At 41.9% G+C, this 72,089-nt stretch overlaps 2 protein-coding genes across 8 annotated transcripts in view; both read left to right on the forward strand.

The window, feature by feature from the left end:
* Positions 1-4,050: 4,050 nt before the first annotated feature.
* On the forward strand, positions 4,051-55,278 carry sytl2a (synaptotagmin-like 2a). 7 transcript variants are annotated; one of them, XM_034178845.1, is made up of 20 exons: positions 4,051-4,154; positions 21,288-21,623; positions 23,098-23,246; positions 29,370-29,493; positions 31,813-31,864; positions 31,954-32,062; positions 35,986-36,573; positions 37,430-39,590; positions 39,651-39,679; positions 40,268-40,387; positions 40,579-40,635; positions 42,614-42,717; positions 42,943-43,044; positions 44,246-44,415; positions 45,176-45,278; positions 45,375-45,536; positions 45,621-45,717; positions 45,809-45,914; positions 46,271-46,476; positions 54,757-55,278. In XM_034178845.1, exons 2-20 carry the CDS (start codon positions 21,523-21,525, stop codon positions 54,903-54,905), a joined length of 4,689 nt encoding a protein of 1,562 aa, XP_034034736.1. In that variant the 5' UTR covers positions 4,051-4,154; positions 21,288-21,522; the 3' UTR covers positions 54,906-55,278. The 7 variants fall into 7 exon arrangements, with proteins under 7 accessions (XP_034034736.1, XP_034034734.1, XP_034034738.1 ...); XM_034178843.1 differs by having other exon boundaries at positions 37,430-39,679; XM_034178847.1 differs by lacking the exon at positions 35,986-36,573 and having other exon boundaries at positions 37,430-39,679.
* A 9,686-nt stretch (positions 55,279-64,964) lies between these two features.
* dlg2 (discs, large homolog 2 (Drosophila)) overlaps positions 64,965-72,089 on the forward strand; it is a 658,820-nt gene continuing 651,695 nt past the window's right edge. Inside the window, exon 1 of the mRNA XM_034178851.1 lies at positions 64,965-65,022. Within this exon, the coding sequence (XP_034034742.1) occupies positions 65,004-65,022 (19 nt within the window). The 5' untranslated portion in view covers positions 64,965-65,003. The remainder of the gene's footprint in view (positions 65,023-72,089) is intronic.

A 72,089-nucleotide genomic window follows, 5' to 3' on the forward strand; every position in this document is an offset into this window, starting at 1 on the left:
CTATCTGGTATAAGATACGGGTCCACTGAACCAACTGCTACACATCTATCACGATAAATAGCTTTATCTCGTGGATTTAAAGAATCGTAATAACCGTACATTCTCTCCATTTTTCTATCACGCGCCAGCCTCCTTATAATCCAGAATGGAGACGGCACCTGTCCTGCAGCAAATCGGTCACGTGATTGAAAACCCTCTATAGTATGCTAACAGCCAGGCCCCAAGTCCACTGGTGCTTTACACCCAAACAGACACCCAAACAGATAGATAGATACCAATACACATTACATCATAGCATATTTATAGCTTAGCCTACTAACTATAATTTAATTTTACTACTAGTCTACATACTAAATTACCTATACTACAATCTTCTCCTGTATTAATATTTATATTTTAATACCTACTCCTGTATATTATATAGTACCATATTTATTGTATATGTCAGTACCCTTAATATTTATATATTAGTTATATATATGATGTCTTATCTTTCTTATGTCTTATTATTTATTATTATATATACCTTTTTTCTTGAGCCGCTTGGGTGGGTAGGGAGAGTTCCCATGGAATAAAAAAGCTTTTCAAACTACCATCCCTGGTTCTCAAGACCAGGCACCTAAGTGGCTCTACTCTACTCTTTTCTACTCTTCTATTTTACTCTTCCTTTTTTGATATTTAAATATACCTTAGTATACTAGCATGGTTCCACCTTAGAATTGGAATATAATATATAATCAATCAATCAATCAATCAAGTTTATTTCTAGAGCCCTTTACAACACTCAAAGTGACCAAAGTGCTTTACAACAAAATTTAAAAACAAAACATGGTAAAAACAAATATCCAGCAGTAAAACCATTACAAAAACAATTAAATAAAATATGCATAAAAACATTTAATAACATAAAATAAAGCGCCATCATGCTACTGAGTGTTAAAAGCCAGCCTGAACAAATACATCTTGAGCCTGGACTTAAAAAGCTCCAAGTTAGAGATGATTCTCATTTCAGGGGGCAATTTATTCCAAAGTTTGGGCCCAGCAACAGAGAAGGCCCGATCACCCCAGCGTTTAGACCTGGACCTGGGCACCTCCAGTAAAAGCTGATTTACAGACCTCAAAGACCTGTTTGAGACACAAGGATGCAAAAGCTCAGTCAAATAAGGAGGGGCCAGGCCATTAAGGGCTTTAAAGACAAACATCAAAATTTTAAAATAAGATATAAGATAAGATATATATAAGATATATAAGATATACCTTACTGAATTTTCACACAGCATGCGTTTCCTCTTGCAATTCATCTGCACAACGGCGACGAAGGAAGACACGATATTCGCCCCAGATAAATGTTCTCTTCATTAAAATGAGCTGTAGCCTTTCAACATGTTACAAAGATAAACCAACACTATAATGTTTGGATATTGGCAGAAACTAAATTTAGTCAGTTTTGTAAAGTTTGAGGGGCCATACAGCTTTAACTTTAAAACTATACATAGGGTGAAGAAGGCAGAGAAAGAGGGAAGAAGTGTCTGTTTCACCCACATAAATACGAAATCCTTTCTGTGACACTGCCATTTGTCACCAGATGCGGGGGTGCTGCTAAATATTAATAACCTGTACAGGTAACAGCGCCACAAATTGCAGCCTCCACAGCGAGCTTCAAATAAATCAACACCTGTCTCAAACTGAGGTGGAAAACCTCGGCTTCAGCGAGTAAAAGTCTTACCACAAACCAGCTGATTCTAATTAGTTGAAATCTTCAGGCAGGTTGATGAGTTAATCAGTGAAATCACCTGTTTTAGATGCACATGTTGGAACTTTTCTAGGGTATTGCACCTCTGACATTAGGTAACCTGGGTGTACTTAAAAGACCGACAAGTTAGTGTCCGTAGTGATGGCAGCAGTTTGCAGACATTGTCCCACAAACATGTTAACTCACATAAAGTAGGTTGTTGGTGTTTGATGAAGTTATTTTTGTGGTCTGTGTGCACGGTGCCTTTTTGTGACCATCTTGCTAACTGTGCTTTAATGACCAGGGTTGTAAAATGTACTGTCCTTTAAACTAGTTAAAGTGCAGGTAAGGGTTTAGTTCTGCTCTGGTTTGTCATAACCTAATCAGTTTTCATAACCTGCCCTTGTCCTCCAACAGGGGGAGCTACAAATATTTGAGCTCCACAGTGTCTTAGCAGCAAATAACAGCCGAACCCCTGAGTGAACACCAGACCTCACTGATCATTGGTTAGTGCTATGGTATGTGTGCAGGTGTGAATACTACTGGAACAATGTAGAGCTTAAAATGTTTTTTGTTTTTTTTTGACAACGTCTAACAGGACAATAAGTGTAGTTTGTTAAATGACCTCAGATAACCTGTTATTACCTCCAACAATGAGGTTATAACGTCAGTGGTGTGCTTATTAGTAGGGTTATATTTTAACAAACAAAAACTAAGTCAGATCTCCATGATACCAAGTCAAATGAAAGAGCCCATTACATTTTGGTTTTGATGTGGTCTCTGGATGTTCTTACTTTTATTTATCATGTGATGGATTTCGTCGATCATATTTCAGTTTGGACGTGCTTTCAGGTTAAAGTGTCGTATCCCAAGTGATGGTGGTTAGCGGTGAAATTTCCTCGAAGTGGTGCTCTGATTAATAATGCATTGCAGTACTACTACTTCATGAGCAGTTTTGTTAAAAATTGCTAACAATTTAAAATTGTTGATATTTTTATGAAACTTGTGTTGCCTTTTTGCATTTTAGCAGAAATTGCATGACAAAGCAGAAATCCTGGGGCAGCACAGTGGCTTAGTGGGTAGCGCTGTTGCCTCACAGCGAGGAGGTCATGGGTTTGATTCCCACCTGTGGCCTTTTTGTGTGGAGTTTGCGTGTTCTCCCAGTGTTTGTGTGGTTTCTCTCCGGGTGCTCCTGCTTCCTCCCACATTCGAAAGACATGCAGGTTAGGTGGACTGGAGACTTTAAATTGTCCGTGGGTGTGTGTGCGGGTGTGAATGTGTTTGTTTATTTATACATGGCCCTGCGACAGACTGGCGGCCTGTCCAGGGTGTACCCCACCTTGCGCTCTATGACTGCTGGGATAGGCTCCAGCCCCCCACGACCCTTAATTGGACTAAGTGGTTGAAGATGAGTGTGTGTGTGAGAGCAGAAATCCTGCAAGATTGTGTATGTAGTAGGCATAGAAAGTCAAAAATGTGGATAATCACTACAGGCACTGCTAGGTTAGTAGTACTGGGTTCTGTTGTGTTTGACTGCCACTGCACAGAAATGTCTACCTGTAGCCACGCCCTTTCAGTTGATCTGGAATAAACAATTTTAGCAAAACAAAGAATGATTAAATTTAAGTTTTGATCAAGATGTGAATGCTGAGACTCTTTATTTTTTTCTGATAAAACAGGTAATTTCTTGACATTTCAGTCATTCATTCATTTTCTATACCTGCTTATTCCAATTAGTGTCACGCGAAGGCTGGAGCCTATCCCGGATGCCATTGGCACAAAAGGCGAGGTACACGCTGGACAGGATTCCAGTCTAATCTGGCCACATATAGACTCACACCTACGGTCAATTCAAAGTTTCCAATTCACCTAACCCGCATCTCTTTGGAAGTGGGAGGAAGCCGACCCAACCCGAGGGAATCCACGGAAATACAGGGAGAATACGCAAATGGTGCACAGAAAGGACCAGGAGGAAAGTGATCCCAGAACCTTCTTGCTGTGAGGCAACAGTACTAACCACTAAGACATCATGTTGCTCTATTTCATTTATTTTCCAAAAAAATAAATTAATTCAAATGTGTGTGTGTGTTGCACTGAAATTTGGTGGACAAGCAGTGTAACAATGCTGATCAGGATTAACCTATTTCACCATTGCCGTTAATGTCTCAACACGAGCACACTAATCTTGATTAAACTTGTCAGTCGTAAATAAATGACAAACATTATGGTGTGGGTGACGTCGGTAATGTTCATAGGAATTTTTCAGCTCGTGCTGAGCTTTGACTGAGGTATTCACTCTGAGTGCTCTCTTAGTTTATGGAAGCCTTAGTGTGTTCTGCAGGGTTGAGCTTGGTGCTCCTCCCTCCTGCAGAGGATCAGGCTCCAGTTGTAGAGTTCACTGAGGAAGGAGCAACAGTGTGAGGTGAGCTCGCTGCTTTTTCACTTTTCACCCTGTCACGACCAGCTTCTCCTTTCTGTCCATGCTGTGACGACATTGATCCACTCAGGGTTCAGCTTGCTTTTACAAAGCCAGCAGGTTATGGTCTGAGGAATACGTTGCTTCAAATGTCCAAGTTTAGTGTTTCAACTTAAAGTTGTTCGAGCAAACTTGAAGTTGTGTTTTTACCTGTACCAGTTAGAAATCCCCGATAAAGTATCTGTTTGTGCTCCAGATGTCACTCCTTATACTTCCCTGCTGTTGATTTTTCTTGCATAGGCAAATCCAAATGTTGCCTACTAATTTTGTCTTCAGGTTCCACCAGTTTTCTAAGAGATAGATGTGGTTGCTTTACACCTAATGATGAAATCCCTGTTAATCCAGCTGCACAGTCAGCTCCATAAGTTGGCTGTTTGGACAGAAATGTGCTGTTGGGACATTTTTCTTCTTGGAATACGTGACTGTGCAGTCAGGTTTGTCAGCGACATTAAGCAAACATGAGGAACAGCCGCCTTGTACAGGAGAAACTACTGAAGTGAGGAGACTTCCAAAAGTCTGCACTGGATAAATATTTACCCCTGCTCATAATCTTATTAATCCAGAGAAGAAGTGAAGGAACAATATTTAATAAATCGTTGCATTATAGTCATGTAATAATGGGTGTGCAAGCGCTGCTCACCCATATTTTCTATTGTATAGTGCATAGTACAGATCTGCAGATTAACTAGGTTGTTGGGGAACAACAACACAAAGGGTGATTGTGATTTTAGCGATACTCATTTGGCCAAAACAGATAAAGGATATTTTTTCTGAGGAAATGCATCACTATTGCAACAGGGAAATTATCTCCTCAGTATAACAGGTCATGCAACATTCTTTTTTTTTTTTTTTCAGGCATAAACTGCACAACAAACTCTTCCAATACAAGGATTTACAGTCTTCACTCAGTTGTTCATAATGAATCTATAATGTAATGTAACAGAAGCTACAGTCATAAACACACTCTACCACCAATACTTCAACATAGTATATTGGAGTTGAAATCAAAATGTGAATGTGAACCAAAAAGGCAGACTGGAGGCTTTAATTTGACAGTCATCAACAAAAATCACACAGGTCAACACAAATTATGTAAATAATTAAAATATTCAATTTTAAGTTCTTCCCATCTGCTCTTGTTAGTTTGCATTACCTTCCATCAAAATCTGCGTAAAAGGTTTGTCGGCAAACACATGGTTTCCAAAAATGTGCATAAGCAAGAAATGCTTTTTGATGGCAGATGCAAAATCCGACCTAAATATTTTGGAGATATAGTGACCAAATATGTAATCAAAAGTTTGAATTTGTAAATCATCACTTTGAGTCTTTTACTTGGTTTAATGTTTACTTTTTTCTTCTTTTTATTATTAAATCTTGAGGTTTTGACCTTGACTTTCTTTAGTGTGTTAGTTTTTGATTTAAAATTTTCATACATTCAACAGTATGTTGTGTGCATTTTCATTTATTACCAAACTATAGTTGATTTGATTTTTTGGGGGGGGGTTACCTTTTCCATTCTAGTCGCATTAAAACATTATTGACGATCAGACCTGACAATTAACAATCTTACAAGAAATCTTATGTCCAAACCATTTTATTTGGGTAGTAGGGGGGCTTAGTGGTTAGCACTTTTGCCTCACAGCAAGAAGGTAATGTAAAGAATTTAATTTGGTAGCATCATATCCACAATAAAACAAGAAAATATAATAAAATTATAGAAAGTTTAAAGATGCATAACATATCATAATAAGTACCAAACACAAATTGCTCATCAGTAGAGCAATATAAGCAACAGAAAAAAAGCTCTAAAGCCTGCTGACGTCTTCAAATTAACTGCACTGTGCATTTTTAAGGTTCAGAAAAAAATATAGTTTGAGTTCATTTGATGAACAGTTAATTCATTCATTGCGAAACAAGTATTTTGAAGACTACATTTGATGGTTAATTTGCCTCATTGAATGGTATGTTCTAGCTTTCACCTCATGAAATATTTGTACCATTGAAAGAATGTTAACATTCATTATTTGTTTTATATAATGGCTAAAATAAATCCTTGTCATTTGATATTTTATTAATTTATAAAAAACAGAAAAGGGACTTACATTTTGGTGTTCCACTGCTGCTAACGTCCAAATTGTGATGTGTAGTCCAGTGATGCTGTGCACTGATTTCGGCTGTGTAGACTGTGTAGTTCGTCAGTCCAGTCAAAAATCATGTCAGCTTTTCATCTGAACAGCTCTTCGTGCATCCAGACAGCTTACAGCGGAGTGGATTTTGTGTGTGTGTGTGTGTGTGTGTTTCAAGAATTAGCAGCGTCAGTTAGGTCAATCAATCAATCAATCAATCAATTTTTTTTTATATAGCGCCAAATCACAACAAACAGTTGCCCCAAGGCGCTTTATATTGTAAGGCAAGGCCATACAATAATTATGTAAAACCCCAACGGTCAAAACGACCCCCTGTGAGCAAGCGCTTGGCTACAGTGGGAAGGAAAAACTCCCTTTTAACAGGAAGAAACCTCCAGCAGAACCAGGCTCAGGGAGGGGCAGTCTTCTGCTGGGACTGGTTGGGGCTGAGGGAGAGAATCAGGAAAAAGACATGCTGTGGAGGGGAGCAGAGATCGATCACTAGTGATTAAATGCAGAGTGGTGCATACAGAGCAAAAAGAGAAAGAAACAGTGCATCATGGGAACCCCCCAGCAGTCTACGTCTATAGCAGCATAACTAAGGGATGGTTCAGGGTCACCTGATCCAGCCCTAACTATAAGCTTTAGCAAAAAGGAAAGTTTTAAGCCTAATCTTAAAAGTAGAGAGGGTGTCTGTCTCCCTGATCTGAATTGGGAGCTGGTTCCACAGGAGAGGAGCCTGAAAGCTGAAGGCTCTGCCTCCCATTCTACTCTTACAAACCCTAGGAACTACAAGTAAGCCTGCAGTCTGAGAGCGAAGCGCTCTATTGGGGTGATATGGTACTACGAGGTCCGTAAGATAAGATGGGACCTGATTATTCAAAACCTTATAAGTAAGAAGAAGAATTTTAAATTCTATTCTAGAATTAACAGGAAGCCAATGAAGAGAGGCCAATATGGGTGAGATATGCTCTCTCTTTCTAGTCCCCATTAGTACTCTAGCTGCAGCATTTTGAATTAACTGAAGGCTTTTTAGGGAACTTTTAGGACAACCTGATAATAATGAATTACAATAGTCCAGCCTAGAGGAAATAAATGCATGAATTAGTTTCTCAGCATCACTCCGAGACAAGACCTTTCTAATTTTAGAGATATTGCGTAAATGCAAAAAAGCAGTCCTACATATTTGTTTAATATGCGCTTTGAATGACATATCCTGATCAAAAATGACTCCAAGATTTCTCACAGTATTACTAGAGGTCAGGGTAATGCCATCCAGAATAAGGATCTGGTTAGACACCATGTTTCTAAGATTTGTGGGGCCAAGTACAATAACTTCAGTTTTATCTGAGTTTAAAAGCAGGAAATTAGAGGTCATACATGTCTTTATGTCTGTAAGACAATCCTGCAGTTTAGCTAATTGGTGTGTGTCCTCTGGCTTCATGGATAGATAAAGCTGGGTATCATCTGCGTAACAATGAAAATTTAAGCAATACCGTCTAATAATACTGCCTAAGGGAAGCATGTATAAAGTGAATAAAATTGGTCCTAGCACAGAACCTTGTGGAACTCCATAATTAACTTTAGTCTGTGAAGAAGATTCCCCATTTACATGAACAAATTGTAATCTATTAGACAAATATGATTCAAACCACCGCAGCGCAGTGCCTTTAATACCTATGGCATGCTCTAATCTCTGTAATAAAATTTTATGGTCAACAGTATCAAAAGCAGCACTGAGGTCTAACAGAACAAGCACAGAGATGAGTCCACTGTCCGAGGCCATAAGAAGATCATTTGTAACCTTCACTAATGCTGTTTCTGTACTATGATGAATTCTAAAACCTGACTGAAACTCTTCAAATAGACCATTCCTCTGCAGGTGATCAGTTAGCTGTTTTACAACTACCCTTTCAAGAATTTTTGAGAGAAAAGGAAGGTTGGAGATTGGCCTATAATTACCTAAGATAGCTGGGTCAAGTGATGGCTTTTTAAGTAATGGTTTAATTACTGCCACCTTAAAAGCCTGTGGTACATAGCCAACTAACAAAGATAGATTGATCATATTTAAGATCGAAGCATTAAATAATGGTAGGGCTTCCTTGAGCAGCCTGGTAGGAATGGGGTCTAATAAACATGTTAATGGTTTGGATGAAGTAACTAATGAAAATAACTCAGACAGAACAATCGGAGAGAAAGAGTCTAACCAAATACCGGCATCACTGAAAGCAGCCAAAGATAACGATACGTCTTTGGGATGGTTATGAGTAATTTTTTCTCTAATAGTTAAAATTTTGTTAGCAAAGAAAGTCATGAAGTCATTACTAGTTAAAGTTAATGGAATACTCAGCTCAATAGAGCTCTGACTCTTTGTCAGCCTGGCTACAGTGCTGAAAAGAAACCTGGGGTTGTTCTTATTTTCTTCAATTAGTGATGAGTAGAAAGATGTCCTAGCTTTACGGAGGGCTTTTTTATAGAGCAACAGACTCTTTTTCCAGGCTAAGTGACGATCTTCTAAATTAGTGAGACGCCATTTCCTCTCCAACTTACGGGTTATCTGCTTTAAGCTACGAGTTTGTGAGTTATACTGTTGGGAAAGTGTAGTGACACAGACCCACAACAGGGGGCGTAAATGAACGGACAATGGAAGGAGTCAAATTATAACACTTTACTGTTGTGAATGTCACAACCAAACACAGCAGATTCAGAATGTGCAACAGTCAATTAATAAAGGTGTCGTGTGGACAGGCTCGACGATAGGAGACGCCCGTCTGGAAACGAACCGGAACCACATGATTTCCACCGCCACCTGAACCCGAGGAATACTGGAGCCGCCAAGTCCCGGAGTCCCCAGGTGGCCACCCTCCCGGCGTGTCGGATCTGGTACTGCTGGCAGAAAGCAAAAGACAGTCAAAGGGTGGGTGTGTGAACACCCAGTAACAATGGTGGGAATGCCACCTCCACCTCTCACTCAACACATTGCAGCGGTCTCAGATGAAAAGGAGCGCCGTCTTGCACAGCCTCCGAAAACACGACCGGTTCTCCTGCAAACACTCACAATAACAGATTTATAAATCTCACAAAAAGGGCTGAGAGTATTACCTCCAGATGAAGATGATATCTCGGCAGTTTGGTGGAGGTGTCTTCCTGCTTTTATACCAGATGTGTTGATTAGTGACAGCTGTCACGGATGATGGGTGACAGCTGTCACCACGGCTTGTTCCTGAGGCGGCAGCGCCCTCTCGTGCCTGAAGCCCGCACTTCAGGCAGGGCACCTTCTGGTGGTGGGCCAGCAGTACCTCCTTTTCAGCGGCCCACACAACATATACCACAGAGTCAGGCACTTCTGATTTAAAGCTCTCTTTTTCAGAGGAGCTACAGCATCCAAAGTTGTCCTCAATGAGGATGTAAAACTATTGACGAGATACTCTATCTCACTTACAGAGTTTAGGTAGCTACTCTGCACTGTGTTGGTATATGGCATTAGAGAACATAAAGAAGGAATCATATCCTTAAACCTAGATACAGCGCTTTCTGAAAGACTTCTAGTGTAATGAAACTTATTCCCCACTGCTGGGTAGGTCATCAGAGTAAATGTTATTAAGAAATGATCAGACAGAAGGGAGTTTTCAGGGAATACTGTTAAGTCTTCTATTTCCATACCATAAGTCAGAACAAGATCTAAGATATGATTAAAGTGGTGGGTGGACTCATTTACATTTTGAGCAAAGCCAATAGAGTCTAATAATACACTCAACAAAAATATAAACGCAACACTTTTGGTTTTGCTCCCATTTTGTATGAGATGAACTCAAAGATCTAAAACTTTTTCCACATATACAATATCACCATTTCTCTCAAATATTGTTCACAAACCAGTCTAAATCTCTGATAGTGAGCACTTCTCCTTTGCTGAGATAATCCATCCCACCTCACAGGTGTGCCATATCAAGATGCTGATTAGACACCATGATTAGTGCACAGGTGTGCCTTAGACTGCCCACAATAAAAGGCCACTCTGAAAGGTGCAGTTTCATCACACAGCACAATGCCACAGATGTCGCAAGATTTGAGGGAGCGTGCAATTGGCATGCTGACAGCAGGAATGTCAACCAGAGCTGTTGCTCGTGTATTGAATGTTCATTTCTCTACCATAAGCCATCTCCAAAGGCGTTTCAGAGAATTTGGCAGTACATCCAACCAGCCTCATAACCGTAGACCACGTGTAACCACACCAGCCCAGGACCTCCACATCCAGCATGTTCACCTCCAAGATCGTCTGAGACCAGCCGCTCGGATAGCTGCTGGAACAATCGGTTTGCATAACCAAAGAATTTCTGCACAAACTGTCAGAAACTGTCTCAGGGAAGCTCATCTGCATGCTCATCGTCCTCATCGGGGTCTCAACCTGACTCCAGTTGGTCGTCGTAACCGATTTGAGTGGGCAAATGCTCACATTCGCTGCCATTTGACACGTTGGAGAGGTGTTCTCTTCACGGATGATGCGAAGGAGATGTGTTGAAGAAGAAGAATTTTAAATTCTATTCTAGAATTAACAGGAAGCCAATGAAGAGAGGCCAACACGGGTGAGATATGCTCTCTCCTGCTAGTCCCCGTCAGTACTCTAGCTGCAGCATTCTGAACCAACTGAAGGTTTTTTAGGGAACTTTTAGGACAACCTGATAATAATGAATTACAATAGTCCAGCCTAGAGGAAATAAATGCATGAATTAGTTTTTCAGCATCACTCTGAGACAAGACCTTTCTGATTTTAGAGATATTGCGTAAATGCAAAAAGGCAGTCCTACATATTTGTTTAATATGCGCTTTGAATGACATATCCTGATCAAAAATGACTCCAAGATTTCTCACAGTATTACTAGAGATCAGGGAAATGCCATCCAGAGTAACGATCTGGTTAGACACCATGCTTCTAAGATTTGTGGGGCCAAGTACAATAACTTCAGTTTTATCTGAGTTTAAAAGCAGGAAATTAGAGGTCATCCATGTCTTTATGTCTGTAAGACAATCCTGCAGTTTAGCTAATTGGTGTGTATCCTCTGGCTTCATGGGTAGATAAAGCTGGGTATCATCTGCGTAACAATGAAAATTTAAGCAATACCGTCTAATAATACTGCCTAAGGGAAGCATGTATAAAGTGAATAAAATTGGTCCTAGCACAGAACCTTGTGGAACTCCATAATTAACTTTAGTCTGTGAAGAAGATTCCCCATTTACATGAACAAACTGTAATCTATTAGACAAATATGATTCAAACCACCGCAGCGCAGTGCCTTTAATACCTATGACATGCTCTAATCTCTGTAATAAAATTTTATGGTCAACAGTATCAAAAGCAGCACTGAGGTCCAACAGAACAAGCACAGAGATAAGTCCACTGTCCGAAGCCATAAGAAGATCATTTGTAACCTTCACTAATGCTGTTTCTGTACTATGATGAATTCTAAAACCTGACTGAAACTCTTCAAATAGACCATTCCTCTGCAGGTGATCAGTTAGCTGTTTTACAACTACCCTCTCAAGAATCTTTGAGAGAAAAGGAAGGTTGGAGATTGGCCTATAATTAGCTAAGATAGCTGGGTCAAGTGATGGCTTTTTAAGTAATGGTTTAGTCCAATGGTCTAATATGTTTTGCTTTTTTTTTTCTCCTCTTACATTTTACAAAATTTAGTTTAAAATAAGCACTCCTAATCAAAATGCTGCTTTTGTAAGCAGATAATAACTCTGAGGTGATTTGCAAAGATATCTTACGGAGATGCTGGCATGCTAGCTAGCAATACAGGAACGTCACTGTGAGAGACGTACTGAAATCAATCAAACTTTGGTTCCATTAAACAGTCATGCACAGAGGAAAAGCTCAGGGTGATGGTGTCAGATTTCCAACCTACTGTTAAAAATTGAGTAGAGTAACCACAGCTGTGGAAAGTGGGGGTGCCACAGCACCCCCTGTTGGAATAATTAATTAATAAACCTATCAAAATATGTTTCCGTGTTTATTTACACCAAAATTTAAAGTTTGACATTTTTGAGAATAGACAGTAACTGTGACTAAGTATTCTATAATGCAAAAGCCCGTAACATTAGTTGCAGCACTTTCTGGCCTTTTTTTGAGCATCTAGTGATTTGTTGATGATGATGATGATAATGTATGTGTGTAAATAAGCCCGAGCTCTGTGCCCTGTCACAGAAAATGGGATTTTCAATGAAATGTAATAAATTTTGTGCTGTCTGAATACTGTGTGCAGTCTTTTTGGACATGGTCTTGTCTGACTGTGGGACCACTCAATATAGCACCCCCAACACCAAATATTCTTTCAATGGCCGTGACAGTGACGCCAAATAACCACGAGCTGGAAACACCCATCAAGTGACAAACACCAACTGCTTGTCACACACATTTGTAGCTAATCCGTCCATAGGGTTACAATCCATATGTTGTGAAAGTGTCGTGACACGGACCCACAACAGGGGGCGTTAATGAACGGACAATGGATAAGCCAAAAGTAACAATTTAATGTTGTGAATCGCACAACGACGTACAGACAATAACAATATGGTGGACTGTCAATCATACACCAGGTGACGTGTGGGCAGGCTCGACGATAGAAGACGCCTGGCGAGAGAAGAGCCGGATCCCCACATAGCTTCCACCACCAACGGAGCTGAAGAACACCGGAGCCGCCAAGCCCTGCGCCCCAGGTGGCCGCTGTCTTCAGCAGTCAGACCCGGTACTGCTGGCAGAAAACAGAGACAGTCCTGATGAGTGTGAGTTCGCACACTCAGTAATCCCACAGTCAGTGTTTAGTTAGGAGGGAGCACCTCCACCTCCAATCACACACTCGTGCAGCTCCTGTTTCACCACAGCTGTCACTCCCAGTGGCTCCGGCGCCCTCTCGTGCTTGAAGCCCACACTCCAAGCAGGGCGCCATCTGGTGGTGGTGGGCCAGCAGTACCTCCTCTTCAGCGGCCCACACAACAGGACCCCCCCTCAACGGGCGCCTCCTGGCGCCCAACCAGGCTTGTCCGGGTGCCGGGCGTAGAATTCGGCCAGGAGGGCCGGGTCCAGGATGAAGCTCCTCTTCACCCAGGAGCGTTCTTCGGGTCCGTATCCTTCCCAGTCCACCAAATACTGGAACCCCCGGCCCTTTCGACGAACGTCCAGGAGTCGGCGCACATTCCAAGCCGGCTCTCCGTCGATGATCCGGGCAGGCGGCGGCGGCGCCGGTCCGGGGGCACAGAGGGGAGAGGTGTGGCAGGATTTGAGTCTGGAGACATGGAATACTGGATGTATCCACAGTGAAGCTGGCAGCTTCAGCTTCACTGCGGCTGGACTGAGGACCTTCACGATGGTGAAGGGTCCTATAAATCTGTCCTTCAGCTTCTGGGATTCCGTTTGCAGAGGTATGTCCTTTGTGGATAACCAAACCGCCTGCCCGGGCTGGTATGCACGGGCTGGGGAACGCCGGCGGTCTGCATGGGCCTTAGCCCTCGTCCGGGCTCTGAGCAGGGCAGAGCGGGCGGTACGCCACACCCGACGGCACTTCCTCAGATGGGCCTGGACCGAGGGCACCCCGACCTCTCACTCCACTAGCGGAAACAATGGGGGCTGGTACCCCAAACACACCTCAAATGGGGAGAGGCCGATGGCAGATGAAACTTGGCTATTATGAGCGTACTCGATCCAGGCCAGATGGTCACTCCAGGCCGTCGGGTGCACGGAGGTCACGCAGCGGAGGGCCTGCTCCAGTTCCTGGTTCGTCCGCTCTGCCTGCCCGTTCGTCTGGGGTGGTACCCAGACGAGAGACTGACGGTGGCCCCCAGTTCCCTGCAGAAACTCCTCCAGACCTGGGAGGAGAACTGAGGACCACGATCTGAGACAATGTCTGCTGGAATCCCATGCAGACGCACGACGTGGTGGACCAGGAGGTCTGCAGTCTCCTGGGCCGTTGGGAGCTTTGGGAGGGCCACGAAGTGGGCCGCCTTGGAGAACCGGTCCACTATCGTTAAGATGGTGGTGTTGCCCTGGGACGGTGGGAGGCCCGTGACAAAGTCCAGGCTGATATGAGACCAGGGGCGACGAGGCACAGGCAGAGGCTGGAGGAGGCCTTGGGCCTTGTGATGGTCGGCTTTGCCCCTGGCACAGGTGGTGCAGGCCTGGACATACTCCCGGACGTCGGCTTCCATAGACGCCCACCAGAAGCGCTGCCGGACCACTGCCACGGTCCTTCGCACCCCTGGGTGACAGGAGAGCTTGGAACCGTGACAGAAGTCAAGGACCGCAGCCCTGGCCTCTGGTGGGACGTACAGTTTGTCCTTCGGACCTGTCCCCGGGTCCAGGCTCCGTGTCAGGGCCTCCTGGACGGTCTTCTCCACGTCCCAGGTAAGGGTGGCCACGACAGTGGACTCGGGGATGATGATTTCAGGGGGGTCTGACAGCTCGGGTCTTGACCTCCTCTTCATGCACCCGGGACAGGGCGTCAGATCGTTGGTTCTTTGTCCCGGGGCGGTAGGTGATCCGGAAGTCAAAACGCCCGAAGAACAGCGACCAGCGGGCTTGCCTGGGGTTCAGACGCTTCGCGGTCCGGATGTACTCCAGGTTCCGATGGTCCGTGAAAACCGTGAATGGTACCGATGCTCCCTCCAACAGGTGTCTCCACTCCTCAAGAGCCTCCTTCACCGCAAGAAATTCCCGATTGCCAACGTCATAGTTCCGTTCAGCTGGGGTCAACCTGCGGGAAAAGTAGGCACATGGATGGAGAACCTTGTCGGACTCCCTGCTCTGGGACAGCACGGCTCCTATCCCTGAGTCAGAGGCATCCACTTCAACAACAAACTGGCGCTTGGGATCGGGCTGCACCAGAACCGGTGCAGTCGAGAACTGACGTTTCAACTCCCTAAACGCGGCTTCGCACCGATCCGACCAGGTGAAGGGGACTTTTGTGGAGGTCAGGTCTGTCAGGGGGCTAACTACCTGACTGTAGCCCTTGATGAACCTCCGGTAGAAATTTGCAAAACCGAGGAACTGTTGTAGTTTCCTACGGTTCGTTGGTTGGGGCCAATCTCTCACCGCCGCAACCTTGGCCGGATCAGGGGCGACGGAGTTGGAGGAGATTATGAACCCCAAGAAGGACAAAGAAGTGCGGTGGAACTCACACTTCTCGCCCTTCACAAACAGACGGTTCTCCAACAACCGCTGTAGGACCTGACGTACATGCTTGATATGAGTCTCAGGATCCGGAGAAAAGATGAGTATATCGTGTAGATATACGAAGACAAACCGATGCAGGAAGTCCCACAAGACATCATTAACCAATGCTTGGAACGTCGCGGGCACATTGGTGAGGCCGAACGGCATGACCAGGTACTCAAAGTGACCTAATGGGGTGTTAAATGCCGTCTTCCACTCGTCTCCCTCCCGGATCCGAACCAGGTGATAAGCATTCCTAAGATCCAATTTCGTGAAAATTTGGGCTCCATGCAGGGGCGTGAACACTGAATCCAACAGAGGTAACGGGTATCGGTTGCGAACCGTGATCTCGTTCAGCCCTCTGTAATCAATGCATGGACGGAGTCCGCCGTCCTTCTTGCCCACAAAAAAGAAACCAGCACCCATCGGGGAGGTGGAGTTCCGGATCAACCCGGCAGCTAACGAGTCCCGGATGTAGGTCTCCATTGATTCGCGTTCCGGACGTGAGAGGTTGTACAGCCTGCTGGACGGGTACTCAGCGCCCGGTATCAAATCAATGGCACAATCGTACGGATGGTGCGGGGGCAGCGTGAGTGCCAGATCCTTGCTGAAGATGTCAGCAAGGTCGTGGTACTCGGCCGGCACCGCCGCCAGATTGGGGGGGACTAAAACCTCCTCCTTAGCTGTCACACCGGGTGGAACCGAGGATCCTAAACACTCCCGGTGGCAGGTTTCGCTCCACTGAACCACAACCCCAGACGGCCAATCAATCCGGGGATTGTGTTTTAACACCCATGGAAAACCCAAAATCACTCGGGAGGTAGAAGGTGTTACATAAAACACAATCTCCTCCCTGTGATTCCCAGACACCACCAACGTCACTGGCTGTGTCTGGTGTGTGATTAGTGGAAGAAGGGTGCCATCTAGCGCCCGCACCGACAATGGTGACGGTAAGGCCACTAGAGGGAGCCCAACCTCCTTTGCCCATCTGCTATCCAGCAGATTCCCCTCCGACCCCGTGTCCACCAGTGCTGGGGCGTGAAGGGTTAGATCCCCACTCAGGATCGTGACTGGGATTCGTGCATATCGTCGGGGTTTCCCCACGTGGGTGTTGTGACCCACCCTTAGCCCAGTCTCTAAGGACGAGTGCTGCTGTTTTGACCGTTTGGGGCATTCTCTCTGTGTGTGCTCGGTAGAGCTGCAGAGAAAACACTCTCCACGGATCAGCCTCCTTTGTCTCTGATCTGATCGTTTTTTGGCCCTGCTCGTTTCCATAGCAACGTCAGCAGGGGGAGCTGTTGTCACGTGGAGAGCCCTGGCAGTGGAGCGTGGGGAAGTCGGCTTCCTTTCAGACCCGGGAGGAAGAGGGACGGCTTGTACCTGACCACGCCCCTCGTCTCGCTCCCGTCGGAGTTCCGTTAATCGGTTGTCTAACCGTATAACCAGGTCGATAAGCCCATCTAAATCCCGCGGCTCGTCCTTTGCCACCAGGTGCTCCTTAAGGACCAGAGACAGTCCGTTTACAAAGGCGGCGCGGAGCGCAACAGCATTCCAGCCGGCTCGCGCTGCCGCGATGCGGAAGTCGACTGCATACTTCGCTGCGCTCCGACGCCCCTGCCGTATCGACAGCAGCACACTTGAAGCGGTCTCGCCTCTATGAGGGTGGTCGAACACCTTTCGGAACTCCCTCACAAACTCAGTATAAACCGTTAGGAGCCGTGAATTCTGCTCCCAAAGCGCCGTAGCCCAGGCGCGTGCCTCTCCTCGAAGCAAATTGATCACATAAGCCACCCGGCTGGCGTCTGCTGCGTACATCACGGGACGCTGTGAAAAGATGAGCGAGCACCGCATCAAGAAGTCTGCGCACGTCTCCACACAGCCTCCGTACGGCTCCAGAGGGCTTATGTATGCTTCAGGGGAAGGTGGGGGGGTTCGTCGAATGACCAGCAGAATGTCTGTTTCTGGCACACGGTCAGCAGGAGGAGGTGCTGCAGCAGCGCCCTGAGCACGCGCTTCCACCTGGGCGGTGAGAGCCTCCATCCTACGATTGAGAACACTGCTCTGCTCGGTAACTAAGTCCAACCGAGCGGTAAAGGCGGTTAAGATGTGCTGCAGCTCACCCAACACGCCTCCTGCTGGCGCCTGTGCACCTCGCTCTTCCATTGGCTGTTCAAGCGATGGTTGACGCCCCTTGGGATCCATGACGCTGGCCGAGAAATCCTGTTGTGAAAGTGTCGTGACACGGACCCACAACAGGGGGCGTTAATGAACGGACAATGGATAAGCCAAAAGTAACAATTTAATGTTGTGAATCGCACAACGACGTACAGACAATAACAATATGGTGGACTGTCAATCATACACTAGGTGACGTGTGGGCAGGCTCGACGATAGAAGACGCCTGGCGAGAGAAGAGCCGGATCCCCACACAGCTTCCACCACCAACGGAGCTGAAGAACACCGGAGCTGCCAAGCCCTGCGCCCCAGGTGGCCGCTGTCTTCAGCAGTCAGACCCGGTACTGCTGGCAGAAAACAGAGACAGTCCTGATGAGTGTGAGTTCGCACACTCAGTAATCCCACAGTCAGTGTTTAGTTAGGAGGGAGCACCTCCACCTCCAATCACACACTCGTGCAGCTCCTGTTTCACCACTTATCTGGTTTGGGGTGTGAGGCGAAGCCGTCGCAGATCACACCAAACGCCAATCCCACAGATAAGGACACACCAGGAAAACGGCTGCAAAGAAGTTCAGATTAATACTCAATGTTTTGAGTCAGCAGAGAAAATTAACTGAATGGTAGCTGATTTCTCGGCGAGGAGGTGGAGTTGCAGTCCGGCCTTTATGGTGATGGTGATGAGATGAATGAGTGACAGCTGGCGCTGAGGATGAGTGACAGCTGTCACTCCCAGTGGCTCCGGCGCCCTCTCGTGCTTGAAGCCCGCACTCCAAGCAGGGCGCCATCTGGTGGTGGTGGGCCAGCAGTACCTCCTCTTCAGTACCTCCTCACACAACACCATACATGCAGTTTGTTATGGAACCCAGTAGTAATCTGGTGGACTGGCAGTATTTAGTGGAACTATGTACTCCAGTACCACATCAGATTTTCTCAATCAGCTGATTTTGTTTGTTTTTTGTTTTTTATGCTTGTCTGTGGTTTGTATTTTGATCAGACAAGTCATTTTTTTTTTATATTAAAAAAAGGTGAATGTCAGAAAAAGAAGTGTTATTTTCATGCCTCCTAGGTGTTCTGTGCTGTTGGACATTGTCAGACCTTTCAGCCATTCCTCAGAAAACATCTGTTTTATCTTAAAGGCAAAGCAGCAGCACTGCCGCGTTTCACACCTGGGCACTGAAGTAATCATGTGTCGTCAAGCCTTTGAAAGTCTCAGCAGTTTCTAAAATTTGAAGACTCTAGTATTGTCTGCTGCTTTTGATTTTTGACTGTTAGTAGCTTAACGTATGTTACTCCTCAGCAAATTCTGTTTAGTTTCAACTTTCCAATATGAATGGTTTACCTAGCAGTTTCATATTTTGGGGTTCTGGATTGTTTTGTAGGTTACTTCCTTGTGGTTCGGCTGTAACAGCAGGTTATCCATCAACAAAACAGTCGCTGGTTTGAGCCTTGGCTGTGTCTGACCTCTGTCTACATTTGGTTGAAATGTGACATAAAATCTGTCACAATACAAACAAAATCTTTATCTGTGATAGCAGATTGGACCCTGCTGAAGGTGAGTGCTTTTTATCATAGCCATAGCCATAGGTATTAAAGGCACTGCGCTGCAGTGGTTTGAATCATATTTGTCTAATAGATTACAATTTGTTCATGTAAATGGGGAATCTTCTTCACAGACTAAAGTTAATTATGGAGTTCCACAAGGTTCTGTGCTAGGACCAATTTTATTCACTTTATACCATCTTCCCTTAGGCAGTATTATTAGACGGTATTGCTTAAATTTTCATTGTTACGCAGATGATACCCAGCTTTATCTATCCATGAAGCCAGAGGACACACACCAATTAGCTAAACTGCAGGATTGTCTTACAGACATAAAAACATGGATGACCTCTAATTTCCTGCTTTTAAACTCAGATAAAACTGAAGTTATTGTACTTGGCCCCACAAATCTTAGAAACATGGTGTCTAACCAGATCCTTACTCTGCATGGCATTACCCTGACCTCTAGTAATACTGTGAGAAATCTTGGAGTCATTTTTGATCAGGATATGTCATTCAATGCGCATATTAAACAAATATGTAGGACTGCTTTTTTGTATTTACGCAATATCTCTAAAATTAGAAAGGTCTTGTCTCAGAGTGATGCTGAAAAACTAATTCATGCATTTATTTCCTCTAGGCTGGACTATTGTAATTCATTATTATCAGGTTGTCCTAAAAGTTCCCTAAAAAGCCTTCAGTTAATTCAAAATGCTGCAGCTAGAGTACTAACGGGGACTAGAAGGAGAGAGCATATCTCACCCATATTGGCCTCTCTTCATGGCTTCCTGTTAATTCTAGAATAGAATTTAAAATTCTTCTTCTTACTTATAAGGTTTTGAATAATCAGGTCCCATCTTATCTTAGGGACCTCGTAGTACCATATCACCCCAATAGAGTGCTTCGCTCTCAGACTGCAGGCTTACTTGTAGTTCCTAGGGTTTGTAAGAGTAGAATGGGAGGCAGAGCCTTCAGCTTTCAGGCTCCTCTCCTGTGGAACCAGCTCCCAATTCAGATCAGGGAGACAGACACCCTCTCTACTTTTAAGATTAGGCTTAAAACTTTCCTTTTTGCTAAAGCTTATAGTTAGGGCTGGATCAGGTGACCCTGAACCATCCCTTAGTTATGCTGCTATAGACGTAGACTGCTGGGGGGTTCCCATGATGCACTGTTTCTTTCTCTCTTTGCTCTGTATGCACCACTCTGCATTTAGTCACTAGTGATCGATCTCTGCTCCCCTCCACAGCATGTCTTTTTCCTGGTTCTCTCCCTTAGCCCCAACCAGTCCCAGCAGAAGACTGCCCCTCCCTGAGCCTGGTTCTGCTGGAGGTTTCTCCTGTTAAAAGGGAGTTTTTCCTTCCCACTGTAGCCAAGTGCTTGCTCACAGGGGGTCGTTTTGACCGTTGGGGTTTTACATAATTATTGTATGGCCTTGCCTTACAATATAAAGCGCCTTGGGGCAACTGTTTGTTGTGATTTGGCGCTATATAAAAAAAAATTGATTGATTGATTGATCATAGAAATTAATTCCATGAGGACTGCATTTTCTTTTTGAGAATATGTTGAGATAAGATGCTTGGATCAAACCTTTCTTGGCACCCTCTCAGATCTTTCTGCCAGAAAAAAATGCTATATGGACAGGAGGCCTTATAATTATTAGTATTGTTATTCTTATCCTAAAGCATGTTTGTGATTGTTAAATGCGAAACATGCATTGCATTTATGCATGGAAATTGTTAGGAATATGCATAAAATATTGTGCTTTACTTTTGTTGGCGGGGGTTCAAACCCTACCCATCCTTGAGGAAGGCATTGAACCCCAAATTGTGCATAAGTCTAATACTTGATTCATTCTGGAAACAAGTAATTGTGTCAGAATAGGCATCAAGCTTGAAAGAATAAATTTTAAACCTGTACAGTACATTGACTTTTGAAACATTGGGTGGTGGAGGTTCAAAGTACGAGTGTCAGGACTAACATTCATGTGACTGATTTGTTATTAATTTCAGCTTTGTCTCTTGTGTCTTTCAGGTACAAACTCATGTGAAGAGAGGATCAAATGTAGCTGTCCAATACAAATCCAACCAAGAACAACTATGTCCAAAACCAGCAAAGCTCCAAAGTAGTGAATGTAGATGAAACCCACGAGTGCTTCATCTCAGTCAGCATGGATGCAACACAACTCTCAGTGGAAGAATAGCTCCATGAACCCGTAATTTTGTTGGGACACAAACTCAGAGCAACATCAGGACAAGACACAGCAACCATGATCGACCTGAGTTTCTTGACAGAGGAGGAGCAGGAGGCGATCCAGGCCGTCCTACAGAGAGATGCTGCCCTGAAGAAGATTGATGAGAGACGTGTCCAGTGAGTTTCTTTTAACTTAAAAGTCATAACTGTTAAAAAAAAAACAAAACCCTCTACTTTTGAACTTTGAATTCTTGAAACATAATGCTTTTCCCAGTACATATTGGATGCAAAGTAAGTCCCTTCGGCTGCTCCCTTGTTTGCACTCAGGGTCGCCACAGCAAATCCAAGGTGGATCTGCATGTTGAATTGGCACAAGTTTTACGCTGGATGCCCTTCCTGACGCAACTCCACATTACATGGAGAAATGTGGCAGGGGTGGGATTTGAACCCGGAACCTTCTGAACTGAAACCAAGTGCATTAACCACTTGGCCACCACCCCTGCTTCCCAGTACATATTGGATGTATGTTTTGAAAAAGATTTTCTTATCGCTTATACTAGTCGGAATTTCCTCAGTAGCATCAGCTTCCGCAGTAAATGTAGACAACCTTCATCTGTCAACAGTGGATGTTTGCATGCTAGTAAACAACGATTATTTTTGTTCTTATTGTATGTTGTTTGTGCCATATGGAGGTGGTTAATCAAACAACAAAACGGAGGTGTGCTAATGCTAAGAGCTAACACTGCTCCATTATACAAAACAGTGTAATAATATACAAATAATGAGTGTTTATGAGTTCAATGGAACGAATATTTCATGAGGTGAAAGATGGAGCATTCCATCTTTCACCTCATGAAATATTTGTTCCATTGAAAGAATAAAAAAAAATCATTATTTGTTTTATATAATGGCAAAAATGGATCTTTGTCATATGATATTATATTAATTTATAAACAACAGAAAAGGTACTTACATTTTGGTGTGTGTCACTGGTGCTTTGACATCAAGAGTCCAACATGAGCTTTAAATAGGAGTCCAAAATTGTTCTCAGTCAACTTGGAAAACAGTTAGATAGTTCAAAAATAATTATGATGATGTAGTATGTGATACTTCCAAAAAAAGAGAGACTTTGTGACCTTCCTCAGTCCAGTGAAAAATTGCATCAGAAATTTGTCTAGGTTTTCATCCTAACATCTCGTCATGCCTCCAGATGGCTTATGGATTTGTGTGTGTGTGTGTGTGTGTGTGTGTGTGTGTGTTAGAAGAACTGTCAATTAGCTTGTTCAAATCGTCGTCCGTCAGCAAAACAAGCTCCGCCATGTTTAGGTAAATTCCGCCCCCACTGGTGTGTGTGCGGGGTTCACAGCGTGCAATGATACAAATGTATGGAACCAGATTTGCACGGTAAATGGAACCATATTTGCACACTAAATGCAACGCAACATAAATGGGACGAATAAGTGACATACAAAGCACCAATCAACTCACAAGGATCCACTCAGCCGTTATATAATTCCCATTTAATTTGTAAATCCATCAAATCATTAATTTTGACGTTGTGTTATGCTGCAGCTGTTCGCTTTCTTGAACGCAGAATTTGTAAGTGAGCATTTTTGTATTGTGAAATGACTACCCGTGGGTTTTCTTCAAGAAAACTGCAGAGGACAACGACTGACAAAGACCAGCTAAAGTACATGACGGGAGACTGGTTTTACGAGGCCAAGATGCTTCGTCACAAGGATCGGATCCACGGCTCCGACATCATCAGGGCATCCATTAAACGCTCACCACTGACTATATGTGAGTAGCATTTAACTTTCATGTGGCACTACCCTCTGGACATTCATGAGCTAGTGTTCCCTCCTCGGATAACAACCACAGGATAAACTGGACAATTCTGACAAATAATAACTGTAAATTCTAAAATGACCAACAATGGCCTTACTGCTTATCAGATCCCAACAACACTTTATAAATCACATGGAAACAAAATACTTACTTTACATGAACCTGCTTGGACAAGCCCAGATATTTTCCACTGTGCTATCCTTCTTATTTAAACCAATATATAGTAGGACAAGAGGAATTGGAGATTTCTGACGTCCGCCACGGGTTGGCGAGGACTCAAAATAAAAGATAATCCGTGAAGTAGTTTTGATGTACTGTAATCCTCAAAATTCGACAAAGTGAAGTGTACAAATTTAAATCCTGATCCAGAATCCAGATCCGGAGTGGTAAACATACCACTGTCCCAGCTTTTTTGAAATGTGTTGCAGGCATCCGTTTCAAAATGAGCAAATATTTGCACAAAAACAAAGTTTATCAGTTTGAACATTAAATATCTTGTCTTTGTGGTGTATTCAATCGAATATAGGTTGAAGAGGATTTGCAAATATTGTATTCTGTTTTTATTTACATATTACACAACGTCCTAACTTCATTGGAATTGGGGTTGTACTAACCAAAACTCAAGTACAATTTGCACAAGTTTAAGATTTGTATATTAAAGATTGCTGCTGCTCTGGAAGCTGGCCCAGTCACACGGCACATGACGATTCCTGAATGAAGGGAAAAAGTAAAAAACATCACAATTTGATGAGAAAAGGTGGACAAAAGAGCTTTTATCACCAAACAGTCTGCGAAGCAAGAGCGCAAAAGGGACAAAAGAGGAAATTAACAAAACCGAAGCTCACGATCTCGACGAAACGCGCCTGGAGCCACAACGGCAGCAGTGTGTGTCTGCATCTCTGTGTTCCAGGACTCAGCGCTGGGACGGAGCTCATGGTGCCTGAGTCCTGGAGAAACTGCAAACAGAAGCTGTGAAGATCTGTGCGCATGGTGGACCACCTGCTCTGGTTCCTTGTCCAGACCAAAAGAGGGATCATCTCCATCATTATCAGAATCCACACAGTGAGGGTTCTGATAATGATGGAGATGAATCCTCTTTTGTTCTGGACGAGGAGCAGGTGGTCCACCAGCGTGCGCACAGATCTCCACAGATTCTGTTTGCAGTTTCTCCAGGACCCAGCGCCGAGTCCTGGAATACAGAGATGCAAACATACACTGCTCCAGCTGTGGCTCCAGGTGCGTTTCGTTAAAGCGTTGAGATCATGAGCTTCGGTTTTGTTAAGTTCCTCTTTCGTCCCTTTTGCGATCTTGCTTCGCAGACTGTTCGGTGATAAAAACTCTTTCGTCCACCTTTTCTCAACGAATTGTGACATTTTTTACGTTTTCCCTTCGTTCAGGAATCGTCATGTGCCGTGTGACTGTACCATTAAAAATCCTGACGTAGCGCCAGCTGCAGGAACGAGGCTGCACGAAGGTTAAACGATGTCAACGACAGTCAACGAAAGTCCAGATTTCTTGTTTTGTCAGGGCCTCGTCACCCTTCGTTAAGTGCTGTGTGACTGGGCCTTAACGTTTGCTAGCTATATCCATAACCTCAACATATTTGCTATGTTGTGTTCTATAACTTTGTACAGTATTTCTTCAAACTGCATTATTGACAGTGGTAAAGAAAAACTCCATCTGATGAGGGAGTTTTTCTTTACCACCTTTACCTCCTTACCACTGTTGCTCTGGGGGTTACAGGTAAGGTTAGACCTTACCTGTGTGAAGCACTTTGAGACAACTCTGTTATGATTTGGCTCTATATAAATAAAAATAATTTGAAATTAAAAAATTTAAATTATTGTTAAAAAAAAATTTCAGAAGAGCTAACAATCGCCTCAGTGACTAGCTTGTTTGCTAAGTATAGCTAGCTTGGTTTGATACAGTTCTCTCATTCCAAGAGTGACAATGTGAATGTTTTTACCCTCTTTACATTCATGGATAAAATGCAACATAATTCATTTAAGGGCTTTAGTATTGTTAAAACCACCATTGTACTGAACTCCATGTAGTGATACAGAAACAACGTCACAATGCCTTTTCTTTACTTTTTGTAGGACGCTGCCACTTTCACTCATCCTACATTGGCTTTGTCTGGTTTGTGTGCTCTTGTCCATGTCAAAAATCTGTGACATCTACTTTAAACATCATTTTGTCTGTCTTGTCATACTAGCATGCTAAGCGTACTAGCATTCTGTGGTTACCACAGTTACATTTGCTACAACTCCCCTCAGTCATTACCAAATATTGGGAAAATTAGAACTGCTAGTCTCAACTGTACTTGTTATTTCAGACAGGATAAAGGAGACAGCTAGCATGGGATTGTGGGTGTAAATCTTTCCGTACATTAGTTATTCCTGTGCTTCCTCTTACTGGGATTCTTTGAAGTACATTAACTGGACTGTTCTTTGTCCTCAGAGGTCCGTTCACAGCTGTCTCATGTCAGTCAGTCAGGTGGAAAAATGTTCACATTACTGGTTCTCTGGAATGTAAGTCTATGTGTCCTTGGTAACACAGATCTCATGACACGAAGATCATTTTGTTGATATTATACTAATATAGCGGGATGAAAGTCCCGGGTCCCAATTGAAAAGACGTTCCCGCTAGCTTGGCTAACGGGGAGTTCCCCTTTGGGTGACCTGGTAGAGGAATGGTCTTTTGGTGCGAGCCGCGTGGGTTCGATCCCCCACCGTCGTCCCGGCCACGAAGGTCCTGCTGCTTCAATCTGACGTCACGAACAGGATGTGGATCACAGAGTATGTTAACATGCACCTGTGACTTCAGGACAAAGTCAGAAATGGTGGGGAGATGTGTAGCGAGATGAAAGTCCCGGGTCCCAATTGAAAAGACGTTCCCGCTAGCTTCACTAATAACAATAAACTAGCACATTGCCTGTGGGGATCCGTGGGCTCTAGATATGGTAGTGTTTATAAAATAGGTATCTGACATTTTTCAAGGGTGGCAATAAATTATGCCAAGTTTCTATAACGAGTCCAGTGTGAGTCAATATGTAATGGTGTGTGAGTCCAGAATGTTTTTAGAACCTTAGACCTCAATAGTATTTAGAAGAACTCTACCTTCTTTCCTGTTAATTACTTTTTTGTTGTTAATTTACTGTCTTAATATATTGATAAATTATTTAGGTTCTTGTGATCATATACACATTATTATTATTTTTATTTTTACTTCTGTTTTATCATTTGATTTTTAAATGGACCGCAATGGAAATATGTGTTTTCAGTTTCTTGCGTCATCCATGTATTCTTAACATATTTAAAATTATATTATGTACTTACATTGAACTTACTAAAGCACACACACTTTTTAATATAAAGATGATTTACTGGCCCCTGCTGGAATGGCGTGTTCATCCAGAATGTAATTAGCAACGTTAGCTAATATCTGTAGTTTCTCCAAAACATATTAGTCCCGTTAGTTTCTCCAAAACATATTAATCCTGCTTGTTCTGTTTTGGCAGCATTCATCCTCGACCCAAAATACATAAGCATACCAAACGGCAAATGTCAACTGTCCTCAATTTGTCCATGACGGAAGTTGCACGCACACAGAGGTTCTTGTCTTTTCACATTCTGTCGCAAGCAGGTACTTCTGTTTTTAGACACAAACAAAGACTGTGGTGGAAGACATCAAACGCAATACACGTTTCACTCATGGTACTACCAACATGACACTTAACTCAGTCATGGTAACACCAGCATGATATTTAATTAAACTGACTAAACCAATTGAACTACAAAAGCAACCTAAATCAATAACACTAACAACACTGTTAAACTAACATGAACCACAATACCATTTAAAACGCCAAACTCCGATGGTGCATTGCAGCACAATGTCCACTGTTAGCTAAAATTGCTAATTTTTCCAAAAATATTAGTCCTGTAAACTTTCTGCTTTTGCAGCGTTCATCCTGTCAACTTTCTGTTTTCGCAGCGTTCATCCTTGACCCAAAATACATAAGCATACCAAACGGCAATTGTGTTTCTTTTTGATCAAAGCCATACACATGCACACACACAGAGGCTACATGGCTATTATAGCATAGATTCTTGCCATTTTCAAAGAGAAGCTAAACTGGTTTCACTATTTTAAATCTGTACCTTCCTTGAACCATTATTAGGAGGTAGCATTCCAGAACATCAACAAAAGGCTAGAGCAAAGAGAAAATATTATAAAAACAAGCTGCACAATTTCTACATTGTATTTAACATCTAGTCTTAATTTTGTTGGCATACAGAGTCTAAGAGCACCCTATGTCACTTCATGCCACTTCCATCAGATATCCATGAATGGGAACCGGGTTATATATCTGGTCAGAAAATCCATGTGAGGAAGTAATTGGACTTGTATTTACATTAGAGTAACCTGTAAATAAATAAATCATTCATGTTTGTGCCATGAATACTTGCCAAGCAAAAAACAAACAGAAAATGGGATATACAGTAGATTAGATACCATGTGGTCACATAAACCTGGAAAGTTGTACAGAAAGTGATTTATTAAGAAATACCAAAAGATGGGGGGCAAATACTTCCTCTGCATAGATATAATGCCAATACTAAATTATATGCATAAAGATCCTCTCTGCACCACAGAACCACAGAATCTCGTCTCTGCTGTTTGCGGACGATGTGGTTCTGTTGGCTTCGTCAAATCAGTGTGCACTGGGACGGTGTGCAGCCGAGTGTGAAGCGTCCGGGATGAGAATCAGCACCTCCAAATCCGAGGCTATAGTTCTCGACCGGAAAAAGGTGCTTTGCCTTCTTCAGGTCGGTGGAGTGGCCTTGCCTCAAGTGGAGGAGTTTAAGTATCTCGGGGTCTTGTTCACGAGTGAGGGACGGATGGATCGTGAGGTTGACAGATGGATCGGTGCAGCGTCTGCAGTGATGCGGTCGCTGTATCGGACCATCGTGGTGAAGAGAGAGCTGAGTAGGGGGGCAAAGCTCTCGATTTACCGATCGATCTACGTTCCGATCCTCACCTATGGTCATGAGATTTGGCTCATGACCGAAAGAACGAGGTCGCGAGTACAAGCGGCCGAGATGAGTTTCCTCTGCAGGGTGGCTGGGCGCTCCCTTAGAAATAGGGTGAGGAGCTCGGTCACTCGGGAGGAGCTCGGAGTCGAGCCGCTGCTCCTCCACATCGAAAGAAGCCAGTTGAGGTGGCTCGGGCATCTTTTCCAGATGCCCCCTGGACGCCTCACTGGAGAGGTGTTCCGTGCATGTCCCATCAGGAGGAGGCCCCGGAGAAGACCCAGGACACGCTGGAGGGAATACGTCTCTCGGCTGGCTTGGGAACGCCTTGGGGTTCCCCCGGAGGAGCTGGGGAAGGTGTGTGTGGGTCGGGAGGTCTGGGCGGCTTTGCCTGAGCTGCTGCCCCTGTGACCCGACTCTGGATAAAGTGGAAGAAAATGGATGGATGGATGGATGGATGGATGGATGGATGGATGGATGGATGGATGGATGGATGGATGGATAAAGATTTTATACGTCATTTTACATACTAACAATGTGTGCCCCTCAGGTTTTGTTTATTTGATTTAATTTTGAATTAGGATTTCAAAAGTGACATAAAATGACAAATGTAACTCCAGTCTTTGTAACATTTGGTACAATCCAGGTTAGATTAAGACTATTCTGAGATGTATTTCCTCTTACTGGTGTCATGTCAAGCTCACACAGGTGGGGATGGGGGCAGAATCTGTCTTTTTCTAATACTTGGTGAATAACTGGCATTCTAAAGGAAACTAAATTAGATCACACACTGGATAAACTGAAGGAATTTACAAGCCTTTGTAAAAGCCTTATTGTGAGTGGGATTTTAAGTGTTTCCAAGAAACAACTCCTAAGCTGGGTGCCAAGAAAAGTGAGACAGTGGGTGAAATGTAAGCAAAAACCAATGGTGACTGTGATAAATGAAGGTACATTTTGTGATATATCCTGAAAATATGATAGTAGCGGTTCCATAAGTACAAATAATATGCACTGATGTTCTTTACATTTTGTGCTACAGTGGAGATCTCCCAGGTTGCGCCCGAGAGGCCTAGTTTCATTGCGAGTGAAAACAAAGAAGTGTTCGTTCCGCCTGAACTCTCAGGACTCCTTCAGGAGCCTCACAGACAGCCCAGCACTAAAAGGTGAGCAAGATGAACCAAACCACAACACAGTTGGGTCTACACATCTATTATCTGGATACCACAATTACAGGTGTTGAAATATTTACTGCAAAACACAAACGATGCAAAATGATCACTATTTTAACTTACTGAAATTAGTGTTCCCTGTGCACTCGTTTACTGCTCTGCTAATGACGGGTGAGGCTTTTGACTTATAACTACTCTTTCATCATTGAGTAGAGCTTTACCTGTCAGCAAGGACTCATAATTAAGCCTGATTTATTTCTTAAAAAGGCTTACTTGAAGTCTTTTGAACTGTAAAAAATCATATACCCTCCATGGCGTAACCCATAGATCTTCAAGCGAGTGGGTTGGAGCTAGGTGCCACCAACCTGGCAGTTCCTGATTCTGCTTAACTCCCTGTCAGTCCAGTAAACTGGTGGAGCGTGGCAAGACTGGTGTACCCTGGGTTGGATGAATGAAGATGAACATGCCCACCTATGTCAAAGTGACCAAGCTAGTCTATATTACAATAGCCAAGTGGTCTCTGTGTGTATGGCTTCAATCACGCAGGGAGAGCTGACATTTGCTGTTTGGTGTGTTTATGTATTTTGGGTCAAGGATGAATGCTTTGAAAACGGAAAGTTCATAGGACAAATATTTTGTTAGAAATTTGTGATTTTAGCTAACCAGTGAACAATCGACATTGTGCTGGGAGTTCAGGCTTTTGAGGTTTTAAATGTTATTATGTTAACATTATGTTATTAATATGCTCATGTTTTCCAGTACTGCTCATACTTTAGTTTTCAACTTCAGCTTGGTATAAATGAGTGTAGACCTGCATGATCTTGAACATTACATAACTGCAGTCATTATTCACAGTGGGTTTGGCATGGGTGAGAGGTTCTTGTTGCAGCTTGCATAAGTACGTTACAGTGAAAGGTACACAAGAGAACAGGCACTGTGAGTAATGAGATTATACTGCTGGCCACAACATCTTACATACATCTCATAAGGACTTTTTTTTTTTTTTTTCAAATCAAGATTAGTTTTAGAGTCCACAAGTTTGAAGTCATTTGTTTCTTTCCTTCCTTGAGAACATATCTCTATGGACTTTCATTTTTCCTGTGCACTATGAGGTGCATTTGCTGTCAGATTCATGAGGTACAACTGTTCAACAGCTATTTCAAGCAAGTATCCCATCGACCAATCATTTGGCATCTACACATGGTCAAGAGGATCTGCTTAAGTTCAGACCCAACATTAGAATGAAGAAATAAGGTGATTCATGTGACTTTGATCATGGCATGTTTGGTGGTACTCGATGGAACTGGTCTAGGTTTTTTCCACAAATTACTGATTTGTAAGGTTTTCCATGCACGACCATCTCTAGGGTCTATGGAGAATGGTCCAAAAAAGAAGAAGAAAAAAAAAGCAGTAAGCATGCCTTCATTGATGGCAGAGGCCAGAGAAGAAAGGCCAGTCTGGTTCAGGCTGATAGATGTGCATCAGTAACTCAAATAACCTCTTCTTACTTCCAAAGTAACTATGAATGTGTTGTGCATTCAGAGACAAAGAACCTTAAAGTAAATGCCATACAGCAACAGAAGACCACACTGGGTGGCGTAACTGTCCATTCACAACAAGAATTTGAAGCTGCATTTGAAACAAGCTCACCAAAATTTGGCTGTGGAAGACTGAGGGGGAAAAATGTCACAATTTGCCCTAAACATGGATCCTTTCTGTGGTGTATCAGGCAGTCAAGGTTCTGGTGATGTAATGTTGTGACAACTGCGTGATGCTGTTTTGCCAGTATGGACCAAAATCTCTGAGGAATGTTTCCAGCAGCTTGTTGTGTGTATGCCATGAAAAATGGGTTCCAAGCCCATACTAGAAAGGTGTTAGATTAATATTAGACCCTTGCAGGGTACTGGCAGGGATATGTGTAGGCAAATAGAGTGTACATGCATTGTGAACCCATTTATGTTAGGCACGTCTGAGAGTTGTGCACTACATTTAGACCTGGTTTTTGGTGGTCTAAGGTGCAAACACTTTCTGACGATGGATCTGCATCCAGCTATAGGTCATTTTTAGACCAATGCGCCCACAATGAGTGCAAGTGGTATTGTGCTTTAGAAGAGGCCGATGGCACTGGACCAAAAAATGGGAACTGGTTAGTGACATTTGTGACGGGCCGATGCACCGATGTGCGCTGGGTTTAAGACGAATCTTACTTGTAGAAGATTATTTTTGTGTCTTAAAGTAATGCTGGAGAGTATATTTAATGCTGAACACTTTGCCTTTAACACATCTTGATGTAATATTTGTTTATTCTAACAGGGATCAAAGGCAGAGGCCTGATGAGAAACCAGTTTTACACTCCTCCACAAAGGTAGGACACATGTAGAGGAGTCTAAACATCGTAAAACGCACATTCATCAGTACACTGCAGGGGGTGCATGATTTGATCTTCTGCTGCAGGAAAGACCGAATCCGTTTAACAGTCAGCTCAGTGCACTCGCCCCCATTGATGAAGTTGAACACCAGCTGTTGGATGAACCAGAGGATCAAACACAGATATCATGTCAGAGTGAGGGTTTTTTATGCTTTGACCTCTCTTCATATTGAATGTTGAACTTCATATTGAATGTTGAATTTTATTGTTGCCAATCTAACAACAAATCATATGTTATGTTCTGAACTTGAGTGGACCACGTGACGGACAATTGAAATTACTTTTCAAACAAATGTAAGTGTGGTTGTCTGACCCCCTGTTTGATGTCAAGGGGGGGCGGGCCCTCTGTGCTCTGGCAGTTTAAACTCTGCTCTCAGTAGCATGCTGGCATGAGCAGCTGTTGCATGGCAGTTGAAGCATGAATTGACTTGTAAATTTTCCCAGCAAATCCAGCATCTGATTTGATCATGTCCTTTTTTGTGCAGTTTCAGAAGAGGTAATCCTGAAAAATGTGTATAAGTATACGTGCATATAAAAGTGATGTTCTGCCGCTGTCAATATTTGCGATTATGCGCTGACATTAGCCTATGAGCGAGGACTAGTAAGAAGATTTTCTCAGTTGGTCAAAGTGAGATCAGGTCCAAAATGATACACAAGGCTGCCTGCCAGACTAGCCAAAGGATTACACCTCTGAAACACATTCCAAAGATTTAATCTGTGCTGCGTGACTTGTGACTGCAGAAATGTTTCACAAAAGCCAAGAAACCTGTTTTGTTGAGGACATGTATGATCAAAAACAGAAGCCAGTAGTGTATACTAAAAGGAGAGACAGTATTATTCTGTTCAAACTTTATTGCAGACTAAATCCAGATTAAAATATAAGTGAGAAAAAATACTCCCACAAATGCTTGTATATATATAAACAAGAAAACCAATGAGAACATAGACACACACACACACACACACACACACACACACACACACACACACACACACACACACACACACACACACACACACACACACACACACACACGTATATACATAAACAAGAAAACCCATGAGAACATAGACACACACACACACGTATATACATAAACAAGAAGAAATAATAAAACTCAGGATGAAGGATAAAATGCACACACATACATGCATAAACGAAACATAACGGGGATAAAATGCACACATGTGGATGCACAAAGAAGGAAAATCAGGATAAAATGTGCATACGTGTACATGTGTAATGGAGAAATGAGAAACCCATGATAAAAGGGCTAAAATGTGCACACATATACATGAATCAACCACAAATCTCGGGCTAAAAGGGATAAAATGCGCACACATGTACATGCAAAAACAAGAAACCCATGATAAAAGGTCTAAAATGTGCACACATATACATGAATCAACCACAAATCTCAGGCTAAAAGGGATAAAATGTGCACACATGTACATGCAAAAACAAGAAACCCATGATAAAAGGGATAAAATGCACACAACTTCTGTAAGGTTCTGACAGAAGTTGTGTGAGATTTTAATTGTTGAAATGTTTTGGGGTCCCTCCCCCATGTGACATATTTCCCAGTCATAGAAAGTCCAAACAGAGGTCTTAATTATTTAATGTTGTTGATGTTGCAGACCGAACGGTCCCCCCTACAAATCGGTTCACCCTGCCGTCACTGCGCATGCATCATTTATGAGCGTCACCAGCGTTTCACCTATTATCACCTCGTTTCTGCTTCAAACTGCACTCCAGTCATCATCTATCTCAGCGACAGATATCTGAAGCTTTTGTACAACAATCGTTTCAACATAAATTCAGTTTTATTTCATAATAAAAGACGGAGGAAGTGATCAGAGCGCCGCAGCTACATGAGCTGCTAGCTGCTGTGTTCACTGCACCTCCGTCATTTCAAAGCGTTAGTAGCGACTCACAGACTATCACCTTGTTTCTCCTTAAAACGGCTTTGTTTCTGCTTAAAACTGACTTTAGAATGATTTAAGAGGTTTTACTTTGTTATCTGATGGTTAATAATCACATTTTTCCCTTTGATCCCTTTGGGTGTAGAGAGTTTCAGATGTGCTGCTGTGGTCCCAAATGACGCATGTGCAGCGGAGGCAGGGTGGACCAATTTTTAGGGGGGTACCATTCGGTCTGCAACACCAGTATGATGTCAAATGTCCTAGCTTATTTCTCATGTGGTAGCATTTGGTTTTTCTCCAAGAAGCAGCACAGTAGAGCGCTGCGAGCTGGTGCTTCATCATATCTGGAGAAATCTTTATTAGGAGAGGAGCAAGAAGTCTGCAACAATGGCTGCCGCTGATGTATTATTAGAGTGACAAATTCCTAAAATGGAAATAACCTCAAAAATATCATTAGGTGTATGTGCCGTTGGGGATTATCATCTTACTATTCAGGGGTAAATGCTTCATCATGATCGACAAATTGATGTGCAGGCAGCTTTTTAAAAAAATAAACACATTAAAGTGACAATATGGAACACAAAGCCATACTAAGAGTCATCATTAAAGTCAGTGACAATGGATATTAAAACTGTTATAATTCAGTTCGCTGTTTATGTCCCACATGTACTAATCAATCATAATTGTTTAATTTTAAATTCGGCCAAAGTAGCAATAGATCTCAAACATGACGCAAGCAAATTAGTTTCATACAACAGTTTGGATTAAAACTCTGAATAAAGTGCTGCAAAATAAATTGATTTGTTTTTAATTATCGCAAAATGTATATGTAATCAAGGCAAAAAAAATTTCATATTGATGTCAGCAAAAATAAGGTCCCCTTCACACGTAGCACGATTGAGGCAGAGTGGCACTTCTGGAAAATCGGAGCCGCATACAAACGCCTCTTACAGCAATCGTTACATCCATTTGGGCACGGCACATGCACTCTATATTCACGTGCTGCTTGTGCCGGAAACCAATTCAAACGGTGGGCAAGATGGGGTCACACTGCCATCTGATCGTGTTTGCAGCATTCGCACGGTATGTTGTACGCAGGTCAGACATATCATGCCCCTGCACAAAATCATCTGCCATGTTGAACTGTGGCCAAATGGCGTGATTGAGGCAGTCAACACACCAGCGGCCGACATTCTGCGAATGCCGTGCAAGTGCCCATTCGACCCACTCTCAGCTGGCGTAGGTGCCACCCACAAACATCCAACACCACTCGCGGGGCACTTAGAAAAGGTGGGGCCATTCACACACCCAGCACAAAAATAGAGTGCAGGCAGACCATTTTCGAGCTGGATGTGCCAATGGCCCCGCCTTTTCTAAGTGCCCCACCAGTGTGTTACCACACAAATGGCTTGGGACTGTGCGTCTGCTCTACCACCACCGTAAATGCTATGTGTGTACGGTGTGCCCCCACCCCGAGGTGGCTGGAGTGTGATCACTGTCCAGCGCAGTGTGAATATGGATGGCTGGCATGTCCATGCCGCAACAGCTGACCGCTGTGTACAATGCACAAGGAATGAAGGAAATCATGGGAAGTCAGACTTCAAACATTCTCATCCATGTTTTGTACTAATCTATATATTAAAAGCCAAGTGGCCTCTGTGTACATGTATGTGTGTATAACTTAAATCACGGACAAACTGGCGAGAGCTGACATTTGCCGTTTGGTATGCTTATGTATTTTGGGTCGAGGATGAACACCACCAAAATGAAACATTGATGGGATGAATATTTTTGAATAAACTACAGATATTAGCTAACAGTAAACAATGGACATTGATATTTAAATTCTGGACTCGCGTGCTATTCCAAATCATTGCAGAAACTTTGCATAATTTATTACCACACTTGAAAAATGTCATCTACTGCAAACTAGAGCCTGTGGATCCCCACGGGCAATGCACTAGTTATAGGGACTGTAATAGTGACGTAAAGAATCTTCAAATAATTCTTTGTTCGGTACTTCTTAAAAATGTAACGTTTACATATGTATAAAGTCAGTTCTCTTCAAGAAAGTGGCATTAGTTACAACATTGTTGGGTTGAAATGGTATTCATCTTTTTGTTTCTTTCTTTCAGAACCTTTCTCACCATCTGACAGCTCCATTTCTTACACTAACAAACTAAAGCAAGACCCTAACAATAGCCCACTTTCCCAGAATGCCTCTATTACCATGACAGGAACCCCAAAATTCGGCACCAGTCCACAGGACTGGTATGTTGGCGTAGATGTTCCAGAAGGTAGACATGATAACTTTTCTGCTTCTAGAGGCATTCTCAAGCACATGTCCACATCTAGCTTCACAGACTCTCTCTGCTCTAGCCTGGAGCTGCAGAGTTCAGTAAGCCTGGATTCCCCTGAACCTTTCCCAGACAGAAATGGGGAAGACTTGGGCTGGTTAGACAGAAAGCAGGTGAGGGTTGGCTCTCCAGCCGGTGGCCTTCAGGATGTGAAGATCCTTGGCGAGTACAGTTCACTGGATGTCAACTCTGTTACTAACAACCAAGTGGGAAACGATGGACTTGTGAATCCTGGCAGTGCCACAGCTGCAACACGTAGGCCTTTTCTCAAACAGGAACATGTGGACTCGAGGGAAGGTGAACTCTGTTGCACAAGAGACACAATACTTCAAAAACAAGATGCAGACAAGAAGCAGGTCATTGGTGGTAAGAGTCTGTTTTAACAAAAATAAATAAAAATCAACAAATCAAACAATCACACATCCAGGTCAAAGGGGATTCAATGAAGGCGGTACCTTTGCCTACAAATGCACCCACGGTAGACTATTTTACCTAACTTTGTTCAGATTCTTCATTCTTGTGCTTTTATCTGCATGCAAACTATACATTCTGTGTATTTACATGTGACAACTTGAAGGTTTTGTTTAATATATATATATTTTTCTGTTGCTGGGATATTCTGCATGTCGCTTTGGCATTATGGGTAACCTTTCTCAAAATTTTTAAGTTTAGCTTTTATCAAAGCCTGTGTTTCTGTGTTTGTGTAATGTTTATTCAGCAACTGTATGTCATTGTGAAATCAATTGTGAACTGGTTTTGCCTCACTTGTATGTATTGGACAAAGTCAATGTGCCCCCAAGACTTCACCATCATTTGGTGGCTGAAGTGTAGTCAAACTAACATTGCTCCTTCCAATTTGTAAAGTGTACGATACTGTATAAAGTGGCTAATTTTTATTATCGCTCATTATTTAAGGAAATATAACAGAGATGAATCAATGGTCTTCAAATTCTAAAATGATATATAGAATGCTGTGCATCCATATGGAGCATTTACTAATGTTCCAGAAAGGTTTCTGTTGTTTCACCAAAAACCGTAAAAAACATAATGTGAAACTTTTCTTGACAAGAGTTCTAATTCCAAAGGGTAGTAATTTTGATTGAACTATCACACTTCATTTCACAATGATATACTAAATCATACACAGTCTTGATTCTACTATGTCATGCAAGGTAGATACAGTGTACATGAGTAATACAAGAGACGTATACTGTCTTTGCAGGTCTCTATGAGCAACGCCAAGTGGAGCTCCAAAGCCATCAATTGTACACCGCTGCATCAGCTGTGCAGAGGTCAAGTAAAACTACTTCCCTGCAGAAAAAGCCTGAAGATGACTGTCACTCTCAGGCTCCATCCACAGTTTTCCCATCTGGAAGTAGCATTCCTCAAGCAGGACAAAACCTGTTCGAACACGACAACGTTTCTGTTGAGCCTCACTCAGACACCAAGCATTCATCTCCTATTGTTTCCCCAAAGCATATGCAAAAGCTGATTGCTTTTTTTAGAGGAGAGGAGAAATTCACTCAATTACATGGTTCAGACATGGAAAAAGAGAAGTTGCCTAAGCAGAAAGAATTGGATGACACCACAAATCCTTCCCACAGTAACGCAGATATGACTATGGTCAGCCAAGTAAAATGTCAAGAAGAAACTAGACCCCCTGTGATGACACAAGTCCCAACATGGCAAAGTGCAGTAGCACAGGACAACCCATTCAATGACCCATTGAGATTTGGAGATTCCGATGTAGGTATTTTGCGCAAAGAAACGACTTCAGGCGATACAGCTAAAGGTAGTTCCTTGAAAGGAGCAACCACTTTAGGAACGTCATATGTAGGCAATCCCTTCAAACAAAAGATGGCTTTAGGAGAGTCCGATGTGAGTAATCCATTCAAAGAAACACCCATTTTAAGAGATTCACATGTTGGCATTCTTTCACAAGGCACAATGACCGTGGTAGACTCGGATGTAGGTAATCGCTTCAAAGAAACAAGGGTCTTAAGAGATTCAGACATAGCCAATTGCTTCAAAGAAAGGCTGGCTTTAGGAAGCCCAGATGTAGGCAATCCATTCAAAGATGATATTACCTTAGAAGGTCCAAATGTGGTAATCCAGCAAAACGCAGATGAGCACATTTCCATTGAGGGTAATGCTGCAAAGTCCCAAAAAGAGGTTTCCACAACACAGACTGAATTTAATCCTGTTGTAGATGTATTAAAACAAGATGGTACTTACAGAGTTAATCCTGTCCTGATCTATGAAGACACAGAAGATCCTTCACAAACTGGTTCACAGATGTCTGTCACACCCTTAGTCACCTCACTATCTTCTACCACAGAGCAACAGGGGGATATTCAGGTTACCTCTCCTGAAGAGAACAGACATACTAACAAAAGTGAGATCACACATTTGTGGAGTAGGGAGCATCTAGTACCAAAGACCGATCCCAGAATAGTTAAAGCTTCAAGCACTTCAGTACATTCAAAATTAAGTTCTAGTCCAATTATGTCCCGCACAACCAATGCAGCTTCACCTCAGTGTGATCTGACAACATCTATAGATGAAGAAAAGACTGAGGCGGGGGAGCAAATTTCTTCATACAGAACCAAGAGTATTGTGATTCTCAAGTCAAAAAACCAGCCCGATGAAGGTTTAATCAATCAGGGTTCAGATAGGACACACTGGAGGCAAATTAATGTTACTGAAGATGTACCATCACCATGTCAGCAGCACCAAAGCCAGGCTCATACAGAGGCTGGTATTCCTCAAGAAATCACCCTCAATCCTAGCCTACTCCAAACTCCAAGAACAAAAGGCCAAGATGACGAAGCCAGGAAAAGTTCATTTAAGACTTTTTATCCAAAGGTCAGACAAATACAATCTGCCAGCCCCATGGGATCCACATGGGAAGGTTCTCTGCTGAGAACATTTCCCATAGACATTAACCCCCAACAAAAAGTCATTGAAGGGCAAGTGGGTACGACGACACCAGTACCAAAACCAAGGAAAATTCCCTTGACTGAAGCAAAGCAGGTGTCATTCACAGACCCAACAACTACCACAGAAATAATTTCTTGTCCTTTACCTTTAGAACCACGGTATTCTGGTCAAGGCAAAGAAACTTGCTTTGTGGAGATAACTACACAAGAAACTAGTCCCAGACTTGCCAGATCTTTCATTCCTCGTGATTATCAGCACTACCTTGGTCCAAAGGAGAAGGCTCATCTTCCCCCTTTCCACAAAGAGAAAGTTATTGAAGAACATCGTGGGAAACCTTCAGTATCTGCTGCGGAGACCAATGAAGTGTACAAACCACAAATAGTCTCCACAGACTTTGTAGGAAATCAGACTGTTGATACCACTGAGGAGAATCCTTCACATATCAGTTCTTTGGTTACTCAAAATGCTGAGGGCAACCCTAGGCTAGACACAACAGCTGCAACCTGGACTCTGCATCAAGCAAGTTCTAACAGTGAGCTTTTAAATAGTTTCTCAACTTTTATACCTTCAGGATGTGATCACGGAAAGAATCCACATTTATGTTTCTGTCTTTTCAGGCACATCATTTCAAGACACTGGCATTATCTGCTACAGTGTCTTCAGATAAATTAACACACTCTTGACAGACATGACGATATTGCTGCTGTCATTGTTGTAGCAGTTGTACTGTTGCCACATCAGATATACCTTTTTATAACAACAGCAAAAAGCTGGACTTTTCAGATAAAGTATCTGAGATTCTATTTAAGCATAAAATTACACTAGAAGTTGGAAGCTCTCCCCCCTTTGTGTGTGTGTGGGGGGGCAAAGGTCACAGAAAACAAAAATAATATTCTGCCAAAGAGGCAAAAAATAAATAATTCATAATATGTATGCAGCTTTCAACAACTTAATGCTGATATTAAAGTCAATTTAGTAAACTTTATTCATTGAAGTGTTCAAAAAAATAAATGTACACAATTTTTTTAAAGGTTGGCTTTGTTTTAGTGATACCAACTCTTTTAAAGTTTCCCCAGCAGATGTGTTCAGTTTAGAGCTGATCGCGTTTGTTTTGTGGCAGGTATCGAAGATGATTCGAGTCCTGTCGGGTCGGCTCTAAAACATTTACCGTCAAGATCTATGTCATCCAGAAGTTTGGAAAACCTATCAGGAATGGGAAACAAAGTGACCTCCTCTACAGGTACTACAGATATGTCTGTGGTGGTGGTGGTTTGTTTTGTGTTTCTTTTTTTAGTCACCTAATTGTCACAAAGTAATGAATACTACAGTATTTCTTGAAAAAACATGAGGATCATTAATATGAATATGTCCAGCTTCTTAATTATAGAAAGATACTCTTATATGGGAAAAAATGTTTTATGTTTCTCATAGAAGATGAAGGTGCCAGAAGTGACACAAGACACGACATTGTCATAACTGTTGACGACGGTAACTATGCATTTCATTCTCTATATGTCTTAACTGAATGTACAATGAGCTTCTATACTTCTACAAACTGTAACTGGAGTTCCAACAAGTACAGAGTAGAGACTCAAATTTTCAATGATATTGATAAATAAAAGAAATGGTCTCTTCGGTGAAAGGGCTGGGTAAACACATTATGACAAGAAAGCAACCATTTTAGGATCCACTTAAATAGTATGATATATTGTAATAATAAAACCTTAAAAAAAACAAAAAAACATGGCTCTCCTGCACATTCAATGTCAGACTATACTTAAGAATTAAAATTTGCTTCTAGCACCACACATTTATGCAAAGCTTCAAGGAATGCATCCCCTGAATTGAGATGCAATCTATATTGAAGTTTTAAACTAGAAATATTGAACCACTAGTTAAAAATCTGAGTTTGATATACAGTAGGTAGTGACTCTAATCTCAGTTTCTGACAGATTTTATTTTCTACGACATGATATGTGTATCTATCTGAACAAGAGTTTGAACATGCCATATTGTTTCACTGTCGCAAGATTCTCCATTAATTCATAAAATAGAGGAAATGTAATTTAAAAACTTGGAAATAACAACCACAGTCATAATCTGCAAAATCAGTTTTTAATCTACTGTTTGCAATTAAATGTGTGAGAGATTTTACATTAAACATCCTCAAGTTTCATAATTATGATACTATGTGTAGAAACTGCACTGCTTTGAGGAAAATGTTAGCATGAAATGGGTTATTTACTTAAAAAAAAAAAAGTAAAAAGTTTGCAGTTGATCACAGGACACAGGCTGACCCTTTTATTTGGAGTCAGTTGTGGATTAATGGCTTCTTCTTCGGTTGATGGCCTTTTAACACATGGCGATGGAGCACTCTCGGGAAAAGTGGGCGATGCCACATTTACATCTGATGCCTCCGACTACATCAATTCTTGAGTTTTGGTCGTGTGTGTTTTAGACCTCCTCCTCCTCCTTCAATTATCTAAAATATGTATGGTCCCAAGCTTCTTGTCCTTTTGTACAACAGATGCCATGAATCTTTTTCAGATGACTTCTACAAAGGAACAAGATCTAAAATTATTCTCCAGAAGCCCTGGTTTAAATCTTATTCCCCCCCCCATCTTGTAGTTATTATTGTAACTATTATTTTTAATAACTTCATAGGGTAATAGTTAGCAATACACTGACTTAAAACACCTATTATTTGATTAAAATGGAATATGTGCAGTGGGGGAATTTAAGTCCATGTCAACTTGTATTATGTAGAAAGTATAAATATCTCCACGTCTACTTCAACTTTTACATGTGAGACAAATCATTTAGGCACAGCATCTTCCATCCAAATACATTTTCAGTCTGGAGTGTGTAAACAATAGCAATCAGACTGATCAAGATGTTGCAATCTGATATTTAATTCACAAGCTGAAACAAAATAGCGTCTTCCTGATCTTAGTTTTACATTATGATGTCATATCTGTGAAATACTTTTGACGTAATTCTTAAAAGTGTACAAAGTGAAATACTGATCCAGAATCCGGATCCAGATCACCTACAAAATTTAATGGTGTCTTCTAAGGCCAAACACCAATGTGTGGTGAAAAGTTGGTGAAAATCTGTTAAGCAGTTTTGAGGTAATCCTCAAAATCTGACAAAGTGAAGCGTACACAATGAAATCCTGATTCAGAATCCGGATCACCTCCAAATTTCAGTGGCGTCTTCCATGGCCTAATTTCTATCTGTGGTGAAGATTTTGTCAAAATCCGTGCTGTAGTTTTCCTGTACACTCGTGAATCCTGCTAACAGACAGACAAATAAATAAATAAATGCTTAAATAAAAAATAAATCCTTGGCGGACATAATAATGTGAGCAGGGACATGTTGAGTATTTCTGAAACAACTATGATTATATGTTTAAAAGACAATATTATGTCATAGTAAGAAGTTAAAGGTCACATGTTCATTTCAGTTTCGGAACCTTCATCATCATCACCACCACCACCACCGTTGTCTCTGTCACGCTCAAAGGAGATGAAGATGAGCTCATCGGTGCCTATTTTACAGATGGATGAGGTAAATTATTAACCTACCCTGGTACGTTCAACCTATAACCAACGACTGATGTCCTCTGTTTCAACACGGTTAATCACCTGGACTCAAAGTTGCACGAATGCTTTTTAATATAATTTCTCCAGATAGCTGTTTCACATGAATCTCTCTTTCTGTCAGACTCTAAATTCTTTTATTTTGAACCTGCATTCATTCACAGATTTCTGCTTTCCCCTCTATGCTTATCAGGCAGACAGTGACGGTGCATTTGAGCACGTGGACTGGAGAAGAAGCACAGGCAGCTCGGCCTCTAACCTCAGCCTGTCCTCTGGCATGGCCTCCATGTCCTCTGTATGTCCACACACACCCACTCAATGCATGAATCATTCATTGTAGAACTGCACTCTGACCTATTGGCCACTATAGAGTTAACGGGTAGCTGATATTTACTTCTGCCAACGAAGTTGGAGGAGGTTATGTTTTCACCGGTTTGTTTGTCTGTCTGTTTGTGAACAGCCTGGAGCCCACAATTTTTCATATATCGTTATATTTTTTACTGAAGATTCATATCCTAATAGGCAAGAACTGGTTCAGTTTTCAAGGACACAGGTCAAAGAGCAAAGTCAGGAAAAATCTTTGAAAATTGGAAAAATGCCTATCTTTAATACTGGATGAATTTTCAAAAATTCATAACTCTGTCAACAAAGATCAAATGTCAAAATGTGCTCAAATGTACCATCACTGTCTATCTGATCAAATATCCGCGAAATCTGCAATACGGATCAGATGTGGATCAAACTTAGTCTGTTCAATGAGAGTGTTAGTTTGCACCTCATTGTCAAAAATTAGAGCAATTATGGCTCTTTTGATTGAGATATAATGTTAAATGTGCACCAAAGGGGCTTTTCAATATTAAATTCAAATGTCCACAAAATCCACAATCTGGATCAAACTTTGTCAGGTGATAGTGAGAGTCAGTCTGCACCTCACTTTCAAATATGAGAGTGATTGGGGCACATTTGATTAAGATATAATGTAAAATATACATTAAATGGGGTTTTTAATGTTAAATTTACATGGCCACAAAATCTGACAAAGTTATAAATTTTTGAAAATTGGAAAAAAAAAAAATCCCTATCTTTAACATTGAATGAATTTTCATAAATTCTGTAATCCGGCTCTGATGTGGATTATGTATTTTGTGGCCACTTAAATTTAACATTGAAAATCACATTTAATCTAACTTTTATGCTATATCTTAATCAAACATGGCCCAATCGCTCTCATATTTGAAAGTGAGGTGCAGACTGGCACTCACTATTTATTGTCTGACAAAGTTTGATCTGGACCTGATCCGGATTGTGGATTTAGCAGATATTTGATTTTAACATTGAAAAACCCTTTTGATCTGTAATTTATGAAATTTCAATTCTTGTTGTATTGAATTGGAACCCAAATGTCCTCAAAACAAAATAGTGTGTGTAAATGTGTGGTAAAACATGAGCTATAATTACCAACCACCACCTCTTGTGTTTTTGTATTGAATGAGCAGATCAGCAGCAGCACCATGAGCCTTTATCGGACTGACTACGGTAACCTCGAGGTCCAGGGCACCATCCAGTTTGCTTTGAATTACATCCAGAAGCTTGCAGAGTTTCACATCTTTGTTGTCCAGTGCAAAGATCTTGCTGTAGCTGAACCAAAAAAGAACCGCTCTGACCCGTAGGTACTCACTGTATACACATTAAAAAATATGACAGTGCAACTGTGGTATCATTAACTAGCTATATCTGAAGAGGAGCTGAATGACTCTGTAAACATACCGGTCTCCCTGTGAGACCTTCACCACATCCCATCAAGATTTGTGATTGTCAAAATTGTAATCACACACTCCATGTGGTCACTTCGCCCTGAGGGCAGGAAGTACTAATGACTGTTCCATGTGTACAACTGCACTCATAACACACAATCAATTGGTCAGACTGAAATTTTAACAAGGGTAGAGTTCGGTATTCCCTCAAAATCACTGGGCTGTGAATCTGAACCAGGCTCTGTTTGGCATCCACATTTAGAACTTCTCTGACCTCCATATAGATGCAGGTCTGAACTGAGATTACATAATTAAAAATAAAATAATAATAATAATACTTATCCTTATTATTAACATCTGTTGTTGAGAGACAAGAGCCACAACAACTTTTTTTCTTTTCTGTTCTTTTTTTTTAAAGCCCTCCTCTCTTTTGGGGTGCCTTATTGTGAAATTAAAAAAACATGTGGCATCTTGGTAATATCTACAAATCTGTTTTGAATAAATACCATCAAATGTTTGATTTGAGTCTGGTGGGTGTGTATCCCAAATTTGTTTTGTTTTTTTTTTTTTAAGTTGACAATTTAATTCATGCATTGTGGTGTTTTGAGGTATGTAAAGGGTCTGCAGTCACTCTTCTTATGTTTTTTTATATACAATTCTTTTCTTTTTAAGATATGTGAAATGTTACCTTCTTCCCTACAAAACAAAGATGGGAAAGAAAAAAACCAGCGTTAAAAAGAAGTCTGTAAATCCCACCTACAATGAAATCCTCAGGGTAAGACCTCTGTCATATGACTTCTATTTTTATTTTGTTGCTAAATGTTGCTTCCATATTTTAAAAGATTTTTGAGGTTGGTATTTCCTCTTCTAGTTTAAAATCGTAATGGAGGAGCTGAAAAGACAGAATTTGAATGTCTCCGTTTGGCACAACGACACTTTTGGACGAAATGCTTTCCTTGGTGAGGTGGACTTGGACTTATCTGAGTGGGACTTCAACAATACACAAATAAATGAATACACACTAAAACCAAGGGTAAAGAGTTCTTTCATGTATGTATTCTGCATGTATTGTTTTGTAAAAATGAAAATGACACTCATGTCGTCCTCATTCCTTTAGGCGTCAGTGCAGCCCTCAACACCGTCGGAGTCTTTTGAGTTCGATGGTGCAGCTGAGATGAGGGTAGCCCTGCGATTCCTGCCACAGATGTCACACAGTATGCTGATGACACCTCACTTTTTTATAATGTTGTTTCTTCTTACTTTTCCACTTATGAATGAAGATGATCTTTTGCATTGCATCTACAGGCAAGAAGATGTCTAACATAGAAACTGGTGAAGTGCAGATTTGGGTGAAAGACTGCAAGAATCTTCGGCCAGTCAGAGATGCTATTATTGACCCTTTTGTGAAATGGTAGTGCGTCTTTCATTTTTTTGAATATGAAGAGTTCAGATGCAAAACCCAGTAAGTACTTTTTTTTTTTTAAATGGAGAAAAATGCAGTTGAAAATGGAGATTTAAAGGAAACCGTATGTGGAAATGCACAGACTTTCATCAATAAAATGAAAACAGTTTGTTCAAATTCATCCATATTTTGCACACTGATGGTCCCCTCGACAGCCAAGTACATGTTGGCCTCAACTAAAAATTTATGGTTTTGGAGATACTGGATTTTGGATATGAACTCTTCATATGTAGTTAAATACACCTAATCGTATAGCGAGGAAGTCTTTATGATGTGTTTAAATTAGTACTTTTCAATCACTGCAGCACTGTACTTCCTGACATGAGTCGGAAAAACCGACAGAAGACCCGTGTAGTGAGGAGAACCTCAAACCCAATGTTCAATCACACAATGGTTTATGATGGTTTGCGACCATCTGACCTGAGAGAAGCCTGCATGGAGATCACAGTGTGGGATCATGACAAACGGACCAACCACTTTATTGGTGGTCTGAGACTTGGTCTCGGGACAGGTGAGTTTTCTTCCAAGGCGGAAATTTTATGCCCATTTTTAGTGCCCTAGATGTAAGACGTAATTGGCACCTCTTACACTGAAAAGACTGAAACATTTGCTTTAATTACATTTATTTTGTCAATACGAGGTCTGTCAATAAAGTATAGGTCCTTTTTATTTTTTTCAAAAACTATATGGATTTCATTCATATGTTTTTACGTCAGACATGCTTGAACCCTCGTGCGCATGTGTGAGTTTTTCCACGCCTGTCGGTGACGTCATTCGCCTGTGAGCACTCCTTGTGGGAGGAGTCGTCCAGCCCCTCGTCGGAATTCCTTTGTCTGAGAAGTTGCTGAGAGACTGGCGCTTTGTTTGATCAAAATTTTTTCTAAACCTGTGAGGCACATCAAAGTGGACACGGTTCGAAAAATTAAGCTGGTTTTCGGTGAAAATTTTAACGGTTGATGAGAGATTTTGAGGTGATACTGTCGCTTTAAGGACTTCCCACGCAGTGGGACGTCACGCAGCGCTCCCAGGCGCCGTCGTCAGCCTGTTTCAAGCTGAAAACCTCCACATTTCATGCTCTATTGATCCAGGACGTCGTGAGAGAACAGAGAAGTTTCAGAAGAAGTCGGTTTCAGCATTTTATCCGGATATTCCACTGTTAAAGGAGATTTTTTTAATGAAAGACGTGCGGACGGATTGCAGCATCTGCTCGCAGCTGCCGCGACGCTCCACCACAGGAAAAACACCTCTGTTGGAAGCCTTAAGGACAAGTTGGAACATGTCCAACTGTTAAACAATTTCTCAACACGGAGGTGTTTTTCCTGTGCCGTCGCACCATGCCGGCTGCGTCCCGACGCGCAAACCCGTCCGCACGTCTTTCATTAAAAAAAATCTCCTTTAACAGTGGAATATCCGGATAAAATGCTGAAACCGACTTCTTCTGAAACTTCTCTGTTCTCTCACGACGTCCTGGATCAATAGAGCCTGAAATGTGGAGGTTTTCAGCTTGAAACAGGCTGACGACGGCGCCTGGGAGCGCTGCGTGACGTCCCACTGCGTGGGAAGTCCTTAAAGGGACAGTATCACCTCAAAATCTCTCATCAGCCGTTAAAATTTTCACCGAAAACCAGCTTAATTTTTCGAACCGTGTCCACTTCGATGTGCCTCACAGGTTTAGAAAAAATTTTGATCAAACAAAGCGCCAGTCTCTCAGCAACTTCTCAGACAAAGGAATTCCGACAAGGGGGCTGGACGACTCCTCCCACAAGGAGTGCTCACAGGTGGATGACGTCACCGACAGGCGTGGAAAAACTCATGCATGCGCACGAGGGTTCAAGCATGTCTGACATAAAAACAAATGAATGAAATCCATATAGTTTTTGAAAAAAATAAAAAGGACCTATACTTTATTGACAGCCCTCGTAGGTTGCACAAAAGTATACTAGGTTAGTTAAAAGCATAGACTGCATATCTGGACAACTCTCCCTGATGTCATGGTTTTTTGAAGAGCCAGCGTACTAATATTTCATCCTACCTATCGAGACATCCGACATAGGTTTTGTGCGTATGCGCACAACACAAAAATGTCATTAACTGCTTTACACTTTATTAAAGTTAATACTTAATTTCAGATCGTTGAATTTACTTATTGTTCGTGCCTTGTTTATTGATTGATATTCTCTGTGTTAGCATACTTGTGTTAGCATGGCATTAGCTTTGTGGACCCATGCATTTGGTGTCATCAATAAAGTTCTGTTTAGATTAATCCTGCATTCCAGTTTTGCTGGTTTTACGTCATTCGAAACAGCAGTTACTGGCTAATTAACTGAATCTATAACCACTGTAAGCCACTTGATAGATGTCTATAAATTCAGCATGTGTCTACGACGACAAAGTACGATGACTGGTTAGAACACCGGTTTAAAGCTCAAATGGTGTGGCTCCAAATATCGTCGTCTTGGCAGTGCCCTACACCCGTCTAACCCATAAATGTGTAAATAGGTGGAATGGGGACAAGTCATGAAATGGGGATATGTCATCTACTGGTGACTCTTGTTTTCTTTACCCAGTTACTCCAATCAAGGGTCACGGGTGGGTGGGGGTTGGGGAACTGGAGCCTATCTGAGCCGTTATAGTGCGAGAGGCATGGTACGCCCTGGACAAGAGGCCAGTCTATCACAGGGCGTGCTAATATATAAATTAATGAAATTTCACAAAATGGAAATACTGGAGTACAGGCTATTCGCCCTATTGACGTATCCCATAATCCCTTGTGCGCCAGAGAGTTGCTGCAGTCAAACATAGAGAATCCACATGATGACAATTGTAAATGAATATTATGCTACAAAAATTTATTTTTTATGCTTTTCGCCACGTTAATAAGAGACGCATGCATGATACCCTGAAAACTTGCTAAAACAATTATAACAAATAATCCGTGTCTGCTACGTTTAATCTGCGTGGAATTTAATAAATGCGAACAGAATTTCAGACATAGTATATATATTAGTCTGGAACAAAGAGTGGGGACAAACAGTGTTGTAAAGAACAATAATCGAGACGTTAAAGAACAAACTTCACTTTCCCTCAGAACGACATGATCAGGAAGTGAGCGTAGCTCACAGCAGCTCCCATTGAAAATAACAGACAGCCTGTGATTCTTGCATGTTTACATAAAACAACGCAATAGCAACGTCTATAAACCCAGAGAATATATTCACAAGAGTTTTAGGCACAATATAAAAATAGTTTTATGTTGCGATGTTAATGGTGTTAAAGTGCAGCCCGATCAGAGCGTCTCAATGCATTTCTCAATGTTACTGAGATCTCGCAGCACGGCAACCTCTCTGAGGTTTTGCGGGATTTGAAACGTCAATAGGGCGAATGGTCTGTTCTTGCAATTAACCACAAACTATCAATCAATTCAATCAATTTTATTTATATAGCGCCAAATCACAACAAACAGTTGCCCCAAGGCGCTTTATATTGTAAGGCAAGGCTATACAATAATTATGTAAAAACCCCAACGGTCAAAACGACCCCCTGTGAGCAAGCTCTTGGCGACAGTGGGAAGGAAAAACTCCCTTTTAACAGGAAGAAACCTCCAGCAGAACCAGGCTCAGGGAGGAGCAGTCTTCTGCTGGGACTGGTTGGGGCTGAGGGAGAGAACCAGGAAAAAGACATGCTTTGGAGGGGAACAGAGATCAATCACTAATGATTAAATGCAGAGTGGTGCATACAGAGCAAAAAGAGAAAGAAACACTCAGTGCATCATGGGAACCCCCCAGCAGTCTAAGTCTATAGCAGCATAACTAAGGGATGGTTCAGGGTCACCTGATCCAGCCCTAACTATAAGCTTTAGCAAAAAGGAAAGTTTTAAGCCTAATCTTAAAAGTAGAGAGGGTGTCTGTCTCCCTGATCTGAATTGGGAGCTGGTTCCACAGTCTGAGAGCAAAGCGCTCTATTGGGGTGATATGGTACTATGAGGTCCCTAAGATAAGATGGGACCTGATTATTCAAAACCTTATAAGTAAGAAGAAGAATTTTAAATTCTATTCTAGAATTAACAGGAAGCCAATGAAGAGAGGCCAATATGGGTGAGATATGCTCTCTCCTTCTAGTCCCCATTAGTACTCTAGCTGCAGCATTTTGAATTAACTGAAGGCTTTTCAGGGAACTTTTAGGACAACCTGATAATAATGAATTACAATAGTCCAGCCTAGAGGAAATAAATGCATGAATTAGTTTTTCAGCATCACTCTGAGACAAGACCTTTCTAATTTTAGAGATATTGCGTAAATGCAAAAAAGCAGTCCTACATATTTGTTTAATATGCGCATTGAATGACATATCCTGATCAAAAATGACTCCAAGATTTCTCACAGTATTACTAGAGGTCAGGGTAATGCCATCCAGAGTAAGGAACTAGTTAGACACCATGTTTCTAAGATTTGTGGGGCCAAGGACAATAACTTCAGTTTTATCTGAGTTTAAAAGCAGGAAATTAGAGGTCATCCATGTCTTTATGTCTGTAAGACAATCCTGCAGTTTAGCTAATTGGTGTGTGTCCTCTGGCTTCATGGATAGATAAAGCTGGGTATCATCGGCGTAACAATGAAAATTTAAGCAATGCCGTCTAATAATACTGCCTAAGGGAAGCATGTATAAAGTGAATAAAATTGGTCCTAGCACAGAACCTTGTGGAACTCCATAATTAACCTTAGTCTGTGAAGAAGATTCCCCATTTACATGAACAAATTGTAATCTATTAGATAAATATGAATCAAACCACCGCAGCGCAGTGCCTTTAATACCTATGGCATGCTCTAATCTCTGTAATAAAATTTTATGGTCAACAGTATCAAAAGCAGCACTGAGGTCTAACAGAACAAGCACAGAGATGAGTCCACTGTCTGAGGCCATAAGAAGATAATTTGTAACCTTCACTAATGCTGTTTCTGTACTATGATGAATTCTAAAACCTGACTGAAACTCTTCAAATAGACCATTCCTCTGCAGATGATCAGTTAGCTGTTTTACAACTACCCTTTCAAGAATGTCTGAGAGAAAAGGAAGGTTGGAGATTGGCCTATAATTAGCTAAGATAGCTGGGTCAAGTGATGGCTTTTTAAGTAATGGTTTAATTACTGCCACCTTAAAAGCCTGTGGTACATAGCCAACTAATAAAGATAGATTGATCATATTTAAGATCGAAGCATTAAATAATGGTAGGGCTTCCTTGAGCAGCCTGGTAGGAATGGGGTCTAATAGACATGTTGATGGTTTGGATGAAGTAACTAATGAAAATAACTCAGACAGAACAATCGGAGAGAAAGAGTCTAACCAAATACCGGCATCACTGAAAGCAGCCAAAGATAACGATACGTCTTTGGGATGGTTATGAGTAAGTTTTTCTCTAATAGTTAAAATTTTATTAGCAAAGAAAGTCATGAAGTCATTACTAGTTAAAGTTAAAGGAATACTCGGCTCAATAGAGCTCTGACTCTTTGTCAGCCTGGCTACAGTGCTGAAAAGAAACCTGGGGTTGTTCTTATTTTCTTCAATTAGTGATGAGTAGTAAGATGTCCTAGCTTTACAGAGGGCTTTTTTTATAGAGCAACAGACTCTTTTTCCAGGCTAAATGAAGATCTTCTAAATTAGTGAGACGACATTTCCTCTCCAACTTACGGGTTATCTGCTTTAAGCTGCGAGTTTGTGAGTTATACCACAGAGTCAGGCACTTCTGATTTAAAGCTCTCTTTTTCAGAGGAGCTACAGCATCCAAAGTTGTCTTCAATGAGGATGTAAAACTGTTGACGAGATACTCTATCTCACTTACAGAGGTTAGGTAGCTACTCTGCACTGTGTTGGTATATGGCATTAGAGAACATAAAGAAGGAATCATATCCTTAAACCTAGTTATAGCGCTTTCTGAAAGACTTCTAGTGTAATGAAACTTATTCCCCACTGCTGGGTAGTCCATCAGAGTAAATGTTATTAAGAAATGATCAGACAGAAGGGAGTTTTCAGAGAATACTGTTAAGTCTTCAATTTCCATACCATAAGTCAGAACAAGATCTAAGATATGATTAAAGTGGTGGGTGGATTCATTTACATTTTGAGCAAAGCCAATTGAGTCTAATAATAGATTAAATGCAGTGTTGAGGCTGTCATTCTCAGCATCTGTGTGGATGTTAAAATCGCCCACTATAATTATCTTATCTGAGCTAAGCACTAAGTCAGACAAAAGGTCTGAAAATTCACAGAGAAACTCACAGTAACGACCAGGTGGATGATAGATAATAACAAATAAAACTGGTTTTTGGGACTTCCAATTTGGATGGACAAGACTAAGAGTCAAGCTTTCAAATGAATTAAAGCTCTGTCTGGGTTTTTGATTAATTAATAAGCTGGAATGGAAGATTGCTGCTAATCCTCCGCCTCGGCCCGTGCTACGAGCATTCTGGCAGTTAGTGTGACTCGGGGGTGTTGACTCGTTTAAACTAACATATTCATCCTGCTGTAACCAGGTTTCTGTAAGGCAGAATAAATCAATATGTTGATCAATTATTATATCATTTACTAACAAGGACTTAGAAGAGAGAGACCTAATGTTTAATAGACCACATTTAACTGTTTTAGTCTGTGGTGCAGTTGAAGGTGCTATATTATTTTTTCTTTTTGAATTTTTATGCTTAAATAGATTTTTGCTGGTTATTGGTAGTCTGGGAGCAGGCACCATCTCTACGGGGATGGGGTAATGAGGGGATGGCAGGGGGAGAGAAGCTGCAGAGAGGTGTGTAAGACTACAACTCTGCTTCGTGGTCCCAACCCTGGATAGTCACGGTTTGGAGGATTTAAGAAAATTGGCCAGATTTCTAGAAATGAAATCTAAACTAAGCCATATTATTTCAGAAATTTGTAATAAAATGCTCAGAAACGGTAATCACAGTCAAGTCCACAGCAGCTACCAGCTGCTCACTAGTTGTCACTCAAAGCAATCACATCCTTAATTGTTTGTACCTCAAAGGTTTAAAATAGCTTAAATGAGCTGTATAAAAATGTCAATACCTTACAGACCAAAGCAAAGACAAAACAGTTTTTTTTTTTTGTACCAGGCTGAACCCATGTTTATTTCTGCTGTCAAGTTGGGCACTCGGCAGCACGGTGACTTAGTGGTTAACACTGTTGCCTCACAGCGAGAAGGTCGTGGGTTCAATTCCTGTGGCCTTTCTGTGTGGAGTTCTCCCCGTGTTTGCGTGGGTTTCCTCCGGGTGCTCCGGTTTCCTCCCACTTCCAAAGACATGCGGATTAGGTGGATTGGAATCTTTAAATTGTCCGTAGGTGTGTGTGTGGGTGTGTCTGTGTTTGTGGCCCTGCGACAGACTGGCGTCCTGTCCTGGGTGTAGCCCACCTTGCGCTCTATGACTGCTGGGATAGGCTCCAACCCCCCACGACCCATAACTGGACTAAGCTGCAGAAGATGAATGAATGAATGAAGTTGGGCACTTTAACATGAGGGTCTATGGGAAGTGATTTGCTTTTGGAGCAGTCCTCAGGTGGCCATTCAATGAAATTTAGGACTTCTCAGCACCTGAGGTTTGGGCTTGGTTAAAAGCAAAACTGTTCATCTTCATCCAACTTAATAAACTGGTATTATGAGGGGGAAAATGTTGACTTAACAAAGACATGCATTTTAAATAAACACAAACAAAAAGTGAAAAAGTGCACAACTAACCTCATTCACTTGCTTGAGTGGAACTATCTATCTCCACATTGCATGTAAGGAAAGAAAGCATATTTTAGAAAAATAATGCTATTTACTGGTTGTTTTTCTATCTATCTTGTTTGTTTCTGTGCATATAAATTGGGTCTGTTTGGCTAATAGCATTTTGTTGTTTTATTATATCAAAGCACCATCTATAACTCAGTGAGACGTACAGTGCCCTCCAAAGGTATTGGAACACTTGGTATTTCTCACATTTTAATTTGTTTATGCTGTTTCAAAGAGGAAAAAAATTCTAAAATGACCTTCCTTTAACTTGAACTGAAAGCAAATCTGTACAATTTGATATGAATTCAAAATATAAAAGCCAAGTTGATGGGTTACATAAGCAATGGAATTATTTGGTATAAAATAATAAAGGATTATTAACAAGCGTGCACTCGGTCCGTACTGTCAAGACCTCAGTCTGATATTTTCCCGTACAGACCGAGCAAGCCAGGTTAATAATTTATTATAGGCTTCGGTGATTGGAGAAATTGTGCATAGTGCATGTTTTGCATTTTGTATCCCCAGTTACACAGCTTCATGATGAGGTGGTATAGAGGAGGATTTTCTTAAAACGTACATCTCAGATGTACCTTCTCGCAAATTGTAGCTGAACTTTCAGGTCTTTTAATAAAACTGCCACACTGTTTGTAGTTCTTCATAATTGATGTAAATAAAGTCCAAGACATAGTCAGTGACTTGGAAATGTTCATGTGTCCATCCCCTGACTCGTCTGAAGAAAACTGGCAATAAAACTGACTATTTATGCAACCCATCATCTTGGCTTTTGTACTTTTAATTAACTTTTAATTATGTCAAGTTGTAGAGATTTACTTTCAGTTGGAGTTTAAGGAAGATCATTTTATAAATTTTTATTTTTTTGTATTTGAAATTGCATAAACAAACTAAAATGTGTGAAATACCAAGTGTTCCAATAGTTTTGGAGGAGGGCAATGTTTGTCACTTGCCCTAATACCCATATCATTGAAAGTAATAAGCTGTTGTGTTTTACATTCTGTGTAGGGAAAAGTTATGGGGTGGATGCAGTTTGGATGGATTCAACACAAGATGAAGCCCATTTGTGGCAGAAGATGATGATGTCTCACGGGGAATGGGTAGAGGATGTTTTACCCCTGAGGATGTTTTTAATGGCAAGAAGCATGCCAAAATGAGACTGGAAAAATATTTAAAAAGTTTACAGAAATACACAGTTTATGAATGCGGATGTGTTCCTGTGGATGTCGACCTGTTTGTATTTGTATTACTGATAATCACTACATATTTATGCTGCTCACACAAGGTAGACAACTTTTTAAATGTTAAATTTGCTCTTTCAAAAATATTGAAAAAGGCAGTGAGGTAAGAATATTTTAAAATCTCAATGCTGCTTTGATCTTGAGTGGAGATATTCGCAGACTGAGCACTGATGATTTTGTACATATTTCTACTGTTTAATGATGTAACACATCAAGCAATTTTATCTTTAATGAATAGCATTAGTGTGACTGTTTAATTCATGTTAGAAAAGTAAATAGGCGAGATTGCCACAAATGTAACATTTAGCTTCAATGCCTGAGAGATTTGTTTTGTCAGATTCAGATTTTGTTTTTCTATCCAAATAAAGGTATTTTCTGCTTAAAATGTTCATTTCTATATTATAATGTCAACAAAGCAATCAAATTTTATAAATCATAATGGCCCAAGTATAAGATAGCCCTGATTATAAGATTACCCCCCTTTTTTTCCTGTACATATTGGAAATATACTTTCAGAAGATCGATTTTTTTTTTCCATCCCAGCTTTCAGAATATCAGTTTCTCACAAACTGAACTTTATGTACATGCATTTTTCACATGCAAGACTTTTGAGATATGCAAATCTCCATAATCATCTCAGGGATTCCCATGAAGGGATAAAGAAAATTGCGTTGGAATTGCACAGTTGTTCAGTAGCCGTTCTCGCTCCCTTATGTTTAAGCTAATATGGTATCTTGCACCTTTCATACAACAGGCTACATTGCAAAGTGTCCTTTCAAAGAATATAACACAGAAACCAAAAAACATATGCTGAAGCATGTCCTTGTGGAGTTGGGCCAGTGTTGCACCAGTCCTGGTCTCCCCTACTTGAAACAGACTATTGACTTCTGTTGTAAAGAAATAATTTATTCCAGATTTAGTAGTGATGCAGAATTTGTTTTTAATGAGCTTTTAGTTGCAAGTTTTAACGCGTTTTAAAGAAAGAAAACAACACAGACACCTGAAGACCTAATGTTTTGCAAAAGACAAGCATAGAAAATCACGTCAACTTAAAAAAAAAAATAAATAAAATAAATCTGCTTTTATTGAAATATTTATCGTAACCGGAAACCTTACACGTATTATGTATCAGTTTAATTAATTGCTTTCAAATTGCAGCCATGACCGCACATATGCTGTTTCCTTTGTCCACCAGAGGACGCTGTAGGACCACGTAAGTGAAGGCTTTGCCATGAGTTGAAATTATACAGAAAATGATATCGTTGAGGACTTTATTTGAGAATAATCTGTAAAAGACACGAAGACGATATACATTATTAAATGTATAGTCAACATTCTGATGGAAGCTTTAGGTTTTATGTGATGATTATGACCGCATGATAGTCAATTGATTTCATATTTTATTGGTTCATAAATACCACAAGTTACAAAACATAAATAACAGTAAAGTTTGCTCCAATCGAAAAAAGTTGAATATTATAACACAATCTGATTAAAGCACTACCACGAGTAATTAATAATATAACTATCATAAGCAACTGTTACATACTTACACGTCACAATTTAATCCTGATCACACTGGTTATTATTGTTGTTATTATTCGACATAATAGAGTAGGTTACACGGTTTCGCACAACATTTAAATATACACGACAATTCCCAGTGTTGTAATTTTGTTGCGGTTACGTTGTTTTGCACTCTGAAAACAAGATGTTCATATTTCCTACAGTTCTCTTAATGCAGCAGCAATATTTCAACTCTCACCTTCGCTCAGGTTAGTGCTTTCTTATTGGCTGACCCGCCCTGATGCGACAAGAAATCCTACGTTTCGATTGGCTGACCGGCCCTGTCAATCGAGACAGGAACCAGCTAACCAGCGTGGACCAGCCTCTGCGTTGCTAAGGTAAGTTAAAAAAGCTGCGTCAAGCGAGCCGCATTTAGCCCCAGTGACAAAACTGCACACGTTCAAAATAAAGTTTGGATCTGCTGTGGCGACCCCGAGTGATTGGAAATCATGTTTGTTCAGCCCTCTGATGCCTTTCTTTTATATGACCTCGTGTTTAGTGTTTTGTCTTTTTTAATCTCTTCGATTCGAATCTGAAAAATGTATTTCTTCAATATTCCGTTACATAAATGTCATAAGACTTTAAGTGCTGTGGCCGCAGTGTCGTTTGACAGAGCTTCATTTTATTTTGAAACGCACAAACGGAACCCGCTTGTTCGCTGTGTCCGGCTTGTTGGAGTTCAAACTGCTGCTGCTGGTGGTCGTTCATGTGGCTGCTGTACAGCAGCAGCACCTGGTTCAGGAATAATAATTAAAAAGAAAAAAAAAAAAAGATGTGGCAGCCCGAGGACTCGGGCGGACTGTGCTGCGGACCATCAGGGGTTCGGTCCGAACGAGTGCGCGGCGTTTTTGTGAGTGTGCAGACAGACGTGAGAGCCACGCGTTGTCCCCCGCGGACGGCGGCAGGTATTTCCCCCTCAGCCAGGCGTCGCTCTGCAAGCAGCTGCTGATTTAGCATGAGCGTGCACGTTTGTTGCTCCGTGCGTAAAAGTGTTTGGTCACACCGGACGTTGGTTTGTTTGAGGTGAAGGCGGCAGGTGACAGAATCTTCAGTTGTGCAGAAGATGTGCACCGGGTGTCCACGTCCATCGGCTGTGTGAGGAGCCAGGCCGGGCTGTCAGACCTGTCTTCTTCTGTCCTCGGGATGGGACAGCACCAGGAGGACTTGTGAAACTGCTTCGCGGATCGGACTGGAGTCCAGTCATGACAAGGCACTTCTGCAGGCTGCCTCCCAAACAGAGATGATTTTCTGCTCCTGGATCCAGACACGAGTATTGCACAGTGGACGCTTTTAAGGAGACAGCAGTCCACGGGCCCTCCTGGACCTCCAGTCTCTGTGCTGTCCTTTGTCATCACACTTGTTTCACAGCTTTCCAAATCTAGCTTCAGTAAAAGTTGTGTATATTTAGTCCTGTGAAGATCAGGTCCATTGTTGTGTGCTCTCCCCCCCGACCATCTTGTCAGGGACCTCTGTGGTCCCTGGATTTAAAGAGGTTTAAGTTCCATTCTTGTCACCCCCTGTGAGCAGGCAGGCAGAGGTACATTTTTTCAAAAAGGTTTTTCCTGTTAAGAATTAACTTTTTGTACCATGCTCTGAAACACTGACGTGGAAGCCGCAGTAGAAGTCAGCCATGCCTGTTCGGAAAAAAGGTAAGTTTGGATGATTTAAATCACGGTTGTAGCTAGACGGTGGGTTTCAGGTTTAAATCTCTCCTAAAATATCAAATGCATAGTGATAACACACACGTGGTTTTTGAAACTTTGAACCAAATTCTACGAGGTCTGTCCATAAAGTAACGGTCCTTTTTATTTTTTTCAAAAACTATATGGATTTGATTCATATGTTTTTACGTCAGCCAAGCTTGACCCTTCGTGCGCATGCGTGAGTTTTTCCATGCCTGTGGGTTGCGTCATTCGCCTGTGAGCACGCCTTGTGGGAGGAGTGGTCCAGCTCCCTCGTCGGATTTTCATTGTCAGGAAATGGCGGAATGATTTGGGCTTTTTTTCCATCAGAATTTTTTCAGAAACTGTTAGAGACATGCAGCTGGAAACCATTTGAAAAATTTATCTGGCTTTCGGTGAAAATTTTATGGGCTTCACAGAGAATAAGGACTGTTACTACAGCTTTAAGGATGGCCCACAATGGTGCTCGGCGCGCCGTGCTCCGAGCTGCGACGACAAGGCAGAAACCACCAGATCATTTCTAAACGGATCGCTCTGTGGAGCCGGGACCGTCGTGTGCAATTTCTCTGGTTATCACAAGAGCTGGACATCAGCCATTTTCCGGCAGATTTCACTTTTAACAAGAGATTTTGTCATGGAAAGCCGTGCGGAGGCTTCGCGCGTCACGACTGATTCGCTGATGAAGCGAGACAAAGGAACACCTTCGTTTCGGAGTGTTAAAGGACAAGTTGGGACATGCCCAGCTCTCCACAATTTCTCCTATACTCACTCGACTGGTAAGCACTGAAAGCCGAGATAGGCATGTCCCAACTTGTCGTCTGGTACTCCAAAACGGAGGTGTTCCTTTGTCTCACTTCATCAGCGAATCGGTCGTGACGCGCGAAGCCTCCGCGCGGCTTTCCATGACAAAATCTCTTGTTAAAAGTGAAATCTGCCGGAAAATGGCTGATGTCCAGCTCTTGTGATAACCAGAGAAATTGCACACGACGGTCTCGGCTCTACACAGCAATCTGTTTAGAAATGATGTGGTGGTTTCTGCCTCCTCGTCGCAGCTCGGAGCGCGGCACGCCGAGCACCATTGTGGGCCGTCCTTAAAGCTGTAGTAACAGTCCTTATTCTATGTGAAGCCCGTAAAATTTTCACCGAAAGCCAGATAAATTTTTCGAATGGTTTCCAGCTGCATGTCTCTAACAGTTACTGAAAAAATTCTGATGGGGAAAAAATGCCCAAATCATTCTGCCATTTCCTGACAATGAAAATCCGACGAGGGAGCTGGACCACTCCTCCCACAAGGCGTGCTCACACGCGAATGACGCAACCGACAGACGTGGAAAAACTCACGCACGAAGGTTCAAGCTTGGCTGACGTAAAAACATATGAATCAAATCCATATAGTTTTTGAAAAAAATAAAAAGGACCGTTACTTTATGGACAGACCTCGTATTAAAGCCTGGATAGTTCTGCTGACACGAGAAGGTAGCTACAATGCACTAGCAGATTGTGGCACCTCAGCAGCAGCCTGTGGCGTGTTGGCGGCATGCTCCTGGCACCTTGACAGCAGTGTGCAGCATGTCGGTGGCGCTCTAGCAGCAGCTTGTGACATGTCTGTGCTTTTGTGGCACCTTGGTGGTAGTGTACAACATGTCTGTGGTGCACTAGTGGCACCCCGGCGGCAGCCTGCGACATGTTGGTGACGCTCTTGAGGCACCTTAGCGGCAGCCTGTGACATGTCAGTGGCGCTCTTGAGGCACCTTAGCGGCAGCCTGTGACATGCTGGTGACGCTTTTGAGGCACCTTGACGGTAGCCTGCGACATGTTGGTGATGCTCTTGAGTAGTGCTGGGCGGTATGACCAAAAATGTATATCACAGTATTTTTCTAAATTATATCGGTTTCACGGTATTTGACAGTATTTTTTCTTTTCAAGCACAACTGGGTGTTTGCCTTATTTTCTAATGATTTAGAGAATAATTACTGCAATAAAATGGCATGGAATGGCGTATTCTACTGTTATGAGGAGTGAATATTGTAGAAAAATGAATGTCCACACTAGTATTAATGAAGAGGAATCAGAATGCTTGATTGTTGTAGTCAAAATACAGACCTTTTTATTATGCAAGTTTTCCAACTTAAACATCTTTTGAAAACTATGTAAACTATGACTCTTGTAACTCCAAAGTAAACTTAGTAACTCCAAAGTAACTGAAGTAAAACTTCTTTATTCCCTGAACATTCAGTAAGGAATCATCCATAAATAAATAAATAACATAAACAGAAAAGGTGTGCAGCTTGCTTTAACTTTACCTGCAGACAAGGGGGCGAATCTCGTAGTTTACATTCCTGATATTCCAGGACATGTTTGCGGCTGAGGTGGTGGAGTAAATTGCTCGTGTTTCCTCCTCCTGCTACAACTTTAGCGCGACATCATTTGCATAGTATATTGTAGTTTGGTCGACGTCGGACTTTTTAAACCCAAAGTACTTCCAAACAATGGACACAGCTCCTCGTTTCGGTACAAGTTCTTCCGTTTCAGTTTCTCGTTCTGGTTGTTCAGTTTCAGAACTTTAAATGACCTTCCTTTAACTTGAACTGAAAGCAAATCTGTACAATTTGATATGAATTCAAAATATAAAAGCCAAGTTGATGGGTTACATAAGCAATGGAATTATTTGGTATAAAATAATAAAGGATTATTAACAAGCGTGCACTCGGTCCGTACTGTCAAGACCTCAGTCTGATATTTTCCCGTACAGACCGAGCAAGCCAGGTTAATAATTTATTATAGGCTTCGGTGATTGGAGAAATTGTGCATAGTGCATGTTTTGCATTTTGTATCCCCAGTTACACAGCTTCATGATGAGGTGGTATAGAGGAGGATTTTCTTAAAACGTACATCTCAGATGTACCTTCTCGCAAATTGTAGCTGAACTTTCAGGTCTTTTAATAAAACTGCCACACTGTTTGTAGTTCTTCATAATTGATGTAAATAAAGTCCAAGACATAGTCAGTGACTTGGAAATGTTCATGTGTCCATCCCCTGACTCGTCTGAAGAAAACTGGCAATAAAACTGACTATTTATGCAACCCATCATCTTGGCTTTTGTACTTTTAATTAACTTTTAATTATGTCAAGTTGTAGAGATTTACTTTCAGTTGGAGTTTAAGGAAGATCATTTTATAAATTTTTATTTTTTGTATTTGAAATTGCACAAACAAACTAAAATGTGTGAAATACCAAGTGTTCCAATAGTTTTGGAGGAGGGCAATGTTTGTCACTTGCCCTAATACCCATATCATTTGAAAGTAATAAGCTGTTGTGTTTTACATTCTGTGTAGGGAAAAGTTATGGGGTGGATGCAGTTTGGATGGATTCAACACAAGATGAAGCCCATTTGTGGCAGAAGATGATGATGTCTCACGGGGAATGGGTAGAGGATGTTTTACCCCTGAGGATGTTTTTAATGGCAAGAAGCATGCCAAAATGAGACTGGAAAAATATTTAAAAAGTTTACAGAAATACACAGTTTATGAATGCGGATGTGTTCCTGTGGATGTCGACCTGTTTGTATTTGTATTACTGATAATCACTACATATTTATGCTGCTCACACAAGGTAGACAACTTTTTAAATGTTAAATTTGCTCTTTCAAAAATATTGAAAAAGGCAGTGAGGTAAGAATATTTTAAAATCTCAATGCTGCTTTGATCTTGAGTGGAGATATTCGCAGACTGAGCACTGATGATTTTGTACATATTTCTACTGTTTAATGATGTAACACATCAAGCAATTTTATCTTTAATGAATAGCATTAGTGTGACTGTTTAATTCATGTTAGAAAAGTAAATAGGCGAGATTGCCACAAATGTAACATTTAGCTTCAATGCCTGAGAGATTTGTTTTGTCAGATTCAGATTTTGTTTTTCTATCCAAATAAAGGTATTTTCTGCTTAAAATGTTTCATTTCTATATTATAATGTCAACAAAGCAATCAAATTTTATAAATCATAATGGCCCAAGTATAAGATAGCCCTGATTATAAGATTACCCCCCTTTTTTTCCTGTACATATTGGAAATATACTTTCAGAAGATCGATTTTTTTTTTCCATCCCAGCTTTCAGAATATCAGTTTCTCACAAACTGAACTTTATGTACATGCATTTTTCACATGCAAGACTTTTGAGATATGCAAATCTCCATAATCATCTCAGGGATTCCCATGAAGGGATAAAGAAAATTGCGTTGGAATTGCACAGTTGTTCAGTAGCCGTTCTCGCTCCCTTATGTTTAAGCTAATATGGTATCTTGCACCTTTCATACAACAGGCTACATTGCAAAGTGTCCTTTCAAAGAATATAACACAGAAACCAAAAAACATATGCTGAAGCATGTCCTTGTGGAGTTGGGCCAGTGTTGCACCAGTCCTGGTCTCCCCTACTTGAAACAGACTATTGACTTCTGTTGTAAAGAAATAATTTATTCCAGATTTAGTAGTGATGCAGAATTTGTTTTTAATGAGCTTTTAGTTGCAAGTTTTAACGCGTTTTAAAGAAAGAAAACAACACAGACACCTGAAGACCTAATGTTTTGCAAAAGACAAGCATAGAAAATCACGTCAACTTAAAAAAAAAAATAAATAAAATAAATCTGCTTTTATTGAAATATTTATCGTAACCGGAAACCTTACACGTATTATGTATCAGTTTAATTAATTGCTTTCAAATTGCAGCCATGACCGCACATATGCTGTTTCCTTTGTCCACCAGAGGACGCTGTAGGACCACGTAAGTGAAGGCTTTGCCATGAGTTGAAATTATACAGAAAATGATATCGTTGAGGACTTTATTTGAGAATAATCTGTAAAAGACACGAAGACGATATACATTATTAAATGTATAGTCAACATTCTGATGGAAGCTTTAGGTTTTATGTGATGATTATGACCGCATGATAGTCAATTGATTTTCATATTTTATTGGTTCATAAATACCACAAGTTACAAAACATAAATAACAGTAAAGTTTGCTCCAATCGAAAAAAGTTGAATATTATAACACAATCTGATTAAAGCACTACCACGAGTAATTAATAATATAACTATCATAAGCAACTGTTACATACTTACACGTCACAATTTAATCCTGATCACACTGGTTATTATTGTTGTTATTATTCGACATAATAGAGTAGGTTACACGGTTTCGCACAACATTTAAATATACACGACAATTCCCAGTGTTGTAATTTTGTTGCGGTTACGTTGTTTTGCACTCTGAAAACAAGATGTTCATATTTCCTACAGTTCTCTTAATGCAGCAGCAATATTTCAACTCTCACCTTCGCTCAGGTTAGTGCTTTCTTATTGGCTGACCCGCCCTGATGCGACAAGAAATCCTACGTTTCGATTGGCTGACCGGCCCTGTCAATCGAGACAGGAACCAGCTAACCAGCGTGGACCAGCCTCTGCGTTGCTAAGGTAAGTTAAAAAAGCTGCGTCAAGCGAGCCGCATTTAGCCCCAGTGACAAAACTGCACACGTTCAAAATAAAAGTTTGGATCTGCTGTGGCGACCCCGAGTGATTGGAAATCATGTTTGTTCAGCCCTCTGATGCCTTTCTTTTATATGACCTCGTGTTTAGTGTTTTGTCTTTTTTAATCTCTTCGATTCGAATCTGAAAAATGTATTTCTTCAATATTCCGTTACATAAATGTCATAAGACTTTAAGTGCTGTGGCCGCAGTGTCGTTTGACAGAGCTTCATTTTATTTTGAAACGCACAAACGGAACCCGCTTGTTCGCTGTGTCCGGCTTGTTGGAGTTCAAACTGCTGCTGCTGGTGGTCGTTCATGTGGCTGCTGTACAGCAGCAGCACCTGGTTCAGGAATAATAATTAAAAAGAAAAAAAAAAAAGATGTGGCAGCCCGAGGACTCGGGCGGACTGTGCTGCGGACCATCAGGGGTTCGGTCCGAACGAGTGCGCGGCGTTTTTGTGAGTGTGCAGACAGACGTGAGAGCCACGCGTTGTCCCCCGCGGACGGCGGCAGGTATTTCCCCCTCAGCCAGGCGTCGCTCTGCAAGCAGCTGCTGATTTAGCATGAGCGTGCACGTTTGTTGCTCCGTGCGTAAAAGTGTTTGGTCACACCGGACGTTGGTTTGTTTGAGGTGAAGGCGGCAGGTGACAGAATCTTCAGTTGTGCAGAAGATGTGCACCGGGTGTCCACGTCCATCGGCTGTGTGAGGAGCCAGGCCGGGCTGTCAGACCTGTCTTCTTCTGTCCTCGGGATGGGACAGCACCAGGAGGACTTGTGAAACTGCTTCGCGGATCGGACTGGAGTCCAGTCATGACAAGGCACTTCTGCAGGCTGCCTCCCAAACAGAGATGATTTTCTGCTCCTGGATCCAGACACGAGTATTGCACAGTGGACGCTTTTAAGGAGACAGCAGTCCACGGGCCCTCCTGGACCTCCAGTCTCTGTGCTGTCCTTTGTCATCACACTTGTTTCACAGCTTTCCAAATCTAGCTTCAGTAAAAGTTGTGTATATTTAGTCCTGTGAAGATCAGGTCCATTGTTGTGTGCTCTCCCCCCCGACCATCTTGTCAGGGACCTCTGTGGTCCCTGGATTTAAAGAGGTTTAAGTTCCATTCTTGTCACCCCCTGTGAGCAGGCAGGCAGAGGTACATTTTTTCAAAAAGGTTTTTCCTGTTAAGAATTAACTTTTTGTACCATGCTCTGAAACACTGACGTGGAAGCCGCAGTAGAAGTCAGCCATGCCTGTTCGGAAAAAAGGTAAGTTTGGATGATTTAAATCACGGTTGTAGCTAGACGGTGGGTTTCAGGTTTAAATCTCTCCTAAAATATCAAATGCATAGTGATAACACACACGTGGTTTTTGAAACTTTGAACCAAATTCTACGAGGTCTGTCCATAAAGTAACGGTCCTTTTTATTTTTTTCAAAAACTATATGGATTTGATTCATATGTTTTTACGTCAGCCAAGCTTGACCCTTCGTGCGCATGCGTGAGTTTTTCCATGCCTGTGGGTTGCGTCATTCGCCTGTGAGCACGCCTTGTGGGAGGAGTGGTCCAGCTCCCTCGTCGGATTTTCATTGTCAGGAAATGGCGGAATGATTTGGGCTTTTTTTCCATCAGAATTTTTTCAGAAACTGTTAGAGACATGCAGCTGGAAACCATTTGAAAAATTTATCTGGCTTTCGGTGAAAATTTTATGGGCTTCACAGAGAATAAGGACTGTTACTACAGCTTTAAGGATGGCCCACAATGGTGCTCGGCGCGCCGTGCTCCGAGCTGCGACGACAAGGCAGAAACCACCAGATCATTTCTAAACGGATCGCTCTGTGGAGCCGGGACCGTCGTGTGCAATTTCTCTGGTTATCACAAGAGCTGGACATCAGCCATTTTCCGGCAGATTTCACTTTTAACAAGAGATTTTGTCATGGAAAGCCGTGCGGAGGCTTCGCGCGTCACGACTGATTCGCTGATGAAGCGAGACAAAGGAACACCTTCGTTTCGGAGTGTTAAAGGACAAGTTGGGACATGCCCAGCTCTCCACAATTTCTCCTATACTCACTCGACTGGTAAGCACTGAAAGCCGAGATAGGCATGTCCCAACTTGTCGTCTGGTACTCCAAAACGGAGGTGTTCCTTTGTCTCACTTCATCAGCGAATCGGTCGTGACGCGCGAAGCCTCCGCGCGGCTTTCCATGACAAAATCTCTTGTTAAAAGTGAAATCTGCCGGAAAATGGCTGATGTCCAGCTCTTGTGATAACCAGAGAAATTGCACACGACGGTCTCGGCTCTACACAGCAATCTGTTTAGAAATGATGTGGTGGTTTCTGCCTCCTCGTCGCAGCTCGGAGCGCGGCACGCCGAGCACCATTGTGGGCCGTCCTTAAAGCTGTAGTAACAGTCCTTATTCTATGTGAAGCCCGTAAAATTTTCACCGAAAGCCAGATAAATTTTTCGAATGGTTTCCAGCTGCATGTCTCTAACAGTTACTGAAAAAATTCTGATGGGGAAAAAATGCCCAAATCATTCTGCCATTTCCTGACAATGAAAATCCGACGAGGGAGCTGGACCACTCCTCCCACAAGGCGTGCTCACACGCGAATGACGCAACCGACAGACGTGGAAAAACTCACGCACGAAGGTTCAAGCTTGGCTGACGTAAAAACATATGAATCAAATCCATATAGTTTTTGAAAAAAATAAAAAGGACCGTTACTTTATGGACAGACCTCGTATTAAAGCCTGGATAGTTCTGCTGACACGAGAAGGTAGCTACAATGCACTAGCAGATTGTGGCACCTCAGCAGCAGCCTGTGGCGTGTTGGCGGCATGCTCCTGGCACCTTGACAGCAGTGTGCAGCATGTCGGTGGCGCTCTAGCAGCAGCTTGTGACATGTCTGTGCTTTTGTGGCACCTTGGTGGTAGTGTACAACATGTCTGTGGTGCACTAGTGGCACCCCGGCGGCAGCCTGCGACATGTTGGTGACGCTCTTGAGGCACCTTAGCGGCAGCCTGTGACATGTCAGTGGCGCTCTTGAGGCACCTTAGCGGCAGCCTGTGACATGCTGGTGACGCTTTTGAGGCACCTTGACGGTAGCCTGCGACATGTTGGTGATGCTCTTGAGTAGTGCTGGGCGGTATGACCAAAAATGTATATCACAGTATTTTTCTAAATTATATCGGTTTCACGGTATTTGACAGTATTTTTTCTTTTCAAGCACAACTGGGTGTTTGCCTTATTTTCTAATGATTTAGAGAATAATTACTGCAATAAAATGGCATGGAATGGCGTATTCTACTGTTATGAGGAGTGAATATTGTAGAAAAATGAATGTCCACACTAGTATTAATGAAGAGGAATCAGAATGCTTGATTGTTGTAGTCAAAATACAGACCTTTTTATTATGCAAGTTTTCCAACTTAAACATCTTTTGAAAACTATGTAAACTATGACTCTTGTAACTCCAAAGTAAACTTAGTAACTCCAAAGTAACTGAAGTAAAACTTCTTTATTCCCTGAACATTCAGTAAGGAATCATCCATAAATAAATAAATAACATAAACAGAAAAGGTGTGCAGCTTGCTTTAACTTTACCTGCAGACAAGGGGGCGAATCTCGTAGTTTACATTCCTGATATTCCAGGACATGTTTGCGGCTGAGGTGGTGGAGTAAATTGCTCGTGTTTCCTCCTCCTGCTACAACTTTAGCGCGACATCATTTGCATAGTATATTGTAGTTTGGTCGACGTCGGACTTTTTAAACCCAAAGTACTTCCAAACAATGGACACAGCTCCTCGTTTCGGTACAAGTTCTTCCGTTTCAGTTTCTCGTTCTGGTTGTTCAGTTTCAGAACTTTCCCCCTGTTTTGCCATTATGCTCACCGCTAAACATCCGTTCCCTCTACACGGGCTGTACTCATGCTGCTTGTTTGGTGCAACCACTAAACTGTCCCCACTCAAACAATGCCCTGCGGGCACAGCGTTCCGCCGCTCTGTGCAATGCACTCACCGGTATGGAGGTATTTCTAAAATTCATATCATAGAAAAAAAAAAAACACCGGTATTCGGTATGAACCGGTATACCGCCCAGCACTACTCTTGAGCAGTGTTGTGAAAGTAACTTTGACAAGTTACTTTTTTAGTTGCTTTATGCAGTTACTTCATTAGCAGCTTTATGCAATTACTTTATTAGAATCTGCTGAAAACTTGCAACTAATAAGTAATGTAACTAGTAATCTAACTTGGTTACTCTTAAGATTGACCAATCAGCAAAGTAACTCACCAGTAAAGTAACTAATAGTTAATTTTCTGAGTACTAAATCTTAAAAATAACCAAATTAGATTGAGGTACTTTATTAATTACATTCAGCAGCTGCCGACAAGTTGTCCACAGCTGCTAATGAAGTAACTGTATAAAGTATCTGTAAAATATAACTGTATAACGTTACTTTGCCAACACTGCTCTTGAGGCACTTTGGCGGCAGCCTGTATCATGTTGGTGACGCTCTTGAGGCAGCTAGGCGGCAGCCTGCGACGTGTTGGTGACGCTCATGAGGCACCTTGGTGACAGCCTGCGACATGTTGGTGGTGCTCTTGTGGCATCTTGGTGGCAGCCTGTGACATGTTGGTGGCACCTTGGCGGCAGCCTGCGACATGTCGGTGGCACTCTTGAGGCAGCTTGGTGGCAGCTTGCAACATCAAATCAAATCAATTTTATTTATATAGCGCCAAATCACAACAAACAGTTGCCACAAGGCACTTTATATTGTAAGGCAAAAGCCATACAGTAATTACAGAAAAACCCCAACGGTCAAAACGACCCCCTATGAGCAAGCACTTGGCGACAGTGGGAAGGAAAAACTCCCTTTTAACAGGAAGAAAACCTCCAGCAGAACCAGGCTCAGGGAGGGGCAGTCTTCTGCTGGGACTGGTTGGGGCTGAGGGGAGAGAATCAGGAAAAAGACATGCTGTGGAAGACAGCAGAGATCAATCACTAATGATTAAATGCAGAGTGGTGCATACAGAGCAAAAAGAGGTGAATAAAAAGAAACACTCAGTGCATCATGGGAACCCCCCAGCAGTCTAAGTCTATAGCAGCATAACTAAGGGATGGTTCAGGGTCACCTGATCCAGCCCTAACTATAAGCTTTAGCAAAAAGGAAAGTTTTAAGATTAATCTTAAAAGTAGAGAGGGTGTCTGTCTTCCTAATCCGAATTGGGAGCTGGTTCCACAGGAGAGGAGCCTGAAAGCTGAAGGCTCTGCCTCCCATTCTACTCTTACAAATCCTAGGAACTACAAGTAAGCCTGCAGTCTGACAGCGAAGCGCTCTATTGGGGTGATAGGGTACTATGAAGTCCCTAAGATAAGATGGGACCTGATTATTCAAAACCTTATAAGTAAGAAGAAGAATTTTAAATTCTATTCTGGAATTAACGGAGCCAATGAAGAGAAGCCAATATGGGTGAAATATGCTCTCTCCTTCTAGTCCCTGTCAGTACTCTAGCTGCAGCATTTTGAATTAACTGAAGGTTTTTCAGAGAACTTTTAGGAGAACCTGATAATAATGAATTACAATAGTCCAGCCTAGAAGAAATAAATGCATGAATTAGCTTTTCAGCATCACTCTGAGACAAGACCTTTCTAATTTTAGAGATATTGCGCAAATGCAAAAAAGCAGTCCTACATATTTGCTTAATATGCGCATTGAAGGACATATCCTGATCAAAAATGACTCCAAGATTTCTCACAGTATTACTAGAGGTCAGGGTAATGCCATCCAGAGTAAGGATCTGGTTAGACACCATGTTTCTAAGATTTGTGGGGCCAAGTACAATAACTTCAGTTTTATCTGAATTTAAAAGCAGGAAATTAGAGGTCATCCATGTCTGTATGTCTGAAAGACATTCCTCCAGTTTAACTAATTGGTGTGTCCCCTCTGGCTTCATGGATAGATAAAGCTGGGTATCATCTGCGTAACAATGAAAATTTAAGCAATGCTTCCTAATAATACTGCCTAAGGGAAGCATGTATAAAGTGAATAAAATCGGTCATAGCACAGAACCTTGTGGAACTCCATAATTAACCTTAGTCCGTGAAGAAGACTCCCCATTTACATAAACAAATTGTAATCTATTAGATAAATATGATTCAAACCAGTGCCTTTAATACCTATGGCATGCTGTAATCTCTGTAATAAAATGTTATGGTCCACAGTATCAAAAGCTGCGCTGAGGTCTAACAGGACGAGCACAGAGATGAGTCCACTGTCTGAAGCCATAAGATCATTTGTAACCTTCACTAATGCTGTTTCTGTACTATGATGAATTCTGAAACCTGACTGAAACTCTTCAAATAGACCATTCCTCTGCGGATGATCAGTTAGCTGTTTTACAACTACCCTTTCAAGAATTTTTGAGAGAAAAGAAACATGTCGTTGGCACCCTTGAGGCACCTTGGCGGCAGCCTGCGACATGTTGGTGGCGCTCTTGAGGCACCTCGGTGGCAGCTTGCGACATGTTAGTGACACTCTATCGGCACCTCGGCGGCAGCCTGCGTCATGTCGGTGGCACATTGACAGCAGCCTGTGACATGTCGGTGGCACTCTTGAGGTACCTCGGTGGCAGCCTGTGACATGTCGGTGGCACTCTTGAGGTACCTCGGTGGCAACCTGCGACATGTCGGTGTCACTCTTTGACTTTTGACAATTTGACAATTCTTTTACTGGTGGTTGGCTCTCACTGCGGTATTGTATCACTTCCTGTTCCGGAGCACAGCGGTGTTTTGCTGTATCTGTTAGCTGTTTAATCTGCGCAGTTAGATTGATCTAGTTACCTAGATAACGATTTGTTTCACAGTGTTATCTTCACGTGCCTTAACTAAAGCACTCCCTCTGCTGAATCGCCTCTAAATTATTTACACGTTATTCACTTTGCGTGTTTTTAGGAATCCGCTAGCTTAGCGCAGCTACTAGCTCTTAGCCGGTTTAGCATGGCGGCTTCTCCTGTCTCTCCCGCACTTTTCTGCTCTGGGTGTAAAATGTTTAGTTATTCCTCGGCCTCCTTTAGCAGTAATGGTACTTGTAATAAGTGTAGCTTATTCGTAGCTTTGGAGGCCAGGCTGGGCGAATTGGAGACTCGGCTCCGCACCGTGGAAAATTCTACAGCTAGCCAGGCCCCTGTAGTCGGTGCGGACCAAGGTAGCTTAGCCGCCGTTAGTTTCCCTCTGGCAGATCCCGAGCAGCCGGGAAAGCAGGCCGACTGGGTGACTGTGAGGAGGAAGCGTAGCCCTAAACAGAAGCTCCGTGTACACCGCCAACCCGTTCACATTTCTAACCGTTTTTCCCCACTCGGCGACACACCCGCCGAGGATCAAACTCTGGTTATTGGCGACTCTGTTTTGAGAAATGTGAAGTTAGCGACACCAGCAACCATAGTCAATTGTCTTCCGGGGGCCAGAGCAGGTGACATTGAAGGAAATTTGAAACTGCTGGCTAAGGCTAAGCATAAATTTGGTAAGATTGTAATTCACGTCGGCAGTAATGACACCCGGTTACGCCAATCGGAGGTCACTAAAATTAACATTGAATCGGTGTGTAACTTTGCAAAAACAATGTCGGACTCTGTAGTTTTCTCTGGGCCCCTCCCCAATCGGACCGGGAGTGACATGTTTAGCTGCATGTTCTCCTTGAATTGCTGTCTGTCTGAGTGGTGTCCAAAAAATGAGGTGGGCTTCATAGATAATTGGCAAAGCTTCTGGGGAAAACCTGGTCTTGTTAGGAGAGACGGCATCCATCACACTTTGGATGGAGCAGCTCTCATTTCTAGAAATCTGGCCAATTTTCTTAAATCCTCCAAACCGTGACTATCCAGGGTTGGGACCAGGAAGCAGAGTTGTAGTCTTACACACCTCTCTGCAGCTTCTCTCCCCCTGCCATCCCCTCATTACCCCATCCCCGTAGAGATGGTGCCTGCTCCCAGACTACCAATAACCAGCAAAAATCTATTTAAGCATAAAAATTCAAAAAAAAAATAATATAGCACCTTCAACTGCACCACAGACTAAAACAGTTAAATGTGGTCTATTAAACATTAGGTCTCTCTCTTCTAAGTCCCTGTTAGTAAATGATATAGTAATTGATCAACATATTGATTTATTCTGCCTTACAGAAACCTGGTTACAGCAGGATGAATATGTTAGTTTAAATGAGTCAACACCCCCGAGTCACACTAACTGCCAGAATGCTCGTAGCACGGGCCGGGGCGGAGGATTAGCAGCAATCTTCCATTCCAGCTTATGAATTAATCAAAAAACCCAGACAGAGCTTTA

The sequence above is a fragment of the Thalassophryne amazonica genome, chromosome 9, assembly GCF_902500255.1.
Source record: "Thalassophryne amazonica chromosome 9, fThaAma1.1, whole genome shotgun sequence".
Lineage (NCBI taxonomy): Eukaryota > Metazoa > Chordata > Actinopteri > Batrachoidiformes > Batrachoididae > Thalassophryne > Thalassophryne amazonica.

Coding starts and splice junctions, on each gene's coding strand:
- sytl2a (XM_034178843.1), top strand. CDS start 21,523: ATGATCGACCTGAGTTTCTTGACAGAGGAGGAGCAGGAGGCGATCCAG. Junction 21,624..23,097: donor ATTGATGAGAGACGTGTCCA/GTGAGTTTCTTT, acceptor GTTTTCTTCAAG/AAAACTGCAGAGGACAACGA. Junction 45,279..45,374: donor CCTACAATGAAATCCTCAGG/GTAAGACCTCTG, acceptor TTCCTCTTCTAG/TTTAAAATCGTAATGGAGGA.